Source organism: Dasypus novemcinctus, chromosome 26, assembly GCF_030445035.2.
Source record: "Dasypus novemcinctus isolate mDasNov1 chromosome 26, mDasNov1.1.hap2, whole genome shotgun sequence".
NCBI classification, from domain to species: domain Eukaryota; kingdom Metazoa; phylum Chordata; class Mammalia; order Cingulata; family Dasypodidae; genus Dasypus; species Dasypus novemcinctus.
In genome coordinates this window covers 60517742-60589830 of record NC_080698.1, presented here as the reverse complement: position 1 = coordinate 60589830, position 72089 = coordinate 60517742, and the positions used below count along the sequence as shown (strand labels likewise).

The window sequence follows — 72089 nt, the reverse complement described above, 5'->3', positions numbered from 1 at the left end:
CAAAAATAAAACAGCAAGGAATCCAATTTAAAAATGGACAAAAGACTTAAATGGCCATTACTTGAAAGAGGAAATACAAATGCAAAAAAGCACATGAAAAAAATGTTCCATATCACTAGCTATTAGGGAAATGCAAATCAAAACTACAATGAGATACAATCTCACACCTCATTGAATGGCCATTACTAAAAGAGAGAGAAAACAATAAGCACTGGAGAGGATGTGGAGAAATAGGAACACGCCTTCACTGTTGGTAGGATTGTAAAATGGTGCAGACTCTGTGAAAGACAGTTTGGCAGTTCCTCAGGAAGCTAAATATGCAACTGCCATATGATCCAGCAATTCCTCTGCTAAGAATATACCCAGAAGAACTGAAAACTGTGATCAAACAGACAATTGCCCACTGATGTTCATAGCATGATTCGCAATTACCAAAAGATGAAAACAACCCAAGTGTCCATCAACCAAAGAATGGATAAATGAAATGCCATATATTCATATGATGGAATACTAAGAAGAAACGAGCTTGGGAGACATGAAAATATGGATGAAACTTGAGGACATTATACTGAGTGAAATCAGCCAGACACAGAAGGATACATATTGTATGGTATTACTAATATGAACTAAATATGAAAAATAAACACAGGGAGTTAAAAACTAGAGTATACATTAATAGGAGATAGGATGGGGGATAACCAAGGGTACAGATGCTTAATGGATGTAGACTTTTAATTAGCTTGCCTGTAAAAGTGTGGAAATTGATAGAGTGGATGGTAACACATTATAGAGAGTATAACTCACACAGCCAGTTTATAAATGGGATTGTGGTTAAAAGGGGGTAGTCTAGGTATGTAAATGTCAACTGAAAGATGTGCAGAGAATAATCTAGGGTCTGAAATCATAGTGAACCCAGAGGTAGATGAGGATTGTGGTTAATTGTACAAATACAAGAATGTTCTCCTATTAACTAAAACAAAGGTACATCACAATTATAAAGTGGTAAGAATATGGTGATACACGGAAAATACAATTAATGTAAATTATGGACTATAGTTAGCAGCAATATTATAATATTCTTGTATCATTGTGAAAGCAGATATTATATCTGGTTCAATAACAGGGGTGGTATGGGAATTTTCTTTTGAACTAGGGAAAATGCTCAAAAATTTACTGAGGTAGTGAATGCACAACTATGTGATGACAATAAGAGCCACTGAATGTACATTTTGGATATATTGTTCAAGACATGGGACTGTATTACACAGTGAACCATGTAGTGGAAGGTGGACTGTTAGCACTACAAATATGTGAGGGTTGTCTCATGAACTATAATAAATGTACAATACTAATAGCCTGTGCTAATGTGATATATAGAAAAAATATACCAAATGTACACTATGGACCATAGTAGTAAAAATCTGATGATGTTCCTTTATAATCTGTAACAAATACTCCATAACAATATAAGTTGTTGATCGAGATGTGATGTATAGGAATTCTGCACATTCATGCATGATTGTTTTGCAAACTCACAACTTCTCTAATAAAAAATATATATATATGTCAATAAATAAAATTAAAAGAGTTGAGGGAGGCAGATGTGACTCAAGCAACTGAGTTCTCACCTACACATGGGAGGTCCTGGGATCAGTTCCTAAAGAAGGCAACCAAGATAGTGAGCTGATGTGATGGACTGGCTTGGTGAGCTGATGCAACAAGATGATGCAACAAGAGACATAATGAGGGTAAACATAATGAGAGACACAACAAAGGTGGGAATAGAGGTGACTCAAGTGATGAAGCACACCCCTTCCATATGGGAGGTTCTGGGTTCAGTTCTCATGACTCCTGAAAGGAAGATGAGAACAGAATAAACAGACACAGCAAGTACAAACAAATAAAAATAAATCTTTAAAAATAAACAGTTGAGGTAGTTTTGTTTAGGTTTCCACTATTCTGGTAAGAACTAAATATATGCACAGTGAAATAGATCTTTGAACCAAGAATTGTGTAATTTTTGTGATTCCACATACAAGATAAATGCTCTTGTATTTGTATTTATAAGTGACACTGCCCAATATAAAGAGCAACAGTACAACTCATGGTAATTAAATTTTAAACTTTTCTTTAGTTAGAATGGTATTAGGTAGTAAGTAAAACATACCATGAAAAGTAGAGATACTGTGGGAGAAAGAAATAAGCCTTATATTTTAAAATCTTTAATGTCAATTTTTCCTCCTTTTACAACAAGGGTCCTGTATCACTTTTTTATTGGGACCTGCTAATTAAGTAGGTGGTCTTTGGGTGAATTTGTGGTTTTCAACATGTATATATATAGAAATAAATATAGATATAAACTTACCCACTTACATATATACATACAGACATATGCATACACAGTATAAATATTCATATATTCCTTAGCTCTGCCTACTGAGAACTGTAAACAGTGACAACTCAATAGCACTGAGCTCCCTATCACCTAGATCTTGGTATCTCAATACCAATCTCCACTAAAAGCACACATCCCTTTTAGAAAAATAGCTGGTGCTAGGCTGGGGCAGGGAAAGTACTTCTTGAGCCTTGAAGACTTGGTTTTGTCATAATTAATGAAGGAATTCTGTCAAAAGGACATAGAAGGCAGTTTGAAGTGGATTCCACTGATCAAATCTGAAACATTTTGAGAATCAAAATATACAATGATAACCCCTTGCATATAATAGGAATTCATGAATCCATACCAAAAGAAATAAATGAATGGGCAATTTGAAAGTTTGATGAAGAAGAGGATATTTGCATGGTTTCTGTATTAGTCAGTCAAAGGGGTTCGGATGCAAAATACCAGAAATTGGTTCATTTTTATAACAGGTATTTATCTGGGGTAGGAGCTTACAGTTACCAGGCCATTGGGCATAAATCACTTCCCTCACCAAAGTCTATTTTCACATGTTGGAGCAAGATGGCTGCCGAACTCTGTGAGGGTTCAGGCTTCCTGGGTTCCTCTGGGCTCAGCTCTCTGTTTCTTCACAAGGTCAGCTGTAGACAATGAGGCTCTCTAGGTTTTGCCTCTCTCCCTGGGGCTCCAGCTTCAGTATCATACTCCAACATCAAAACTCCAACATTAAAAGTCCTCAACTCCGTCCTTTGCCATGCCTTTTATCTGCCATGCCACCACCCTTTGGTGGGTGGGCACTCAACACCCTACTGACACAAGAGGTTTACATGATTATGTAATCAAGGAAACCTATGAATCCAATCTAATTTAATATGCCCAGAGGAAAAGATCAGTTTACAAACATAATCCAATATTTCTTTTTGGAATTCATCAATAATATCAAACTGCTACAGTCTCAAAGTAACTCCCACAAAATTCTTGTTAATTACAAAAAGGAAAGGATGCCTCCCATTCTTTCTTGTAATTCTTCCACCTCTAAGCTCATGTATTAGGTATCTGTGACACCATTCCATAAATTTTAGAGACACTTGCATACACCTCTGCCAAACCCCCTAGGCAGTACATGCTAGAAGATTTTCAAGGTGCAGATAGGAAGGTGGTGGCAGTTTGATATTATTTATGAATTCCAAAAAGAAATATAGAGTGTGTTTGTAAACTGGCCTTTTTCCACTGGGTGTATAACCCTTTGATTATAGATTAGATTCAGCTGAGACGTCTGATTGAATTACATTAAGATTAGGGTTCTGATCGAACCACATCATTAGAGTGGGACTCAGCATCCAGTCCCAGTCCCCTTGGGCTGATAAGATAGACTGTCACAAGGTAGAGGACACACAGGAGAAGATACACAGAGGATCCTGCAGCCCCGGAAGAGAGATGAGCCTGAGAGTTAGCAGCTGAAGAGAGCAGAGCAGCTAAGCCCATATAGAAATGAGTCGAGGAAGAGAGGCGAGCCCTATGCCAGCCTCCAGCTGAGATCAGAAGCAGCTGGGACCACGAGCCTGAAGAGGAAGAGGGAAGCTGAGCCCTCAGACACCGGCAGCCACCCTGCTCCAAAACGGAACAGCAGGCTTTGGTGAGAGAAGTAACATACTCTTTATGGCCTTGTGACTGTAAGCCTCTACCCCAAATAAATACCCCATAGAAAACCCAGCAGAGTTCTGGGACTTGGCATCAGCACCCCTTTGGCTGACTTATAAAGATGAGGAGACTGGGAAGACCCAAGGCCCAGTCACTTTCCAGGGCCACACAACTGGGAGGAGGAGGAGTGAGGCCTGATGGAGCTCCACGCCCTCAATACTGGTGTCTTGAATTTCCCAGGCCTTCCATTGCCCATAGGGATGACTGAGTTGGTATAAGTGCAGGTCTTTCTGGCCATTTAGCAGGAGACACCCCAAGATAACACAAGGTGATGCAGGGCACTGGAGACCAGGTGGCAGTTATGATCACCTGGGCACTCTCCCAGTTCTCCATCCCAGCATGTGTGTGGCCTGGAGGATATTCAGTGGTCATGCTCTGGCAGGAGCAGGTTCTTGGTGGGATGGGGTCCTGGTGGGCCTCTATGTCCACACCCAGGGCATGGCTGGCAAAGTGGGAAGTGAGTACTGGGATGGCTTCATCAAAAGCTGTCAACTCCTTACCTCAAGGGCTGCAGATCTGTGAAGACGGTTCTGTTTCTAATCTGGGGAGATGAACATCATGTGATGGGTAGGCAGGGACCAGATGCCTCCAGGCCTGACTGCTGGGCACTGTCTTAGCAGAGCTCCCCCAGGAAATGGGTGAGAGGCTGGACAAGACAGTCATCTACACTGGGTCATCATGCAGGGAGCAGGCACAGCACACTGTCCAAAGGGCCAGTGCAGGCAGAGGTGAGAGTGGCTGCACAGCAGTCTCCACACTCTGGGTCAAAGCCAGTAAAGGCTTTAAATCTTTTTTTAAAAAAGAAAGAATAGGTGATTCAGAAGGCAGAAGAGCTGAAATTGGAGAGACAAAAGAACACAGAGAGAAAAGAATAGAAGAACTGGAGCAAGAGCTCAAAAAATTGAATAACATGAAATGCAACAACATACATGTCATGGCTGTTCCAGAAGGAGAATATAAGGGAAAGGGAGCAGAAAGAGTATTTGAGGGAATAAGACCTGAAAATTTCCCAACTCTCATGAAAGAAATGAACTTACATGTCCAAAAAGCAGTGTACCCCCATAAGAATAGATGTGAATAGACTTACTCGAAGACACATACTACTCAGCATGTTGAATGTCAAAGATGAAGAGAAATTTCTGAGGGCAGCAATGGAGAAGTAAACCATCACATACAAGGTATGCCCAGTAAGTAATATATGCAGAAAACTACATGGCAGTGCTAAAAGAAATAATGAAGAACTAAACAAATGAAAAGACATTTCATGTTCCTGGGTTGGAAGTCTAAATATCATGATGATGTCAATCCTACCCAACCTGATCTATAGATTCAATGCAATACCAATTAAAATTCCAACAACCTACTTTTACAGAAATAGAAAAGGCAAATACCAAATTCTTTTGGAAGGGAATAGCCAAAAGCATTCTAAAAAAGAAAAGCGACATGGGAGAAATTTCACTGCTTGACACTGAAACTTTTTAAAAAAGATTTATTTATTATTTCTCTCCCCCTCCCCCATCCCCACCCCAGTTGTCTGTTCTCTGTGTCTATTCGCTGCTTGTTCTTCTTTGTCCACTTCTGTTGTTGTCAGCAACATGGGAATCTGTTTCTTTTTGTTGCATCATCTTGTTGTGTCAGCTGTCCATGTGGGTGGCACCATTCTTAGGCAGGCTGCACTTTCTTTCATGCTGGGCAGCTCTCCTTATGGGGTGCAGTCCTTGAGCATTGGGCTCCCCTATGCAGGGACATCCCTGCGTGGCAGGGTACTCCTTGTGTGCATCAGCACTGCACATGGGCCAGCTCCACGGGTCAAGGAGGCCCAGGGTTTGAACGGCAGACCTCCCATGTGGCAGACTGATGCCCTAACACTGTGCCAAGTCTGCTTCCTGACACTGAAACTTATTACAAGGCTACAGTCTTCAAAACAGCATGGTATTGTCATCAATCAGTGGAATAGATTGAGAGTTCAGGAATAAACCCTCACCTCTACAGCCAACTGGTTTTTGACAAACCTACCAAAGCCATGCTAATGGGACAAAACAGTCTTTTCAACAAATGGTGCTGGGAAAACTTGGATATCCATAACCTGAAGAATGAAAGAGGACTCCTATCTCACTCCCTGTACAAGAATCAACTCAAAATGGATCAAAGGCCTAAATATAAAAGCCAGCACCATAAAACTACTAGAAGAAAATGTAGGGCAGCATATTTGAGAACCTGAGATAGGTGCTTTTTCTTGGACCTTGCACCTGAGGCACACACAACAAAACAAAAAATAGATAAATGGGACCTCCTCAAAATTAAATACTTTTAAACCTCACAGGACTTTGTAGAGAGGGTGAAAGGCAACTATCTCAGTGGAAGAAAATATTTGGCTATCATGTATCTGATAAGGGTTTAATATCCATGATATAACAACAATAAAAAGACAAACAGTGCCATTAACAAGTGGGAAAAAGCTTGAATAAATATTTGTCCAAAAAGGAAATATAAATGGAAAAAAACAACACATGAAAAAATAGTCAACAACACCAGCTATTAGGGAAATGAAAATCAAAACTACAATGAGATATCATTTCACATCTATTAGAATGGCCACTATTAAAAAGACAGGAAAACAAGTGGAGAATATGTGGAGAGATTGGGACACTGATTTACTCTTGGTGGGAATGTAGAATGGTACAGGCCACTGTGGAGGACTGTTTGGCAGTTCCTAAAGAAGCTGAATTTGCCATGTATCCCAGCAATACCACTACTGGGTATGTAGCCAGAACAACTGAAAGCAGATATTTGCACACCAATGTTCACAGCAGCATTACTCACAATTGCCAAAAGTTGGAAACAACCCAGATGTCATCAACTGATGAATGGATAAACAAACTGGTGCATTCACATAATGGAATATTATGCAGCTGTAAGAAGAAATAAATTGGGAGGAATTGTGGGAACAGCCATTGGATTAGGGAGGTAAGACAGAGCTCTCACTAAAACAGTGGGGAAAGAGCCAAAAGCTACCTTGAAGGCAGCTTTGGGGTATGGCAGACCAGGACACTGCTTCACAACTCCCAGGAAAGTGGGCAACAGAAAGACAAGCTCGAACAACACACTGTGCATTATTAAACCTCCCAGCAGATGGGAAGGGCTCCCTCCCCCACCCCTGAAATATTAAGCAAGGATAAAACTCCCGGTGAATTGCATCTAACTGAGAGGAGAGCAGACATCTTCCTCCCTGCCAGCTGCTTTGGATATATAGAGAATGGGAAGGCACTCTGAGTCCTCTAGGAGGGTACTGAAGAGACAAAGAAGCCAAAGAAAAACTGTGAGATGCTCACCCCTGTGGCTGGGCAAACAGCGAGGTGGAGCCAAGCTTCCTGGGAGGAAGAGGGGACTGGAGTGTGGGGAGTGGTTTCTTGGTGGTGATTTTGGCCAGCTGAGCCCCCTTTGAATATTGGAAGGGATGCCAAATTGACAGGCAGAAGGGAGGGGGATCTCCTCAGGCAGGTTGTCATGCCCAGCCACCCAGGTAAAGAGAGGAATTAGAGAGGAGGCAGGGACAGACAGATGCCTCATCAGCAGGACTCTGGGAAACTGCAAGGAATCAACCCTGCCCAAGGGAAAGGGAACAGACAGCCTTGTGAAAGGCTAACTACCCAAAGGAGACAGGTTAGCTCACTGGAAGCATTCCTGCCTTAAATATATGAGGTCCCTGGTTTGAAACCCCACTGGGTTACCAGGCATCCAACTGAAACTTCATGACAGGGATCCTACAGACATTCCTTTAATATGAGCTTTTCTTGGATCTCTCTTTTTTAGTTCCTTTTAAATTTTTATTTTATTCACTAAAACCTGGTTTAAAACTTGCAGAGGGCAGATGGCAGGCTGATTAAATGATGAACAGCAGCAGCCTGAAAAGATCCTTAGAGGTTTAAGAGGGAAGGCTGTTTTTCTCTGTTACTTATTTTATTTTATTTTTTTTATTGACTTTGTAATAATATTACATTTAAAAATATATATGTGAGGTCCCATTCAACCCCACCCCCCCACCCCCCCTCTCCCCCCCCCCCCAACAACACTCGTTCCCATCATCATGACACATCCATTGAATTTGGTAAGTACATCTTTGGGCACCTCTGCACCTCATAGACAATGGTCCACATCATGGCCCATTTTTGTTCTTTTACTTTCTTTCTCCCTTTTTGAAATGTGTTGCTGCTGTGTTGTTTCTTATTTGTTGTGTTTCTCCTTCATTTCCCTGTTTCTTTTTCATTTAATGAATTTTTTAACCTACACTATTGCTTTTCTCTCCTGCATCTTGCTGTCTTCTGTTTTCTGTTGTTCTTTCATTCCAATTCTTTTTGTTTGGTCTTCAATTTTTCCTGTTTTTATTTCTCCTTTCTGTGTTCTTTCTTTTTCACTTTTTCTAAAAATAGATTTATTTATTTATTTATTCATTCATTCATTCATTCATTCATTCATTTATTTATTTCTCTTCCCTCCCCCCCTGACCCCCTGGTTGTCTGTTCTCTGTGTCTATTTGCTGCATCATCTTCTTTGTCTGCTTCTGTTGTCAGTGACATGGGAATCTTATTTTCTTTTTGTGCATCATCTTGTTGTGTCAGCTCTGTGTGTGTGTGGCCATTCTCTGTGTGCCTGACCATTCCTGGTCAGGCTGCACTTTCTTTCATGCTGGGCGGCTCTCCTTACAGGGCACACTCCTTGTGCATGGGGCTCCCCTACTCAGGGGCACCTCTGCATGGCACGGCACTCCTTGTGTGCATCAGCACTGTGCATGGGCCAGCTCCACACAGGTCAAGGAGGCCTGGGGTTTGAACTGCAGACCTCCCATGTGGTAGACAGATGCCCTAACCACTGGGTCAAGTCTGCTTCCCATCTTGTTTAGTTTTTTATTTGTCTCTTTTCCTTATTCTTTTCCTCTCTCTCATCCCAGCCTTTGACTTCATCCTACATATTTTTCTCTATTCTGTTACTCATTTCATTGTTCCTATTCTACTTTTTTATTCTTTTTCCTCTGTACTTCTTACTGATGTTAATTACTCATTTTCCTAGGTCTTGTATGGTTCCTCTCTTACCTTTTACTATTATTATTGCTATTATTCTTTTTCTCTTCCTATCTCTTTCCTTTTCACTGGTCCTATTTTTTTTTTCCCAAGGGAACATAGACAGCAGCAAAGAAAGAGAATAAGAATGAAATGTCAAAGTGAAACCTTACAACACACACACAAACAACAAAATAAAACCCCAGAGAGAGAACCTAATCAACTGAATAAACCCATCAAAATAAACAGATGCCTAGATGACAACAAAAAATTACAAGCCATCATAAGAAACAGGAAGACATGACCCAGTGAAATGAACAAACTAAAATGCAGGAGGAGATGCAGAACATGGAACAACAATCAGACATGTCCAAATAAGTATCATGAGCTGCTTAATGAAGGGAAGGAAGAGATTAAGGATATTAAGAAGACACTGGGAAAACATACCGAAGAAATTATAAATACACATTAAATAGATAACAGATATGATAGTGATGAATGACACAACCCAAGCAATCAAAAACACACTGGAAGCACATCAGATTTGAACAAGCAGAGGAAATGATCAATGATGTGGAACACAGTACATCTGAAATGAAGCAGATAGTAGAACAGATAAAAAGATAGAAAAAATCCAGCAGGGGTGTAGGAATTTGAATGACAATATGAAATGCTCAAACATATGCATTTTAGGCATTGCAGAGAGAGAAGAGGAGGGAAAGGGGACACAAGGAGTATTGGAGGAAATGATGGCTGAAAACTTCCCAAACCTATTGAGGGAAATGGATGTACATGTCCAGGAAGTGCAGCACACCCCAATTAGTATAAATCATAACAGTCCTACTCTAAGACATACACTTGTCAAATTGTTAAAAGAGATCCATCACATACAAGGGAAGCTTGATAAGATGAAGTGCAAATTCTCATCTGAAACCATGGAGGCAAGAAGCCAGTAGTATGGCATAGTTAACATGCTAAAAGAGAAAAGCTGTCAGCCAAGAATACTTTAAACAGCAAAGCTGGCATTCAAAAATGAGGGAGAGTTCAAAATATTCACAGATAAACAGAAACTAAGACAATATACCAATAAGAAACCTGCCTTTCAAGAAATACTAAAGGGAGTTCTGCAGGTTGAAAGGAAAAAAGAGGATAGAGAGAGTTGGAGGAGACTATAAGAGCAATAATTTCTCATTTTAAAGAGAAATAAAAACAATATGTAGCATATATATATACCTAAAGAAAATATGGATAATTCAAGTAATTGCTTGACAGTAATAAAATTGAACATGAATAGATTAAACTCACCTGTCAAGAGACACAGATTGGTAGAATGGATAAGGAAATATGACCTCTCAATATGCTGTCTACAAGAAACGCACCTTTGACCCAGGGATGAAAGGAGACTGAAAGTGAATGGTTGCAAAACAATTTTACAAGCAAATAATAACCAAAAAACAGCGGGAGGAGCTATACTAATATCCAACAATTAGACTTTAAATACAAACTATTATAAGAGACAAAGGAGGACACTATATATTAATAAAAGGGACACTCTATCAAGAACACAAGAACAAGCATAAACATTTAGGCACCTAACCAGGGTGCATCCATGAGGCAAACACTGGAAAAACTAAATGGAGAAATAGATACCTCTACAATTATAGTGGGGGATTTTAATACACCACTATCACCATTAGACAGAACATCTTGAAAGAGAATCAATAAGGAAACAAAGACTCTGAATTATACATAAGTGGATCTGGACCCAATACACAATTACAGAACATTATACCCAAATACTGCAGGATATGCATTCTTCTCGAGCACACAAGGATCATTCTCCAGGATAGACCACATGCTAGGTCACATAACAACTATCAATGAATTCAGAAAGACTGAAGTTATACAAAAGCATTTCCCTGACCACAATGGAATGAAGGTGGAAATCAGTTAAGGACAGAGAACCAGATCAGGCACAAAGATACACATTTTAAATGACACATTCTTAGACAAGCAGTGGGTCAAGGAGGAAATCACAAAAGAAATTAATAACGACCTTGAAAGAATGAAAATGACAACACAATGTATCAAAACCTATGGTTTTGCAGCAAAAGGTGTACCAAGAGGGAAATTCATAGCCATAAATACCTATATTAAAAAAGAAGAAACTGTAAGTTTCAAAACAATAGGAAAAAGCCCGAGGAGGTCTGAAAACCAGAGAATGGAGTTTGGACTTGATCCAATAAGCATAGATCAAGTTACTAATTAAAGATTTTCAGCTACAAGGAAAGTAATAAGGAGTAAATGGTCCACACTGAATAGAACTCTTACATACTGGAAGGAAGAAACTGGAAAGTGAAAAGATCACTTACTTTTGTTAATGTACAGTGGTGATGGTAACACGACATTGTGAATATAATTAATGCCACTGTATTATATATCTAAATGTGGATAGAGGGGGAAATTTGGGGTGGTATATATGTTGACAGAATAAAAATTAAAAGTAAACAACAATAGGACTACACAATACAGAGAACCCTAAAGGAAACAGGGCTATAATTAAAAGGACAATTATATTATTCTCAATTGCTGAAGGATGGAAAAACCTAAGTATTCATCAACCAATGAATTGATAAGCAAAATCTGTTATTTTCATACAGCGGAATATTATTCAGAAGTAAGAAAAAATCAATTGCAGAGGCAAAGACAATGTGGAGGAACACTGAGGATATTAGGTTGAGTAAAGGAACCAGACACAAGAGGGCAAACACTTTATAGCCTCACTAATATGATCTAAATACAATGAATAAACTTATGGAGTTGGGACTATGAAATGAAGTTTGGTGGGAAATGGAATGTGGATGAAAAGGGGAAGATGATGCTGGGTATATACAGAATGCTTAATCAGGTAAAATGCATATATGGTAATGCTTGAACTTGATGGCAACACATTATAATTAAGGTAACAAACACTGATGATTTATGAACGAGAATGTGGCCAAAAACAGTGTCTAGGAAAGTTAAGGTTAGTTAGAGGACAGCTGAAGAATAATATTGGGAATGTAGAACAATGATTTTGACAGGAGATTGTGATTAATAAGATAGAGGAATGGACTTCTACTAAATGTTAAGAATGTGCTGATACAATGGAAAAATATAAATTATTTGGAACTATAATTAACACCATTGCGATAATTTTCTAGCAAAAGCAAGGTTGATACTACATTAATGCTCAGGCTTAAAAAAAGACAGGAGTTTGGTTTTGTGAAATCTGAATAGGATTAAGCAGTTTTTCTTTTATTTTTTCATTAATGCTGCATAATTATGACATTTAACTAATCTCTGTATCTTTATGAACACTACAGGAACAACTGAGTTAGAATTTGCAGTTAGACCAGATAAAGATGAGAAAGAACTTTTTAGGAGGAATGTATCCATAACTTGTTGAGCTGCATTTTTGTTATATTTTTCTGAATTTGAAATAAGGTTATAAAAAATACAATGATAATAATATTTACTCATTGATTGTAACAAAGGTACCACACTAATGTAAAATGTTTAAAATGGGGGCAGGAAATGGGAACACTTTATGCATCTTTCTGGAAATCTACAACCTCTCTAATAAAAAACCTTGAAGGCAAAGATAAATACCTCTTAATACATGAGGCAATGAAGTGGTACTAAGAATTTTAAAAAGGACAGAATTTGCAGAACTCAAGCAAATGCTGCATTTTTTTAAGGCGGGGGATAAGGTGAAGGATGACATGAGTTTCCAATCCCAGGTGAGATTCAAGATCAGTTCCAAAAGGGCAGTTGGTTTCACAGAAAGATAAAAAATTACATTTTAGACACATTACATCACACCCAAAGAGGGGACATTCATGTAAAAGCTACCAAAGAAAAAAGGTGGATGCTGGATTCAAACAAATTGATGAAAAACCAATGCTTAAGTGACAGATTTGTAATTGTATAAAAAGCACAAGTAAATGTGGGTAAATAAGAGATCCGCAAAGGAAAAAGACTGGAGGGGGTAAAAAGCAAAAGTAAAAAGCCTTAACCACTAATATTAAACTGAGAATATGGAAGAACTGTAAAGGAGGGAGAAATAAGGGCCCAAGAGGATCTGAACAATGGGGCTGCAGAAGTCAAGAAAAAGCAATGATTCAGGAAGAATCTATGTCATAGCAATGGAAGGGGCTTTTTATGACTTTGAAAGTCTGTGACTTTCTAATCACTTTGAGAAACAATGTGATAGAGTAAGAAGAAACACTGGATTTTGAATCACTGTTTTGACTTTTCTTAGTTCATTAGAACTACAGAATATTTTCACCAAAAAAATTATGTACTATAGATAGATAAATGGATGACCAAAACTTACAACTGCATGTAGAAAGATTTACTGGATCATATCAAGGCTCAATGTTGTAGACAAGGGATACTTATTTCTTCTACCACAATTTTTCCAATAGAAAAATTCCAAGTCCTCTAAACTCATTCTGAGCATCCAAAACAAAAACAAAAACAAAACAAAACACCATCCACAAAAATCAATTACATAGAATAAGAGAAGTGTGTTCTTCAACTATACCAAAAGAAGGGTGTCATAATAAAATATATCACTGATTCAGAATTAAAAGGATTTCTTTGAAAGTATAAAACTAAAATTAGCACTATACTTTTATATACATGTCCCAGAGACTTAAAATCTTTGGTCTGTTCATGTGCTGGCTGAGCCCTGAATCTCAGCAGAGTTGCAACACCTACTCACCAGTTCACTGGACTCACCCAGGACAACTAACGAGGAGATGATGATGGACAACACCCATGCCAAGGAACAGAGAGTGTGTGCAGCTGCAAGCAAGATGGTTCCATCCATCTGCCCCATGGGATCTAAGCCCCTCTCAATTAGAAACAAGAGTGGGCATCACCATCCCCAAATCCTCAAGATTGGGGAGTGAACAACGGACTAAAGTAGGCTTAGTAGTATACAATTAAAGACTTATTGCTATTTTATTCTAGTCATAGAATTACTTTGATCATTGTAAAGGCAGGGCCACCAGAGGTCCTGAGGGGGAGGGAAAGAGAAGAATAGGTTCAACATGGGTGCATTTTCAGGCCACTGGAATTGTCCTGCATATCACTGCAATGACAGATACAGCCCTCGACACATTTTGTCATAACCTATAAAGTTGTGTCGAGCAGAATGTAAACTATAGTCCATGCTCAGTAGCAATGCTTCAATATGTGTTCAACAATTGGAACCGATGTACCACACTAATCAAAGATTTTCTCAATGGAGAAAAGTGGGGGAGAGTTTCAGACTCTTGCTGCAGCCAACGATGGCTCAAAATGGTGATATGTACAATGATATCACCTCCAGAATGGCATGGTTTCATGGTGCTGAAGGGCACTATGCACCAGGCTGGTGGAATACTGGAGTCTACCTTCCTAGCTCTTCTCTAGGGTCAATGGTGCTGCAACCTGCTGGCTGTATGAAGGGGATACCAAGTGGAGCAATGATTACCAGAGACATGTAAGTAGAACTTAAACACAATTGGCACTATGGCTTCCTCCCATGGAGAGAGAACATGTATAGCATTGCAAACCTGGAGCTTAGATCTATTAATTGCCATTCAAAAAGAAACTTATGCATTAGTTGGTGCATTAATTAGTAATAAGCACAGTACCTATATGCCTAACAATTATAATGAGATATTTCTGTTCTAGATCATATGCAGAGTGATACTGAACATGTTAAAAGGTCCTGGTAAACTTCATTTTCTAAGTAGTTAATGAAAGGCATGCTTAACCCAGGTCTCTTCCTAGCCCTTATTCCAAAACCTGTCCCACTCATATCCTGGGGCTGACTGGCAAACCCACATGCGATCTTACCAGGGTTAAGCATTTTCCCACCAGGAAGGAAATGGCAAACAGGTGGCTGCCATGGCGAGAGCTCCATGGGGTGCAGGTCAAAAGGCTATCTGGGAGCTCCTTTAGAGACACTGCACCCACACTAACAAAACTGTGTCAGCTTTAAAGCAATTCCATGTTCCATCTATTCTTCCCTTTTCCTCCTCTTATGACCTTTGGTAACCACTATTTTATATCAATTTTACAAGTTCTTCAGTTACACATGCTAATAACTACAATAGCAATACATATACAGTGGTCCATGATTGTACTCCCTACTTTGTTTATCCCTCAGTCTTGAGGTATTGGGGATGACATCCACTCTGCTTAAGAATGAGAGGGGGTTTAGATCTTAATTGGCAGATAGAAGGAATTGTCTTGCTTGAAGTTATATACACTCTCTTTGTTTTTTTTTTGGATGGGGGTTGTTCATCCAAAATTTGGATACCAAATTTGATAACTGTCATCTATGCAGAAGTTCCACCACCCAAGTTAAAAATTTTTAAAGTATTTTAGTGACAGGACAAAACAACACCTATATCTGTTTTTTTCCATTTCTAATCCTGGAAAGAATTCCTGAACTCTCAGCAGCCCATCCCTACTGAGAAGGCTGCACACTGACAGGTGCTCACTCTTCTCTCCAGCCCTAGCTGCACACTCTGCTACCTGTTCTGTGGCAGACTGCCTGGTGACACTTGCCTCAGGGGTTCACACAGAAGTCAGAGAAGGAGGAAAGCTCCCCATCCTGTCTGCCTTTATAATCCAATTTCTCCTATTAGAACTGGAGGTGTCTTCATGGATACTGCAAGAGATGGACTATAGATTCCATGTGACATCACTACATCCCACACCATTTAAGAGCTAACCTGATTCCTAATTTCTCAATATCCTTTCAATGTATGGAGAGAAACCACTAGAGCTTTAACTTTCTATCTCCTATTGCCTCACTCAGCTCTAGTTACATTTCACCCATATAATTATATATAATATTTTACAAGCAAAAGTGAAATGTCTGGCTCTCCTACAGGTTGAGAGTTGGTCACAGTCATGCAATAAATTTAGGACCAGGCCCTAAATACTATCCCAGCATTCCAAACTTACAATCATGTCTTCCTTTTCATTCAAGTTTCTCTCCAGTGCTTCTCAGGACATGTGAGAGGCTTGCTTTTGAATGAGGTAAGTGCTTACAGAGCTCAGATGAAAATATACCAAAATGAATGCTCTTGAACAATCAGAAATGGAAAGAATCACAAATAGAAACTGAAGTATTTAACCCATATTGTATGAAGAGTTACAAATAAACATAAACAACTGATGTGTATATCATTCACTGGAAGGAATTTATATATTTTTAAATATTTTATGACCTATGTATGTGGATTTGGGTACCTTGACACTACATGTCTAACATGAGTAAAAATTAAAATATAAAAAAGTGCACATCACTCCTCTAATGATACCAAGTGAATCAGGCACATGTGAGACATACACATAAACAATTACATAGAAAAATCCAATATTAATGGGGTAAAAATAAAAAGATATATGCAGACCTTTAAGAGACTCATATCTAGCCATTTTTCCCAATTATTTAAAATATTTACTAGGAAATAAGTTATTCTTAGTAAATTGTTGTGTTAGTGTGATATAAAAATAGGTATTTATAGTAGCAGTGAGTATTATATACTAAAAGGTACTTGGTGTCCAAGGAAATTTCCTTATTAAAACTTACTAAAGGCAAAGGATTTATCCCTTTTGTTCCTATGAAACTCTGGTCCATGTTCCAGGACTACAGGCTAGATTTGTACAAAGTCACTTCAAAACGACACCAAGCAGTGGTTTAAATTGCTTGAGGCATTTTCTTTGGTCCCACTCCTGACTCACACCTTCCTCCAAAGCCAGAGATATATTTATATATGAATAAAAGCTTATACCATGGAAAACCATCATACAAATAGCTTATAGATACTTGTTAAGTGCCAACTGTGACCAAAAATAATTGGACCATTTGTAGTATGCAAAATGAATTCAGTAAAAGATAAATCCACTTAAAACTATTCACAATTTTTAAAAGTTTAGAAGTCAGATCACGTGTTACTAGATCTACCATTCTATTTTATCTTTGTAAAAATAGTTATGGTAGGACCATGAAGACTTAAATCTAAGAAGAGTCACAGAAGTATGAACTCAAGTCATTGTGGCAGATAAGATCAAAGAACATTTCAAAAGTTTCATCCTTAGATATGAAAACTAAACACAGACATGACAAAAATAACTCTTTAAGAAATAAAATTTAACATAAATTAGTATATTACAGCTTTAAAATATTTTGCTTAAATAAAAAATATTAACTGGGATAGCTTTGAATAGAATATTTCTTGACTATTGTCTTCTCTACAGAGTTTTCATGGGAAAAATTGATGTAGGGAACTTGTCTCAATTTCAACATTTTATGAGATTAATGCATTACATAATAAAAATGTGGGGAAAATGGCTCTGGGAGTTTTGGGACATGTATTTTCTCTTAAAATGTTTCTGTTTCTGAAAATAGTGGAATAAAATGTATTCCTTCAACATAATTCTGACCAGTTTCTAGAAATAATCCTTCACTTAACATCGAATTATCTGAGAGTACACATACCATATTTTAGATTGAAAATACCTGTGAGTCTATGTAACAATTCAATATTCTGACACCTTTTTGATAAAGTCATAGTTACTCTATTAGTCAGGGTTCTCTAGGGAAACAGAATCAATAGGAGATATCTGTCAATAGTAAGAGATTTTATAAGAGTCTCTCACATGACCGTGGGGATGCACAAGTCCAGGTTCCACAGGCAGGCTGCAAACCAAGGGCTCTGATGCAAGTCCAATGAAGGTTCTTGATGAGTTTCTGGGATACAGTGGTTGTCCAAACATGAGCTAGGAAATTGTCCCAGAATGCTGGAATCACTTCCCCTTTTAAGGCATACAGCTGACTGGATAAAGCATTACTCATTGCTGATGACAATCTCCTCGACTGTCAGAGATGCAATCAGCCATCTATGCAGTAAAGTCACTGGTGACTAAAGTCCATAAATGTCCTTGTATTACAATTAGCTCGGTGCTTGCTTGGCCAAACAACTGGGCACAATTACCTGGCCGAGTTGACACATTAGCCTAACCTTCACAGTTACTCCACACATTTTGAATTGTGCACCTTTACAACCAGAAGTTTCTTTCTAATGATTCTCACCATATCTATGGTCCCTCAGACATGGGAGCCACTTAATATATTTTAATGTAACATTTATTGTGATTTATGTATCCTAAAAAAACTCAAATAAAAATTTAAAAATTAAAAAAGAGGTTCTGATTATGCCACACCCCATCCTACCCCACTCCTCCCACATGAACCTCTTTCATCAGGGACACATTCACTGCATTTGGTGAATACATCTTGGAGCACTGCTATACTGCCTGGATTATAGTTTACATTGAAGATTACACTCTCCCCCAGTCCATTCAATGGGATATGGCAGGATATATAATGTCTTGCATCTGTCCCTGCAATATCATTCAGGACAACTCCAAGTCCTGAAAATGCCCCCATATCACACTGCTTCCTCCCTCTCCCTGTACTCAGCAACTCCCCTGTACACTGTCTCCACATCAATGATAACATTTCTTCCATTGCTAGAGTCACAATAGTTCTATAGTAGAATACCAGTAAGTCCACTCTAATCCATATTTTATTCCACCATCCTGTGGACCCTGGGATAGTGATGTACACTCCATCTCTAAATCGAGAGGGGGCTTAGATCCCCTTAGATGGATGCAATTCTCCTGCTTGCAGTTGTAGACTCTCTTGGTTCCCTGGTGTGGTGGTTCACCATCCTCACCTCCCTGTTAGCTGACTTAGGTAAGTCCAATGAACCGGAGAGTAAGGTGCCACAACTCTGCTGAGACTCAGGGCCCAGCTGGCACATGGACAGCCCAGAGATTCAAGCCTACTGAGTATACACCAATGCCACGTTCAGCAAAAGTGAAAGATGAGGCATGTGTAGAGAGGTCACATGTGAGCCCAACTCCATCATACTCGGGGGCTCAAATTCCAAAGTAGGGCCCACTGGCAAGGCATTGAACATGAGAGCCATCTGCCATGACTGTAGAACATGTGTGCCTCTGTATCCCTCAGGAGCACCACTACCTGGGGTTGTTATCTACTTTAGCTGTCTCTGGGATCCTGCTGGTGTGCATAAGCATGACCCCTCTGATGACCTCCCGACTCATTTTGAAGTCTCTTAGTCATATAAACTCATTTGTCTTTACCATTTCCCCCTTTTACTCAAGGCCTTTTTCTAGCTGCATCACCAGCTGCTGCTTGGGAGTAATTCCTCAGTGCAAGGAAGGTTCATCTCTGGGAGTCATGTCCCACACTGGGGGCAAGGTAACACATTTACATGCTGAGTTTGGCTTAGAAAGAGGCCACATTTAAGCAACATGGAGGCTCTCAGGAGTAACTCTTATGCACCCTGCAGCTCTAGACCTAGCTGGAATTTCAAGCGCAGAGGCTCATAAACATAGTCATCAGTACCAAGAGCCCATCATTGGACCATCCTTCTTCACTATTTTTTGCCTGTGCACTAGGGGGACTGTTGCTGTTCTGCTGGGGAATGTGACAGAGCTCCCCTAGCTGGGAACTCAGCACTCCCTCAGTTGTTTGAAACTCTACCTACTATGGCAATACACAATGGATATCCAAACATTTTTATATACCCTATATACATGCCCAGGAGAACTCCCTCCCAACCATGTGCCCCCATCAATGACACCCCACACCAGTGTTCCTCCCCTGCCATAGTTGAACACCCTGTGATTAAAAACTTCTTCAAAAATGAAGCATAATATATTGCCGAATTTGATCACTACAAAAATGAAATAGTAATAGGTTTCAAGATTAGAAACAAAATTCATATTAATTTAGAAAAACTGAAATAAAGTAAAAAACAGGGGTACTAAAAAATGAAAAATATCATAAAACTTTGGTTTTGATGTTTTGCCTTTCATCACTGTAATAGCTGTTGCCCTGTATGTAGAGTGGCAAGGCAATCTCTTCCATTCCTTCCTCAGTGTCTACACCCTTTTTTTTAAAATTTTGTCTTCAAAAAAATTTAGATCACAGTAAAGTCACATATACAATATAGGGGACTCCCATATGGTCAACATCAAACCCTATTCACCCCTTCCCCAACAAGATATTTTCATATTCTCTTAAGTATGGGTCTTCATACTCCTTTTCTCCACTGCACCTGTCCTTCTCTAGTTTCTTTCTCCATCTGATTATTATTGCCCCTTATTTAAACTCTTATTTTGGAAGGGAACAACTGCCATCTTGTCTAGGTACTACCTTTAAATGTGTATATATTTTCAGAATCAATTATCTTTAAAGGTGTTTTCAATTACATGTCTTCAAATACATTTTTTTTCTGAACTTAAGCTTATATTTGAGTATTTTACTCTTACAATTAAATTTTAATTTCTCATTGTATTTTAGTGCTGCCTTTCCAATGACTCTTATCATTCATATGAGGCATTTGAATTTCAGTTTTTTTATTTAGTCTTTTAATTTGGTTTTAGTGGTGGCAGTTATTTTTAGATTTTTTAAAAAACTTTATTTCTAGTGCTATAGATTCCCAATCATATAGGTTCAGAGTCATTTTAATAGGACCTACAATTTTTCCAACAATTGGTTTTCCTATTATCAGGCATATAAAAGATCTGCCAAAATAACTTATGTATATCATATGGTCCAAAAACTCATCAGTAACTTTTGCGCATACTGTATTTAAACACTTTATTTTAGAAATAACCTCTAGCAAGAAAGAACAGATGTAATTTTGTTTACTGATATTTTAGTAAAATATCAGTAAAACATAAAAATCCTGCCAGCCACAAGACACCTTGATTCTCTTACTGAGCATCTTGAAAACATGTACATTACTAGGAATTGTGTGGATTCAAACCATGAAAATGTTGGTCTCCTACTAATGGGATAACATTCCGGGATTTCAGAATTGCACATCCAGGCTTCCTGTGCCCTGGGGACATTCTGCTGCTACGTGGACTGTCATTTGTGGAAGTCACTAAACCCTATTCAGAGCTGTAACATCTACTGTGGAATCTCTCTTTTTTCTTTCTTTCTTTCTTTTTTAGTTAGGCCAGGAAAAAGATTTTATTTAGAAATGGGAAAAAAAAGAGAACTTGCTGAGAACTGGAGAGGATGGAAATAAGCACCAATACTGGTGTCAGCTCCTCTAGGCAGAGAAAATGAGTTCTGGCTTGTGGGTCACCTTCAAAGCTATTAATTTTTCCTCCCCTTACTAATGCTAGTGGGAGGGGCCCAAGCTGCTATTGGTTATCCCACCAATAATGGGGGCCAAAGCTGAGTACTCTTTGGAATATGCAGTGCCTCCCCTTAGCCCAGGGAAGAGTCCCAACTGGAACCTGAAAGTCAAGGTCAAGGACTCAGTAGGGTCTCATGGCCACATAGTCTGTTGGCCATGTTGTGGCTCATCTCTTCACTTCCCTGTACTCAACTGTCTCAACTCCCCCTCAGAGAGTTCATGCCATTATTCTTAATGGGGTGCTGAAGGGCCAAGGTCATTCTTCTGTAGTTGCTTCCTGCTGGTTAGGGCAGTAGTCCCTGCCTGACAGGGCATGAACCTCTCTCGCTATTCTATTGTGTTTGAGGAAAAACGGGTCCACATCCTAGTTGGAACTGGATGAAATCCCCACATGATTAATAAGGCATTGATTCATAAGAAATAAACTTAATCGAATTTTGAAAATCATGGTCCCAAAAAAGAGATAAAGAAGATGGTGGCAAAAAGACCCAAAAAAGGGTGCAGTCATGACATACTAGACCACAAGAGTGAGAAAGGACAGGTACCTTCAGAGGCTGCTTCCTCCCAAAGTTGATGGAAACAGCATTCTTCCTTGAATTCTTTTATGCTGAGAGAGACTGTAGTAGACCTGCTAGGTTTTGGTATGAACTTCAATCCCAATTCCTACAGCAGTGGTTATGCTTAGGACAGCTAGAAGAGGTGTGAAGAAGGACTGCCCTAGACAGAAACTCACAGAGACAGTATAGGCAGCAAGACAAGCACATGGCAAAGAAAATAAAGATGGTACTTAAGAGAGCCATTCCTTTATCTTACAGCTACATTCCTTACCTACTTATAAAATGAATTAAGTTTAAGATTTTTAACATGCTCAAAAGCCTTCTGCATATGATCTAGAATTGAAGAGATATCATATTCATCAGTATGTAGGTAAGTACTTAATACTTATCAATGCATGAATCAATGCACAGATTCCTCTTTGAGCTGTAGTTGATATATCTAAGCTCCAGGTTTGCAATACCATACATGTTATCTCCCCATGGGAGCAGGCCATAATGCCAATTGTGTTTAAGTTCTACTCACAGTACTCTGATCATTGTTGCTCCACATGGTAAGTCCTTCACACAGCCAGCATGCTGCAGTACAGTTGATCCTAGAGAGAGACTAGGAAGGGAAGGCTCCAATGTTTCACATGCCTGGTGCACAGTGCCCTTTGACACTATGAAACAGAGCCACTATGGAGGCAATGTCCATTGTCCATCTGGCCATTATCAATCCATTGCTGACTGCTGCAGGAGCCTGAAGCTGCAATGTACTCTTCATCCACTTCAGGAGCATAACCAGAGATCTGACAGATACCTTTATTTTGTAGAGGTCCGTGGTCAACTTGGCCAACAACTCAAATGGACAGGCAACATGCAGGGTATTTCAGCCAGATCTGGATGCACAATAGAGGTTAAAAGAGATAGACTTCTATATTGTTAATCTTTATATACTTTCTAAATACTTCCAATGTAATATGTAACATATTAAATGATATTACTTTTGCCATTTTGTAAATGAACAGGTATTTTACTTTAGCAGTATAGGAGAAACTACTTTCTCCAGTATTTTATGAAAACTAAGGGTTCCCAAAGCAATCAAGATTATCTTTCCATACCACCACTTTAACATGCAGATTGAGGTGGCCTCTGATAGGTTTCCCTGCTATGAAGTTACCCTTCATTACTACTATCAATGTACATTTTCTAATTAATAATGATTTCCTGGAATTAGTCACTTAAATACTTCAGTTTAGAAGATGCTTTTCCAAACTCCATAAATTTACCATAACCACATGGACTGGATACTTCACATTAAAATAAGCTTATTAAATTACAATTAGGGAGGCATATGTAGCTCAAGTGACCAGGCTCCCATCTACCATATAGGAGGCCCCAGCTTCAATTCCCAGGGCCTCCTGGTAAAGACAAACTGGCCTGAGCACTGTAGAGCTGAAAGTCCATTGACATGGAGAGCTGACAGCCCATGCTGCACACAGCTGGTGCAGCAAGGTGACACAACAAAGTGAGACACAGAGGAGAGACACTGAGAGATGCAGCAGACTGGAGAGATGAGGCGGCTTGTGAAAGTGAATGCCTCTCTCCCACATCAGAGGTTCTGGGATCAGTTCCTGGAGCCTCTTAATGAAAAGACACAGGAAGCACATGTGAGAGCAAAAACAAAAAGGTGGGGGAATAAATAAATCTTTTTTTAAAAATTACAATTAGCAGCCAATGAAGCTTGCTTTATTCATTGAAAAGAGGGCAGATCTACATTTCCTCTGTTTAACTTAATTCCATTAAACATGAATTTAGAATTTCATTGTCTTAAAGACCTAATAAATATAATATTTATTTAACTGGCATTCTATAAATGTAGGGAGATTACATCTAAGTTAAATAAAATTGAAATCATTATAGTTTGTTCCAGGACTGTTCTTTTCCCTTCTTTTACAAAAGTTTTAAAAACTTCTCTTGTTTAATAAAATTCTAAAACTGAATAATCTTAAAAGCATACTGAATGCTAGGTTCTGGAATATATTACAATTGTTTAATTTGTTTCAATCATAATTTAGAAAAGATCTTCCATAGCTTTCAAGGACTTTTCATTTGCTTCCTGAAATTCATTAATAGGATTATTAACCACCCTTATTTTAAGGCTATCAAAAGGTTTAAATTGGGGAACCACAGGACAAACTGATTTTTAATTCCACAGCCTAGATGACTATTTTAATCTGCCACACCTAGCCCCTCACTCAGAGCTCTGGCAAAGAGAAGGCCCAAGGCACTGGGAAGGTTAAAGGGCTCAGGAAAACCTTTCTCTTTCCCAATTCCCAAATGCCCCACTCCCTTCCCTTCCCACACTTGCCCACATTAACAACATCTCTCATTAGTGTGGTACATTTGTTACAATTGATGACCACATATTGGAGCTCTGCCACTAAGTGGGGATTATAGTTTACATTATAGTTTAAATTCTCTCCCATACAATTTTATAAATTATGACAAGACATATAAAGGCCTGTACCTGACACTGCAACATCACTGAGCACAATTCCAGTGTCCTGAAAAGGCCCTTTATTACACCCATTTTTCCCTCTCCCTCCCCTCAGAACCTCTGGTGGCCACTGCTTCCTCATCAATGATAAAAGTTCTCCCATTACTAGAATCACAATAAGTCTGTAACAGAATTACAGTAAGCCTACTGTAGTCCATCATTCATTCCCCAATTGCAAGGATTCTGGAATGGTGATGCCCAGTCTGTCTCTAACTGAGAGGAGGCTTAGATCCCAAGGGGCAGGCGGATGGGACTATCTTCTTGTAGTTGCAGACTTTGCCTGTTCTTTGGAATGGTTGTTCATTCTCATCTCCTTGTCAGATGTCCTTGGTGAGTCCAATGAACAGGAGAGTAGGTGTTGCAAATCTCTTTGAGTTTCAGAGCCCAACTGGCACATAGAAAGCCCAAAACTATAAGTCTCTTGAACATAAACCTATCAATTCTATTACTAACTATAGGTTCAAATACAATTGGCAGAAGAGCCATGTGTTTGGAAAGCACAACTGAGTCCAACTCTGTCACACTGGGGAGCATAAATTCCAAAGTAGGACCCAATGGTGGGGTGCCAAACTCCTCAGATGTCAACCCAGCCTATAGTGTCTGGATGTCTCCAGAGCTCTCAGGAACCCAGCTATTTGAGGCAAATATTTACTGTGGCAGTCAATCAGATCCCTAGAACATAAATGTAACCTCTAGAATGATCTCCCCACTCACTTTGAAGTCTCTTAACCATATAAACTCATTTTCTTTACTCTTTCCCCCTTTTGGTCAATGTCTTTTTCCAGGTGCACTGCTACTTGGTGCTTGGTAGTAATCCCTTGGTGTAAAAGAGCCTCATCCCTGGGCATTATGTCCCATGCCAGGGGGAAGATAGTGCATTTATATATTGAGTTTGGCTTAGAGAGATGCCACACTTGAGCAATGAGGAGGCTCTCAGGAGATAACTTTTAGGCAGCCTATAACACTAAGCTCGGTTTCAATTTCAAAAGTAAAGGTTCATAAGTACAGTCATCAATATCAAGGGTCCATCAATGGCCCATCCTCTTTTACTAGTCACTGCCCCTATACTCAGGGGATTCTTGCTGTCACATTAGGGAATGTGGCAGAACTGGACATTTAATGTTCTCTTGGTTATTGTGTGATTCTTCACCCACTGCGACAATGCCCCATGAACATCTGACCTCATGCCTCACATACATGCCCCAGGTGAACCTCTTCCCATGAATCCCCCATCATCGACACCCCACACCAATGATCCTCCCCTGCCACAGTTGGAACCTTTCTTAGATCCAACATTTCTTCAAAAAATGAAGCCAATGAAATAACCAAACACAATTAATAAGAAAATGAAATGATAGTTTAAAAAATAACAAAAATAAAAAATTTTTAAAAATCGAAAAAAAATTTAAAAACCTTTTCATTATGCCTTCCATCACTATAAGATCTGTTGTCTTGTATGTACTGTGTTATTCCCTAGTGTCTTATTTTCTTCATTGTATCTTCAGAGAATCTTTAGGTTCTAGAAAAGCCATGTGGAGAATATAGGGTATTCCCATATACCCAATATCCTCCCCCTTTACCTGTTTCCCCTATCAATAACATTTTACATGTGGATGGTACATTTGTTACAACTGAGGTACAAATATTGAAGCATTGCTGCTAACCATGGTCAAAGATTTACATTATGGCTTATAATTTGGACCCTACAGTTTTATAAATTTTGATGACATTTAACAAGGCCTGTATCCATCACTGTAAGACCATGTGGAACAATTCCATCACCCCAAAAATGCCCTATGTTCTACCTATATTATTTCTCTCTCACCTCCCCTTGGGACCTGGGCAAGCATCATGCTTCACTCCTTAAAGAATGAGATTCATAGTTACTTAAAACAACACTGAGGGCTCCATACACTGGCCTGTCCTCCCATTTAAGGCACTGCCTATGATCTCAAGAGACTCCTGCCACTCTGAGAACACAGCAGGACTGACTCCCCAGGAGACCACAACTTCCCTCTCATTATGTGGGTCTCCACCCTCTGATAACACATACTATGATGGGATGAACACTCACACACGCCCTAGAAGCCTGCCTCAGGTGGGCCCTGACCTGCATGCTCCCTACATCCAACAACCTAAACCAATAACTCTCCCTTCCATATTTGCCAAAATAATATTCTCAATGTTGTCATTTCAACCTCATACCCACAAATCCCATGTTCACCTGCTCCCTCCCCCAACCCTCCCCCCAGTTCCATGTACAGTCCAACCCACCCTCTCCTCTCCAACCCCTCACAAACCAGCACCACCCAACCCAACAGCATCACTGCACCACTGTCACACCCATTCACTACACAACTAATCCCCAGAGCTCATCTGTTCCCTCCCCCAACCCTCACCCCAGTTCCATGCACTGTGAAACCCACCTCCACCCTACCCCCTCACAGGCCAGCACCACCCATCCCAATAGCCTCACTGCACCACCATCATGCCCATCCATTGCACAGCTACACCCTTCCACCTTATCATCAGTTTTGCCCATAAGGGCACCGGCTCACAACCCTCTATACCATTTCTGACAAACACTTAAATTTAAGCAAGGATTAAAATTAAGTGGTCATTTATTGGCAAAGCAGCTGCATTTCATGGATAGGGCACTGACCTTGGAGTTTCCACTCCCAGATGTGAATCCAGCTCTGAGTCATATTAAGTTGTGAGATCTCGGGCAAGACATTGGACCTTTAAACTTCCTGAGCATCTAAACTACACACTTTACATACATTAAGTCATTCATAGACAAATGTCATGATTGATTTACTATCCTCCTCAGGTGGGAAAACTGAGGTACAGAATTCTATGTGCAAGAATGACAAAAAACAGAAGTGAACTTCATCAGAAGTCAAAAGTTTTGTCAGTCAAAGGATGTTATCAAGAAAGTGAAAAGAACCTACAGAAATAGATGCAAATCTTATTTCCAGTATGGGTTTAAATAGCCAGTATGTATAAAAGAAAACCTACAACTCAACAACAAAAAGAAAAACAACCCAATTAAAAATGTGCAAAGGACTTGAACAGATAATTCTCCAGAGGATATATCAAATACCAATAAGTACATGAAAAGATATTCAAAGTCATTATTCATTAGGGAAATTCCTATAGAACATATGGTATTGGCAGGGTCAGCATTTGTGACTCCATGGAGGTTGAAATTATCTGGAAGATGTCAAGAAGACACTGCCAATTTTGGAAATTTTGGTGAGATACAGAACAAATGGGAGGCACCATGGGAATCTATCATTGAATTTTAGAACTATTTGTAGGCTGATTATTACAAGTTACTTTAGGTTGCCATTAACTACAATTCTTTTCTTCTATTGTCTTTGCTATTCTTCTTACAGTAAGAAGGATGGCCCAGCAGCAGCTCATACTGTACTTGTTAATCCACAAACTCCACTCTACCCTCCTGCCTAAGGCCAGAATACTCCTTGAGTAATTCATGTTAAACACCAATGTGCTCACAGATACTCTGTGACCTCTGACCTCCCCAAGGAATAAATGATAGTGGAGCTTCCCAAAGACCAAGAAGATGAGGTGGCCCATCTAATGCTGAGGTGAAGTCACTATTCTTTGTCTAAGATATAAATATTACCTTTTTTGTTTCTTTTTCTTTCCACTGACTTCAGATAAGGAAATCTAATTATGTATAATATATTTGATATACACAATTTCCAAGTAGAGAAAAGTGTCAAGTGGGGTCCTCTTCAAACTGACCCCTTCTTTAAAAGGGCATCCACCAAAGGCAGCAGATTATAAACTCCATGGTAGGCATCTTTACCTCAGCAACTTTTTTCCTCCACTGATTAAGAATTTTGTAATCACAAAGCAAAATGGGCTTGAGAGATTTATGTTCAAGCAAAGCTTGTGCTCTGCCACAGATGTCCCTCCACTTGCTTATGGGGCCTTTGACTTGACCACCATTTCCCATCTGCTCTTCTAAAGCACCAAGGGAACAAAGTACCTGAGCAAACACTACACAGCATGATCCAATATGGAGTTTTCATTTCTGTAATTGGGAATGATGCTGAGCGGAAGCAAAAACAGCACATATTCTGGAAGCATTCACTCTTGAGGAAATATCTGCATAAGAAAATCAGAGCATTCTTCCTGGCTTTGTCCAAAGAGTCATTCTGTTTCCATATCCTGGAAGAAATGAGGATTGGGGTATGGTTAAAGAGAGTTTCCAGGTAAAGAACTAGTTCTTATAAGCATCAGTGTTCCCATCAGGTGGCATGGACTCTGTGTGCAGGGACTGGGGACTGTCTATGTGCAAGTCTCAGTGGTATGCTTATGAATGTGGGGGCAGGGTAGGTAGGGGGTGTGAGTGTGGGTCCTGGAGAGGGGCAGTGGGATGCACATCCTTGAACACACTTCTAGCCTCCACTCTGCCCCCAGAACCCAAATCCAAGGATTAGGAATAAAACCTGAACTTGCTCTCATTTGAGAGGGATTGCTGTCCAGCTGCCCCTCAATACTTCCCAAGGCCTGGCAGGCTTTCTGGAGGACTTGTGTGAAGGGGCTACTGCCTGGCTTGTTCCACACACTGGCTCTCACACTCCTGCTGACCTGGTCTTCTGGAATGAACAAGTTCCACCACAGAGTCTCTGGACCACAAGGCCCAGAGCTCCCTGCTCCTCTCAGAACACACAGCTCCAGTGAGATGGGCCAGCCCTGTCCCCCAAACTCTACCACCCCCCTCCCTGTGAACTTTCCTCAGGCCATACAGTTTTCCTGCACTGGGTCACTCAGACATGCATAAATGTTTTCTTCCCTCCCTCCCCCAGCTGTCAACACTGTTCCAGAACAAGTCTGGTTCCAGAAATTATTCTGTACTGGTTCAAGAAAAGAGACTTGGGAAGAAAAAAGAGATAAAGAGAAAGAAGAGGAAATGTGGAGTGGGTTAGAAGAAGGGGAAGGGAAACAAGTGCATATGGAATCCACTGCTTTTCTAGCTTTCTTTTTGGCATTTCAGGAAATTCAGCAAAATGGAGGGGAACACTATGTAACTGCAATTAACATTTTATATGAACATACAAGTGGAGCTACGAACTAGCTGGTAAAAATAGGCACAGGAGGTAAAGGATGTCCTAACAACTTCTACCCAGGAGACAGACATACTTTCCATAAAAGTGCCCAAGTTGTTTAGCCATCCATCCAATGGCTCCTTAATTTGGGTAAGAAGGCAAGTAGGGTCACTGTGTACAACTTCCTCTTCCATTAATCTCTGTGCCTTTCCAGATTCTGGAACTTTTGTTTGTGTTCCAGATCCTAGTATCAACAGCTACGAAGACCACGCATGAACTGAAGGTCTTTGTCAGACCCTCTGAGGAGATGGTGTTTGCAGACTGAAAGAAGGCATAATTCCCTGAAATGGAGACACCTCAGTACTCAACCCCTTATACCCATTCTTTAATCAGCTGATTTAGTGAAAGTCTGGTTTTTAGTTTGACAGATATAAAGTGAGATTTAGAAAGAGACTTTACTTTTAATGTTAGGTATTATTATATTAAACAATATTTATCTCCTACAAGTTTGCTTAATATTTATCAAGCACCCTAAAGAGCGTTAGAACTTCCTGAATTATCCTATGTCTGTCTCCCTAGTAGCTTTCACCAAAGACACTCCCTCTCTCTTACAACCCTATTTAGTCATAGTGGAACAAGTGTAAATGTAATACTTAGCATCTGTCCTCAGGCCAATGTCTGTCTTAACACTACCTTTACTGAACTCTGTACACTCAGCTGGAAGGGAATGTGGGAACAATATCAGCCAGGGTCTAATTGTATAACATGGACTTCTTGTCTTTTATACTTGCAAATCAATTTTATTGGGTATAAAATTAATGGCTCCATTTTCTTCTGACAATGTATTGTCTTCAAAAACCTTGATGAGTATCTAATTTTCTATCTATTGTGCTAAATGCACAAATGATTTTTTCTTTTTCTGTAAAGCCCATCAATTCTATTAGACTATATATTGTCAAACTCATTCTCATGCAGCGCTCAAAGCATTCCTTCTATTTATAGACAAAAATGATACCTTTAAATTTATTTCAGGTCTCTGCTTTGGTTTTGTCTTTTCATGCACTCCAGTTATTCACGTATTGGCTCTTCCGTACCTATCATTAACTTTTGACACTTTTTCTCAAATCTTTAAAAAAATTTTTATTTTCTCTTGAATAATTTTTTCTCTCATCAACTTCTATTTCTTATAAGGCATTATCATTCATTGTATTTCTTCTAGCTTGCATTACATTTTGAAGTGATTTTTTCCTTTTTTTCTCCATATTCTTTTCACATTTGTCCCTTCATTTTTTATTATCTGATGTCTTTTCATATCTTGCTTCATTTTCTTAATGCCTAACACCTTGTTTTTTGAAAAACTACACCATAAAGGGCACCGAAATGAAGATTTTTCATTTCACTGTATGCTGTTACTCTGCATTTATTCTTTTTTTGCCCTTTATTACCTTTGTATGTCAATTGACATATTTTTTCTATTGGTCATTTTATATGATTTTTTCCCTTGAATTTGTAGGCAGTATTATGATTCTGAACAGTTTTCCAAACCTCACAGAGCTGTCTCTCCTGTAGTTTCTGTGAAATGCTCAAAGACATGGCAGCTTAATTCTGGGTATTTCCTGGTTCCATATTTCTCTCACTCTTAAATATAGGCTTTTGTTCTCACTGTCTCTATTGTACCAGTCCTTTTCATTCTGCATCTGATTATTGTCTTTTAACCCAATATTAAGTTCTTTTTCTAAAATGGAACAACTGCCATCATCTTGCCAAAATCTAGTCATAACCCTTAAATGTGCATATATTTTCAGGATCATTTAGTTTTAAAGGTGTTTTCAGTTATATGTCTTAAAATGTAATTCATTTCTGAATTAATTTTGTTTAAAAGTATTATATCTAATAATTAACTTTTAGTTTCTCTTCTTTTATTTTTTTTTAAATTTATTTCTCTCCCCTTCACTGTCTCCCCCAGTTGTCTTTTTGTGTCCACTCACTGTGTGTTCTGTGTTTGCTTGTATTCTTGTCAGTGGCACCTGGAATCTGTGTCTCTTTTTGTTGTATCATCTTGCTATGTCAGCTCTCCGTGTGTGTGTCAACATTCCTGGGCAGGATGCACTTTTTTCATGCTGGGCAGCTCTCCTTTCAGGATGTGCTCCTTGCCCATGGGGCTCCCCTATGCAGCAGACACCCCTGCATGGCACAGCACTCCTTGTGTGCATCAGCACTGTGTGCAGGCCAGCTCATCACACAGGTCAGGAGGCCCTGGATTTGAACGTTGGACCTCCCATATGGTAGGCAGATGCCCTAACCATTGGGCCAAATCTGCTTCCCTTTAGTTTATTACTCTTGAAACTGAAAGTAAGTTCAAATCAATTCAAAGAGGATTATTATCAATTTGTGACATTAAATATAAACTCCAACATAACTCTACAAATAAAACATCTAAAAAATATACAGAAAAAGAAATAAGAATGGGAAAAAAACTGTTTCACTACAAAAGATCAATTATATACAAAAGAAGGCAGGAATGGCAGAAATAAGGGGGAAAAAGTACAAGATGTATAAGAAATGACTTTAAAATGCCTAAATAAATCCTGCTTTTCAAAGTACTTGCTTCAAAATAAATAGATTTTAAGGTGTACATTAGAGACTTAAATCTTTGGACTGTCCATGTCCCAGCTGGGCTTTGAATCTCAACAGTTCATTGGACTCACCCAGTACACCTAACTAGGAAATGATGGCAAAATAATGATGGGTTGATGGCACAACAACCATCCCAAGAAACATAAAGAGTCTACAACTGTAAGCAAGATATTCTCATGCTTCTTGCTCTATGGGAGCAAAGCCCCTCTCAATTAGATGTGGAATGGGCATCACCATCCCAGAATCCTCAGCACTGGGTGAATGAACTATAGACTAAAGTAGACTTACTGGTATCTACTATAGACTTATTGTGATTCTAGCAATGGAAGATTTATATCATTGATGTGAAGGCAGTTGCCATTAGAGGTTCTGAGGGAAAGGAGAGGGAAAAACAGATGTAATTTGGGGGCATTCTTGGGACTTGGGAATTGCCCTGAATGACATTACAATGACAGATACAGGCCATTATGTATCTTCCCATAACTATAAAATTGTGTGGGAGAGAATATAAATTACAATGTAAACTATAATCCATGATTAGAGGCAATGGTCCAAAATGTGTTCATCAATTGTAACAAATGGACCACACTGATGAAGGATGTTAATGTTGGAAAATTTAGGAGGTATAGGGAATGGGGCATACACAAATCCCCTATGTTTTTTATACGTCATTTATGTAATCTAAGTATCTTTTTAAAAATAAAAAATAAAGAAATAGATTAAATTCACCAATCAAAATACACATATTGGCAGAATGTATTTTAAAAATACTTCAGAGAAGTGGACTTGGCTCAATGGATAGAGAATCTGCCTGCCACATGGGAGGTCCATGGTTCAAACCCAGGACCTCCTTGACCCATGTGGAACTGGCCCACGTGCAGTGCTGATGCACACAAGGAGTGCCGTGCTACATGGGGGTGTCCCCTGTGTAGGGGAGCCCCATGTGCAAGAAGTGCACCCTGTAAGGAGAGCCACCCAGCACGAAAGAAAGTCCAGCCTGCCCAGGAGTGGCACTGCACACACCAAGAGCTGATGCAGCAAGATGATGCAGCAACAACAAAAGAGACACAGATTCCCAGTATCACTGACAAGAATAGAAGCAGACACAGGAGAACACACAGTGAATGAACATAGAGAGTAGACAACTAGGGGGTGGGGGGAGAGAAATAAGTAAAAATATATATTAAAAAAAATACTTCAAACACCTATGTTATTTTAAAGACACTCATTTTAGATCCAAAGAAACAAATAGTTTGAAAGTTTTGAGAAGAAAAAAATATTACATATTAAGAGTAACTAGAAGAGAGCAGGGGTGGCTAAACTACTATTGAATAAAATAGTCTTGTAGTCCAAAATTACAACAAAAGAAAATGGAGGATACTATATATTAAGAAAACGGTCAATCCACCAGAAGGTATAGCAACAAGCAACATATATGCAGAGAGCCACAAAATACATGAAACTACATTGGCAAAACTAAAAGAAGAAATAGTTATACAATAATAGTTGGAGACTTCAAAACACCAGTTTCAAGAATCAATCAGGGAAGCGGATGTGCCTTAACTGATAGAGCATCTGCCTACCATATAGGAGTTCCAGGGTTCCATAACCAGGGCCTCCAGGCCCATGTTGTGAGCTGGCCCATGCACAGTGCTGCCATGGGCAAGGAGTGACATGCCACACAGGGGTGTCCCTCGTGTAGCAGTGCCCCATGCACAAGGAGTGCACCCCTCAAGGAGAGCCACCCCACATGTAAAACACAGCCCACCCAGGAGTGCTACTACACACAAGGGAGACCTGATGCAGCAAGATGATGCAACCAAAAGAGACATGGATTCCTGGTGCCACCTTAGAAGAATACAAGTAGACACAAAAAGAACACATAACTAATGGACACAGAGAACAGACAATGGAGGGGAATGGGAGAGAAATAAAATAAATCTTTAAAAAAAAAGAATGAGTCAATCATCAGGACAGTTTCAGAATGGAAACTGAGGATGTGAACAATACTATAAACAAACTGCACCTAACATATACAGATTACACATTCTTCTAAAGTGTCCATGGATCATTTTCCAGGCTAGACCATCTATCTGTTAGGGCACAAGACAATAAAAATTAAAAGATAGAAATCACACAAAATCCTTTCCTACCCCAATGGATTTATATAAAAATAACAGAAACTGGAATCGTACAATTAAGTCAAAACTATATGACCCATTTTAAAATAGCCAATGGGATAATTTTCTGAAATCCACCTACAAAGAAAACCAGAAAATTCAGAGAAAAAATTTTTTTAAAATGTCCAAAAAACTATGGGCAGGAGCAAGGCACTACTCATTGTGAAACTTATAACTATAAATTCTTACATTAAGGAAGAATGATATTTAATCAATTACCAAACTTCATATCTTGAGGAAAGAAGAGAAAACTAAACCTAACATTAGTAGGAAGAAGGAAATAACAAAGATTAGAAAGGAGACAAGGGAGATAAAGCACAGAAAAACAACTGAGATCAATGAAACCAAAATTTTGTTCTTTAAAAAGATTAATAAAATTGACAAGCCTTTATCCAGACAAACAAAGAGAAATGAGAAAAGATGCAAATAACTATTTAAGGAATGAAAGTGGGAACATTAACACTCATCTGGCAGAAATAAAAGGGTTATAAGAGAATACTATGAACATGCATATGTCAATAAACTAGATAATTGAGAAGACATGAACAAATTCCTAAAACATAAAAATAACCTGCTCTGACTCAAGAAGATATAAAAGATCTTAACAGGCCTATAAAAGCAAAGAGATTGAATAAATAATCAAAAACCTCCCATCGAGGAAAGGTCAAAGTCCAGATGGCTTCAGGGAGAATTGTACCAAACGTTCAAACAAGAATTAACACCAATCCTTCCCAAACTCTTCCAAAAAACTGAAGAGGTAGGAATTCTTCCCAACTCATTCCATAAGGCTACTATTTTCTGATACCCAAACCAGATAGACACATCAAAAGAAAACAAAGAACAACTTCCATATGAATGTAGAAGCAAAAACTCCCAACAAAACACTGGCAAATCAAATCAAACTACATATATTATAAGGATTATACTCCATGGCCAAGGGTGACTTATCCCCAGAATGCAGTAGTGGGCCAACCTAAGAAAATCACTCACTATAGTAACACCACATTAAAACAATGGAGGGAACAATCTATGATCACTTCAATAGCACAGAGAAGTCTTCTGATGAAATCTACCATGAGTTCATAATAAAATTGCTCAGAAAAATAGGAATGGAAGGTAAACAACCACAACAAGTAAATACAAAAAACTCACAGCTAACATCATAGTCAGTGTGAGAAACAATGAAAGCTTGCAATGAAAGAATGAAGCCTGAGGTCAGGAACAAGACAAGGATGTCCACAGTTACCACTTCTATTCAAAATTAAACTGGAAGTTCTAGCGAGGGTTATTAGGCAAAAAAAGAGAAAGGCATTCAAATCAGAAATCAAAAACTACCACTATTCTCAGATGATACGATCGTTCATATTGAAAATCCCAAAAAATCCACAAGAAATCTACTAGAGGAAATAAATTCAGAAAAGTTGCAGGGTATAAGATAAACACTAAAAAAATCAGTTTTCTATACCAGGAAAGAACACTCTGAAATGGGCATTAAACATCAATTCCAGTAGCTGCAACACCTACTCTGCAGTTCACTGGTGTGACCCAGGATAACTAACAAGGAGGTGGGGATGGGCAACCACCATACCAAGGAACTGAGTCTACAATGGCAAGCAAGAGAGTCCCATCCATCAGCCATATGGGATTGAATCCTCCTCTCAATTAGAGGTGGAGTAGGTATCCCCATCCCAGAATCCTCAGGATTGGGGAATAAAATATGGATGAGAGTGGACTTACTAATATTCTACTATAGACTTACTGGTATTCCAGTAATGGAAGAAATTATATCATTGATGTGGAGACAGTGGCTGCTGGAAGTGCTGAAGGCAGAGAAAGGGTAAAAGAGGTATAATATGGGGGCATTTTTGGAACATGGAATTGTCTCTACTGACACTGCAAAAACAGATACAGGCCACTATATATCCTAACGAATTGAATGAGAGCGAGTAGAAAGAATGTAAACTATAATCCATGCTTCATGGCAATGCTCCAAATATGTTCATCAATTGCAATGAATGTACCATATTAATGAAAGAAGTTGTTAATGTGGGGAAGGGTGGGAGTTGTGTGGAATGGAGCATTTGGAAATCCCTTATATTTTTGTGTAACATTTTCTGTAACCTAAGTACATTTGAAAAAATAAAAAATATCTTTTAAAACATTCTATTCACTATAGCCTCTAAAAGAATAAAATACCTGATAATGAATTTAAATAGACGAATGATCTATACACTGAAAAATACATAGCACTTAATTAAATGTGACCTAAATTATGACCTAATTAATTTTAATTAATTAATTAAAGATGATCTAAATAAATGGCAAGATACTGTGTCCTTGTTTCTGCTTTAATATTGTTACAATATCGGTACTATCTGAAGTGATCTACAAATTAAATGCAATACCCAAAATGGGGGGAAGGCAGTACATTTACATGCTGAGTTTGGCTTTGAGACTGGCCACATTTGAGCAACATGGAGGCTCTCAGGAAGTAACTCTTAGGCACCCTGCAGCTCGAGGCCTTGTTCTTATTTCAGGTGCACAGGCCCACAAGCATAGTCATTTGTATCAAGGGCTCATCGTTGGACCTTCCTTCTTTTTTGGTCTTTGCTGTTGCACTTGGGGGATTGTTGCTGTTCCTTTAGGGACTGTGATAGAGCTCCCCTGACTAGGAACTCAGTATTCCCTCAGTTGTTGTTTTTAATTGTAACCACTATGAAAATATCCAAACATTCTTATGTACCCTGGATAAATGCCCTGGAGAACTCCCTGCCAACCATGTGTCCCTGGTCAATACCATCCCACCCCAGTATTCATCCCCTGCCATTGTTAACCTCTCTGTGATCCAAAGCTTCTTCAAAAATGAAGCCCAATATATTGTCAGGTTCCATTAATAGTAAAATGGAATATAGCAATGAGTTTAAAGGTTAGATATAGAATACATATTAATTTAGAAAAATTAAGGTAAAAATAAATTGGGGTATCTAAAATTTAAAAATGCAAAAGCTTTATTTTTGATGTTTTGCCTTCCATCATTGCAGTAAGTGTTGCCCTGTATGCAAACTGGCAAGATAACTTCTTCCACCAAGGGATTACTACCAAGGACCAGCTGATGAGGTAACTAGAAAATGACCTTAAATAAAAGGGTCAACTCGGACCAGCAGAATATCTCAGTCTACATATAATATCAGGGGTTAAAAATGCTTTTTGACCTGAATAAAAGGGGGAAATGGAAAGGACACATAAGTTTATATGGCTATGAGTCTCCAAAAAGAGCCGGGAGGTCATCAGAGGGGTAGCCCTTATGCACACCTCAGCAGAGTCCCAGAGACAGATAAAGTAGATGCGACCCCAGGTATTGGTTCTTCTGAGGGCTACAGGGACCAACACGTTCTATGGTCACAGCAGATGGAGTTCAGTGCCATGTCAGTTGGCCCTACTTTGGAGTTTGTGTTTCTGTGTGATGGAGCTGGACTCAGATCTGATCTTTGTCCACAAGCCTCTCCTGTTACTTTTACCAGAACTGTAGTTGGTGCTGGGGTTTAGTGTATACCCAGGGGACCTGAATCTCTGGACTGTCCATGGGATAGCCAGGCCCTGAGCCTCAACAGACTTGCAACTCCTACACTATGATTTATTGGACTTACCCCACTCAGCTAACATGGAGGTGAAGAAGGTCAACCACCACACAAGGGAGCCAAGAGTGCCTACAACTGAAAGCAGAATTGCATCCAGCATCCATGTGGAATCTAAGCCCCCTCTTCGTATAGATGTGGAGTGGACACAACCATTCCAAGGTAAACAGGATGGAGGAATAGAGTATGGATTAGAGTGGACTTATTGATATTCTATTCATGAACTATTGTGATTAGTAATTGAAAAAAATGTGGCATTGGTGTGGAGAAAGTGGCCATGGTGGCTGCTGGGGGTAGGGAGTGGGAGGAAGAGATGTGATGTGGGGGCATTTTCAGGGGTTGGAGTTGTCCTGGGTGGTGCTGCAGGGACAGTTACCAGACAATGTATGTCCTCCCATGGCCCACTGGGTGGATTGTGGGGGCATGTGGGCTATGATGTGGACCACTGACCATGAGGTGCAGCGGTGTTCAGAGATGTATTCACCAAGTGCAATGAATGTCTCATGATGATGGAGGAGGTTGTTGTTATGGGGGGAGAAGTGGGGTAAGGGGGTTGGAGGGTATATGAGGACCTCATATTTTTTTATGTAACATTAAAAATAAAGACAAAAAAATGAAGAAAATATAAATAAATGCAATACCTAACAAAATCTCCACAATCTTTTTTTAGGAATGGAAAAAGTTGATCCTCAAATTCATATGGAATAGCAAGGCACCAACTCGCCAAAACAATCTTTCAGAAGTATCTAACTATATAATAAGCATATGCAACCAAGATATCATCCCAAACTATACAACATAACATCAAAAGAACTAGAAAAATCTCATCTATTCTCCAGGGGAAAAAACAATCAGCCAATAGACTCCCAAATGAACCACAGAAGGAATTATGTGACAAAGCACTCTGCTCAATGAGAAAGGTAAATCCTCTTGAAATGAAAGAAAAGATAGTTCTCAACAAAGAAACATAAACAACAACAAAAATGTAAAAGGAAACTTTAGACCTATACTAAAAATATCCAAAATTCAAGGACAACTGGCAAGATGGTGGCAGAGTAAGGAGCTCCTAGAGGCAGCTCCTGCTACAGGGCAGTTAGTAATCACAGTGCTATCTAAAGTACCTGTTTGGGTGTGCCAGAAAGCCAGAAGAGCATCCTGCAATATCCTTAAAAGAATGGAAGGAAGGAGACTGTCCATCTGCAGAGAAGATTCAGAATTGGAGCACCCCATGTCCTGGAGACTGGTGCCCATCCTCCACTGGAGGCACAAGCCACCTGAAGAGCTATTCTGCAGCTGGAATAGGAAGCTCCACTTCCCAAAATTGGGGAAGGAAAAGGTAGTTGGGCTCCAACTTCAGCTACTGATGAGTAAATTCAGAGGGCTACAGTATATAATCCTAAGAACAGCTAAAGTTTGAACCTGACCAAGTCAGAAAGAGGCTGGGAGCTGCCATCTGAACTCCATGCCAGGCACAAGAGGAAGCAGGACAGAATAAAAACCCTAGTGCTGGAAGGGACCAGCACCTTTCCATCCAGATCAGACTGCAGCTCTAGCATAGAACCCAGCCTCACCTCCAGCAGGGAGGAAGGTGGGGGAGGAAATTACCAGCCAAGCTGAGATGCCAGTGAATATCCTAATATGGCAGCAAAAGCTGCCCCAATAGCTATCCTCTGGATAGAAATGGAAGCTCCATTTTCCCAAAAACAGGGGAGGAAGACAGTTGGCCACTGATCTCAGCTACTGATTAGTAAATACAGCTTGCTAGAGTCTAACCCTAAGAACAGCTAAAGTAGGAACCTGTCCAAGTTGGAAAGAGGCTGGTGGCCACCATTTTAACTCCACCCCCAGCATGAGGGGAAGCCAGGCTGACAGAAAATTGTGGTGAACATAGGGACCAGTTTCTTGCACCCAGATCAGCCTGCAGTCCTATCCTAGGCTTCAGCACCACCTCTGCATGGAGGAACCTGGTGGGCCCTGCATCAGCCTATCCAGGTAACTGCAGGAACCTTTAGCTGACATGGACTGGATAACTGGAAGTATACCAGGACAACTGTGGTCATCTTGGACCTGCAATGCATAGATTGCTGCCCACGCCTGCAGCTACATCCCTGCCCAGGCAGGGGTGAAAGAGGCATGAAGCTTCATCAGTCTCTCTGGGCAGCTACAGTCTAGGCCTGCATGACTTGAAATACTCCACACAGTTGTGATTCTGTCCCTACCCCTGCCAAAGGAGAAAGTTGAGAGAAGCTTCATAGGTCCCTGGGTAATGAGGGCAGCTTAAGCATCCACAGCTTAGAGCACCAACTGCATCCTTGACTCCTACTGCACAACCAGCAAAGGAGATAGGGCAGGAAGCCATAACCTAAAGAGAAAAACTACACCCAGAATAAATACTCTACTACTCCAGATGCCAAGACAACAACAAAAAATTATAATCCACACCATGGAACAGGAAGATATGGTCCAGTTAAAGGAACAAGATAATGTTCCAAATAGCAAAAAGAGTTGAGACAACTAATCATAGAAGTTCAAACAAATCTCCTTAATAAATTCAATGAGATGGTTAAAGAGATTAAGGATATTAAGAAGACATTGGAGGAGCACAAAGAAGAATTTGAAAGCATACATAGCAAATTAGATCTCAGAGTGAAAGGTGCAATAAATGAAATTCAAAAACACTGGAATCATAAAAAGCAGATTTGAGGAGGCAGAAGAAAGGATTGGTAAGCTGGAAGAAATGGCCTCTGAAAGTGAACATACAAAAGAACAGATGAGGAATGGAAAAAATTGAACAAGGAATCAGGGAACTAAATGACAGCAAAAGATGTGCAAACATACATGTCATGGGTAACCCAAAGGAGAAAAGAAGGGAAAAGGGGCAGAAGGAATATTTGAAGAAATAATGGTAGAAAATTTCCCAACCCTATTGAAGGACATATATATCCATGTCCAAGAAGCACAATGTACTCCCATCCAAAAAAACTGAATCAACCAACTCTGAGACACATACTAACCAGAATATCTGATGCCAAAGACAAAGAGAATTCTGGGACCAACAAGAGAAAAGCAATACAGAACATAAAGGATACCCAATAAGATTAAGTGCTGATTTCTCTTCAGAAACCAGGGAGGCAATAAAACAGTGGCCTGATATATTTAAGATACAACAGAAAAACTTCCAGCCAAGGATCTTATATCCAGCAAGACTGTCTTTCAAAACTGAGGGTGAGATTAGAATATTCACAGATAAACAGAAACTGAGAGAATTTCTAAAAAGGAGACAAGATTTTCAAGAAATACTAAAGGATATGCTAGACCCTGACAAGAAAAGACAGGAGAGAGAGGCCTGGAAGGGAGTCTAGAAATGAAGATTATATCAATAAAAGTAACTAAAAGAGGAAAAGAATGGTGAAAATAAAATATGACAAATAAAACTCAAAAAGTCAAGAAAAATCTTAACCAATGATATAAGACACTTGTATTCATAAAACTGCAACTCAATGTTAAAAAAATTTTTAAGTTGTAAATAACTGGAAGAATATTCCGTGGTCATGCATTGGAAGGCTAAATATCATTAAGAAGTCAATTCTACTCAAACTGATACACAGATTCAATGTAAGCCTGATGAAAATTCTACCAGAATTTTTTAAATTGAAAACACAATTATCAAATTTATTTGGAAGGGTAAGGAATCCTGAATAGCCAGAAACATCTTAAAAAGGAAAAGCAAACTCTCACCTCCAGACTTTAAATCATACTTCCTTGTTATAGTGGTTTAAAAAAAGCATGGTACTGCCATAAAGACAGACACATAGACCAATGGAATCAATTTGATGGTTCAGAAACAGACCCTCACATGTATGGTCAAGCCATTTTTTACTAGCCCGTCAACCCCACACAGCTTGGGTAAAAAAAATAGTCCATTCAACAAAAGGTGCTGAAAGAACTCAATATCCATAGCCAAAAGAAGGAAAGAGGACCCCTATCTCACACCTTATCCCAAAATTAACTCAAAATGTACCAAAAACCTAAAAATAAAAGCAAGAATCATAAAACTTCTAGAAGAAATTGTAGGAAAGTATCTTCAAGACTTGGTGGTACATGGTGGATTCTTAAAGGAGATAAGAGGAGGACTGAGATGGACTACTGATGGTTAATGTACATGGAAATTTTAATTAGCTTTGCCAGGAAAGTGTGGAAATGTATAGAGTGGATGGTAACACATAGTGAGTAAAAGCTAGTTTATAAATGGGGATGTGGCTGAAAATGGTAGTCTAGATATGAAATGCCAATTGACAGAATGCTAAAGAATAATCTAGGAACTGAATAGTATGGTAAACCAAGAAGTAGATGAGAACTGTGTTTGATGGTACAGATGCAAGATGGTACAGGTACAAACTGTGTTAGCTAAAGCAAATGTACATCACTACTGCAAGGTGGTGGGAATGTGGAGAAGCATGGGGAAAATACAACTGGAGTGACCTATGGACTCTGGTTAGCAGTAATAATATATTACTGCATCTATGCCAAAGATGTACTGTGTTGATAATGGGGCAGTATGGAAAATGTGTACCAAATGTACACTATGGTCATGGTAACAATCAGATGATATTATCTTGTCTGTAACAAATGTTCAGATAGAGGGGTGTTGTTTGGAAATTCTGTACATGTGCAAGATTGTGTTATAAGTTTACAACTTCTGCCATAAAAATATACTTCAAAAATAATAATAGGGTGGGTTGAGGGAAAAATACACAAAATGTAAGATAAGGACAATAAGATTTTGACAATAATCTTTCATAATTTGTAAGAAACATCTCATGAAAATGCAAGGTGTTGGTGGAGGGGTGATGTATGGGACCCCTAAATGCTGTTACATATGTTTGCTTTCTAACTTCACAATTGTTACCATACTTATTATTTATGAATGATCATTTATAAATGATATAAAGATAATAGGGTGGGTTGGGGGAAAATACTTTGGTTAGTAGTAATATTGTGACAATGCTCTTTAATCATTAGTTAAAAATGTTTAACAATTCAAGGCATTGGTGATAGGGTGAGGTATGAGAGTCCTGTATGATGTTATATATATTTGTTTTGTAAATTCACAACTATTATTATACACTTAATGTCTATGTATGCTTATGTATGAGTGGTATACTTTAATAAATTTTTTTTTTTTTAATTTTAAAGCATGGGACACAGAGCCCATCACTCTCCTTTCTGGGGAACAGGGCTGGAAGGAGACTATTTGGGGAGTCAGGCAAGCTAAAATTAGATTTCAATTATAAAACAATGTCTAAAAATTAGGTATGTTTTTTTAATCACCATTTTACAGATGAGGGATAGGTACAAAGATCTCAAAGTACTTTCCCTGAAGTGACCCACCAAGTACATGTCAGGATCTAAGTACAGGGAAGTCTGACTTAAGGTAAACCATGTGGAAATGACTTCACAAGAGTCACAATTCCATCCAAGTTGGGCCACCCTCAAAGCCCATGGTGAGCCTCAACTACATCCAAGGGCTGCAAATATGATGGTCTGAAACCACCTCCCGAGCCAGAAGAGTCATCATAGAGATGGTGGAAAGGGCCATCGCCTCCACTCTTTACACTCTATTAAATAAAGTGAGTGCATGGTGACTGTTTATGTGACTCTGTGCTAGGCACAGGGCAGGGAGAGATGAACATAAACCTTAAGGGAGTGATTTACAATCCAGTGAGCAAGAGATGAATCAGCAAATACAAGCTGAACAAGAGGGGTCAGTGGTAGGATAACAGAGCAGGTAAGAAAGATGCTGCGAGTGGATGAAGTTCAACCTGCTGTCCACATAGGATGTCCCAGGTTTGGTTCCTGGTGCCTCCTAAAAACAAAAAAAAACAAATGAATAAGCCTACTCAAGGGAGCCTATGTGGCTCAGTGGTTCAGTGCCAGCTTCCCACATACAAGGTCCCAGGTTCAATGCCCAGTCCTGGTATCTCAAAAAAAAAGTTACCTAAGTCAGAGAAGACAAGACTGGAGCTGCAGATCAAAGGAGGAGGAGGAAGCAGCCAAGTGGCGAGGGGCTATTTCCACATCAAGGAAATAGCCAGTGACAAGTGGAGAAGGAAGACAGAGCTTGATCACTGCATTACCTCCAAAGGAGGGGGGCATGGCAATAAACCCATTAAAAATGTGCAAAGTATTTAAATAGACATTTCCACAAAGAAGATATACCAATGGTAAATAAGCATATGAAAAGATGTTCAAGTCCATTAGCCATTAGGGAAAGGCACATCAAAGTATGATGAGCTATCCTTCACACCCATTCAAAAGGCTATTATTTTTAAAATTGGAAAATAGCAAAGTGCTGGTAAGGATGCATAGAAATAGGAAACCTTGTACACCATTGGTAGGAATATAAATTAATGCATTGGCTGTGGAAAACAGCTTGGCAGTGACTCAAAAAGTTAAACTAAAATTACCATATGAACTGGCAATCCCACTTCTGGATGTATATCCAAAAGAACTGAAAGCAAGGATTCAGACAGGTATTTGTATGCCAATGTTCAGAGCACAATAAAGAAAAGGTAGGGAAACAGACTTGGCCCAGTGGTTAGGGCATCCCTCTACCACATAGGAGGTCCACGGTTCAAACCCCAGGCCTCCTTGACCCGTGTGGAGCTGGCTCATGCGCAGTGCTGATGTGTGCAAGGAATCCTGTGCCACACAGGGGTGTCCCCCACATAGGGGAGCCCCACAAGCAAGGAGTGCACCCCATAAGAAGAGCTGCCCAGCGTGAAAGTGCAGCCTGCCCAGGAATGGTGCCACACACAGGGAGAGCTGACACAAGATGATGCAGCAAAAAGAGACACAGATTCCCATGCCGCTGACAACAGAAGTGGACAAAGAAACAAGATGCAGCAAATAGACACAGAACAGACAACTGGGGTGGGGGTGGGGGAATAAATAAATAAGTCTTAAAAAAAAAAAAAGGTAGAAGCCAAATAACTACCAGGAGATGAATGGATAAACAAAATGTGGTGAATACATATGATTGAACATTATTCAGCTCTAAGAAAGAATGAAGTCCTGATGCATGCGTCAACATGGATGAACCATCAGGAAATTACATTTGGTAAAATAAGCCAGACACAAAAGGACAAATATTGTATGATCTCACTGATATGAAATAAGTATAAGGAGCAAACTCACAGATTTAGAATCTAGAATGTAAGTTACCAAGGGATAGAATAGGGTAGAGAATGGAAAGCTGATATTTAAATTGTACAGAATTTCTATTTAGGTTGATTGTAAATGTTTGAGAAGGATAGTGGTGATGGTAGGACCTTACTGTGAATTATATGTTTGTGACTGTGGTTAAGAGACTTTGTTTAAGGTCATGTACGTTATTAGAAGGAAAGCTAGAAGTCTAAAGATGGGATTGTTTAACTAAGTGAACCTGTTATGGATGATGGACTGAGGTTAACAAATATAAGATTGCTCTTTCATGAATTATAACAAATGGATGACACTATTACACATTGTTAATGATAGGAAGGTAGATGGAAAAAATACACCTAATGTAAACTAAGGATTATAGTTATCAGTAATATCTTATATTCTTTCATCAATCCTCACAAAGCTGACACACTAATGCAAAGAGTAAACAGTAGAAGGATACATAGGAACATTGTATTTTTTACATGAATTTTCTGTAAACATACAACTTCCATCATTTAAAAAAATTGTAATTTAAGAAAGCATTATGCTAAGTGAAAGAAACTAGATGCAAAGTACCACATATTCCATGATTTTCATTAATATAAAATGTAAATTTATAAATAAATTTATATGTAGGGCTGGGGAATGATAGAGGGATTGAGAGGTGCCTTCTAAGGAGTATAGGGCTTTCCCTCTAGGAGAGATGAAAATGTCCTAAACTTGATTGCAGTGAGGAATGCACAAATCTGTAATTTTACTAAAGTACACTTAGGATAGATTATATGGTATGTAACTATATCTCAATAAAACTGCTTTTAAAACTTGGGGCACACATTGTGGAGGTTCTTTTAGTCCACTATAATACCCTTGCATTTTACTGTAAGCTGGGAAGGCGTGGGGGTTTCAGTAAAGAAAAACAAGGACCAAGGCTTGCCTTAGATTTTAACAGGATCACTCTGGCTGCTAGGTAAGAATGGACCACAGTGGCAAGTAGGTCAAAAGGCAGACCAGTTAGGGAGCTATCACAGTAGTCCAGGCAAGTGATATGGTGGATTAGACAGAGCAGTAGCAGTTAGGGAAACCAGGTGGTTGGGTTCTACATGTATTTGAAGTAGCTGTTGCTGGATTACTGTGGGGTAAGAAAGTGACACAGTCCCAACTCTAAAAGACAGAAGAATGAACAAATAGGAGGAATGCAACTATGGATTAAGTAGACTATTATTATTCTCATAATGGAAGAACTTGTAACATTGATATAAAGACAGTGGACACAAGAAGTTCTGAGGGAAGGGAGAGGGAAGAATAGGTGTAACATGGGGCATTTTTCAAACACTGGAATAATTTTGCATGATACTGCAATAACAGATACAAGTCATTACATATTTTCTCAAAACTTATAAAAATGTGCTGTGCAAAGTGTGAAACATAATGCAAACTACAGACCATGCTTAACAGCAATGCTTCAATATGTGTTCATCCCTGAAACAAATGGACCACATTAATGAAGGATAATGTTCATGGGGAAAAGGGTGTTAGGGGGAAAGAGTAGGGTATATGGGAACCCCCTATATTTTTTAAGGACCATCTATGGCAACTAAAGCTCCTTTAAAAATAATGAAAACAAAATGTTTTTTTAAATTGTGACATTGAAACAGAAGTATCAATGGAGTTGTGATGTTAGGCAAGGGAAAGACTGGGGTGTCATCGAAACTAGTTGATATTTGAAAATATGGAAACAGATTCTGAAGAGAGAGTGCATTGAATGAGATCCATAAAAAATAAAAATGATACATGGCTCTTCACCTAATTTTAAAACTACAGATCTGAAAAAAAGAAACTATAAAGGCAAACTACAGACAGGGAATAATATTTGCAAACTTAACTATGACAAAGAAAGAACACATACCTAGACTATCTGAAACTGATATCTACAATATTGGGAGTGGATGTGGCTCAAGCACTTAAATGCCTGCTTCCCACAAAAGGTTGTGGGTTCAGATCCAAGTACTTCTAAAATAAACTAAAACAAAAAAGCAAACAAAAAAATTTCAGGAGAGTCCATGTGGCTTGGTGGTAGAGGACTGGCTTCCCACTAATGAGGTCCTGGGTTCAACCCCTGGGCCTAATACCAAAAAAACCCACAAAAAAACATACAAGATATCTAGAATAAATCAAAAGAATTTCCAAAATTCTCAAATTCAACCATGAAAAAATCCTGGGAAGCAGCTGTGGCTCAATCACTTGGGCTCCCGTCTACCATATGGGAGGCCCTGGATTCACATCCCAGGGCCTCCTTGTGAAGGCAGGCTTGCCCACAGGCTGCAGATCACTGCCTGGCCCACAGGCACTGCAGAGAGCCAACTCAGCCAGGTCACCCAATAAAGGAGGGAGACAAGCAAAAAAAAAAAAACAAAGAAGAATGTGCAGAGAATGGACACAGCAAGCAAGCCACAAGGGGGGAGGGGAAATTATTTTTTAAAAAATCTGATTAGAAAATGGGCACTATGTATGTGCAAACATTTCACTGTAGTAGATGAATGGATGGGGAATAAGTACAGAAAGAGATGCTGGATATAATTAGCCATTAGGGAAATGCAAACTATACCATCATTATTTGTAACTACACACTATTAAAACAACTAAAACATAAGGTGACAATACCAAATGCTGGTGAGGATGCAGAAAAACTGAATCACTCATACATTGCATAAGGGAACGTAAAATGGTACAGTCATTCTGAAAACTAGTTAGCAATTTCTTATAAAACTAAACACAAACTTATCATATGGCCCAACAAGTGCACTCCTGCACATTAATCACATAGAAATGAAAACATATGCCCAAACTAAAGCCTTAGTTTGTTGTTTGAAATGATCTAATCAAACTGATAAATCTCTAGCGAGGCTAACGAAACATAAAATAGAGAAGATAAAAATTACCAATACCAGGAATGGAAGAGGGGTCATCACTACTGCTTCCACAGACATTAAAAGGATAATCAAACAAGACTATGAACATCCTTATGTCCAATAATTTGATAACTTAGATGTAATGACTAAAAAGTTCTTGAGAGATGCAAATTATCAAAACACACAAGAATAGATCATCAGACTAGCCCTATAGGCATTAAAATTTGAATCAATAATTAATAACATTCCAAAAAACAAAGGACCTGGTTCAGAGAGTTCAATAGCAAATTGTACCAAACGTTTAAGGAAAAATGAAACCAATTCCCCACAATCTCTTTCAGAAACAATGCAAAGGGAACATTTCCTAACTCATGAGGTGAGACCAACATTACCCCAATGGCAAAACCAGAAAAAGATATTAAAAGAATGGAAAACCACATACCAATATTTCTCATGAACATAAAAAAAAATTTTGTCCCATTGCCTGGGATTGTCCAGCTGACTAGGGGTCTCCTAGAAGGAAAATTCACATAACAGGACATATTTCAAATGCCTATAATGATCCCTTCCCAGAATCTTATTATTGTGTATTTTGTAGGAAAAACACTTTAATAAAAATCAAATGTTGAAAAAAGCTACACAATGGAAGGTAAGCCTCCCTCTCATCCAGCCCCTGTTCCCTCAGTCCTACCTCCACCTAGACACCCACTTACCAATTTCACACACCTCCTTGCTGGATAGACCATCTGGACACAAGTATATATATGCCTGTGTCTCATTGTACACCCTATGTCTTACAAGTTTTTTAACTTAAGTTATTCAGTTGTTAAGTCAACTTTCTTAAAGAAATGTCCACAATAGACCTAATAGCCTGACCATGTAACATAAAGTCATATCAGGATACTCTTAGTGAGAGGGGGTAACATGAAAAGGCAGGACAATGGATATAAACCAGGACTGCCCTCAACAAGGGGGAGCACACAGTCATCCTGGAGCTCATCCATCTGTTTAACAGCTTTGTGGAAATCCAGTTCATGGACTTACTTTAATTGACAAATCAGTGATCTGGAGTCCCCCAGGTCCACCCAGACCATTGCACCACCTCCTGCTTCAGCAGCAGGAGGTCCAGTATTAAAGGATGAGACTCAGCACAGGTCTGCACCCTCCCCAGTGCACAGGAGTAATACCTCCCACAAATGCCCCAGGGTACAGAGCTCAAGGCAACATAGCACCTGAGGAGCCACAGCGATCACCAAAAGCCAGGCTGAAGGAGACTGGACACCACCTGCCAACGCCTGCAGCCTGGAGCTGAGCATCATGGGAGGGAGGGATGGGGCAGCTTCCAGCACTGCCCATGTGCAGGCCCCACCCAGACCACAGGGCACCCCCCCAAGGCCTCCAGACAGGGGATAGCCCCACCCACTTCCTGCTTCAGGCACCCAGGGTTCAGCTAGTGGATCATCTGAACCATTTCTCAACTTTTGACTCTTTTTCTTTACTCTTTAACATTCTCCATTTAATTTTTCAGCCCTTTCAGCTTTTCACTTTTTCTATCTACTTAAGCATTATTATGTCACCCTATTTCTTAGAGATTATACTTCAATTTTGAGTTGTATTTCCAATTTTCTTATTTCTTCTCATTCACTTTTTGAGTTTTTTAATTTATGATATCTTATCATGTATTATTTCATTTTCTTAATGCCTGTTCTCTACTTTTCAGAAAGTATATTTCAGTAGATAATATAGATCACAAGGGGCTTTCATTCATTCATTGTGGATTACTCTGCACCTACTCCTTTTCTCCCTATATTACTTTGATACTTGAAAATAATGTTTTTTCTCTTGGTTTTCATAAGATTAAAAAAATTTTATAGACAGAAGTGAGACTGAAAAGAGCTTTCTAACAAGACAGCTCTGTTTCTCTTTCTACTTGCTTTATGAAATATTTTAAAGTATGGAAGCTTTCTTCCTGATATTTTCAGACTTTATACTTCCACCACTCTTCCAAGAAGGGTCTTCACTCAGTTCATTACCTCTACCGCACCTTTTCTTGTCTATTTTCTTTCTCCATCTGACTACTGAATGTTCCTTTTACATCTACTCCTCTCTTGAGAAACATTACCACATTGCCAAAATCTAGACATTCTCTATATGTCTGTAGATTTTCAAAATCAATGATCTATAAAAGTCTACATATATTCAAAAGCAATATGTATGTTATTTCAATAAGTTATACTATATTTCATTTCTGAATTATCTTGTTTTTGTATATTTAATGTATTGTATTCCTACAATCATTAGATTTTAGTTTCTTATACTTTATGACTACAGTTATTTCCTATTTAGTTTTAAATCAATCTATTTTCATATACATTTGGTGTTAGCAATCATGGTTCATATTCAGCAAATTTTGAAAATTTTTTATTGCTTTAGATTCATAATCAAATAGGTTCAGCATCATTTATATCTGGACTACAATATTACCACCATATGGCTTGATACCTATCATCAGACACACACATGGTTCTCAAGGATTCTCACTAACACTTGTTCTTACTCCAGTTAAAATACTATTTTATAAATAACCTGTAGAAAGAAAAAATCATTTAATAGGGTTTATTGAATTTTTAAAGTTTAAGAACACATCAAAATATTTCAGGCATAGTCTATCATGATCTTATTATTAAACCTTGAACATATGGACATTACCAAGAATTAAGTTCTTCAAAACCACAAAAATATAGGTATCCTACAAATAACTCACATTCCAGGATTTCAGAAATGCACTCACAGGATGCCTATAATCTGGGGGCTTTCTGCTGCTCACTGTGTGGATGGTCATTTGTGGAAGTCATTCTATCTTGCATTTAAAAAACCCACAGCTAACATTACACTCAATAGTGAAATACTGAAGATCTTTCCCAAGAGTTCATGAACAAGATAAGTTAACACACTTTCATCACTGCTTTTCAACATTGTACTAGAAGTTCTAGCCAGAACAATTGGGTAAGAAAAAGAAATAAAATCATTCATATTGGAATGGAAGAAGGAAAGCTATCCCTATAGATGACATACTCCTTTAAATACATAATTCTAAAGAAGCCACAACAATACTAATGCAACAATAAAGGCATTAAGCAAACTTGAACAGTAGGAGATAAATGCACAAAAGTCAGTTTCATTTATACAGCACAGCAAAAAAAAAAAAAGTCCAATTAGCTGCTAACAAATAAAATAGCTAAAATGAATTTAATGAAAGGATAAAACACATGAACACTAAACTGAATGAAACTAAAGAAGACCTAAACATATGGCAACACATCCATTGTTGAACGATGATAAGACTGTATTGTTCTAATATCAATACTACCCACAGGGAACTACAGATTCAATATAATAGTTATAAAAATCCCAGCAGCCATTTTTGTTTGCAAAAAATGGAAAAACCAATTCTCCGATTTAAATGGCTTCAATAAGTGTCTTTAATAGAGAAAACAATCACCTTTCTCCCTTGTGAGACTGGGACAGACTAATTTATATAACATGAGGAGGGCTTTCATTGAGATCTGGTTGACTTGGGTAGGAATATGTGGGATTCTCTGAGGGATATTGGGGTTCGCAGAAATTTGAGTTGTAATTCTCCCTGTTAATGGAGGGCAATATTTTCCTGTAAATCTCATGGGGACTCAGAGGCCAGGATGCAGAATATCTCTGAGCACAGAGCTGTTTCTCCATTGATGGATTTTCATTCAGGCTGGGTGCAGTTTTTGGTTCTCAGAAGGAAGCAGAGGTCTCTGAAAACACAATAATTGACCAAGTCCCCTCCTCTTTATACCCTAAATCACAAGATCTGCAGTGAGTTAAGCATGAGCAAGGGTATGAAAATTCATTCAACATCACTAGTGACCAGTAAAATTAATAAGAAAACTAGGTCTCACTGCTACATCTTTTGGAGTGCACATGATCTGGGAGAGGAAGGACTGAAATAGGAAGGTGCACACTCCAGGCTGCTGAGGGAGTTGTTTAGATCTTTAGTCAGGGAAACACCTGTTGTTGACCACCTCTAGAGAAGTTCTCATATCATTCTACTTTTCAACTCTCGAATTTCTATTTCCACTAAATTTATACTTTCTAGCCCTTTATTAATATTCTCTACTTGGGAGACATCATTCTCATGTTTTCCTTTCACTCATTGAGCACATTAAAAATTTGTAGATACACTAATCTGGAAAATGGTGTCGATGGAAGTGGGCACTGCTCAGCTCTTTTGAAAAAAAATGGCAGAGAGGGGGCAGGGGCCTAATTTGAGTGAGCTGTTTTGGGAATCCAAGGAGCAGGAGGCTGCAGGCATCATTCAGGAGGGAGCTGGACAAAGAAATAAAGAGCCCAAGGGAAAACCGTGAGGCAAGCCCTGCCATCAAGGCAAACAGCCTCCATGGATCCCCTGGCTTTCAAAAGGCCAGCTGAGGGGGAGGGAACATTCCCTGGAGGAAGGGGGTCTGGTGCAGGGTGGGGAATGGTTTCCCTTCTGTGGATTTGGAAACCTCAGCCCCCTTTGAATCTCAGGGAGGACACCAGACAGTGCTGGGGTGGCCCTGGGGAGAGCAGAGAGGGAATCTGCTCAGGCAGGCTGTCACACCCAGCCACCCTGGGAGACAGGAACTTGATCAAGGAGGGGCAGGGACAGGTACCCAACAAGCCCAGCCCCTGAAAACTGTTAGAAAGTCCAACTCTTAAAGGAAACAGAGCCAGGAAGAGCCAAACAAGCTTTCAAAAGCCTGTTTAGCTCACAGAGCTGCTGCAGCACAAGAGGGAAGCCCCTGCCTTGCATGTAGGTGCCTGGTTGGAGACCTGGTACCTCCTGAGTGAAGGGATCCAGAGAGAGCAGGCACACCATGAGCACCTCATGATAGGGACATAGGCTGAGATTCTATTGTTTTTTTAAGGGTTTCTTGGATTTTTCTTTTTCCTTTATTTTACTTGGTAAAACTGGATGCATCACGTGTGGAAGGCAGGCTGTAGGTGACTGACTGATGAACACCAGCAGCCTATGAGGTCTCTGGGGGCCTAAAAGGGGAGGCTGCTCTTCCAGAGTGGCTTCTTTGTTACTCTTTTGTTTTATTTGTTCTTTTCCCTTTCTTTGTTCCTTTTTTTTTTAACTTATTTTTCCAATCTATTTTATTTCTCTTCCTTTTGTTTTTCTGCCTTCTGACTTCTGTTGCTTTTCATTCATTCTACCAGTTCTTCTTTGTTCTTCATTTTTTCATTTTCTCTTTTTCCTTTTTCTTTCCTTCTACGTTCTTCTGATGTGCTTGGCATTTTAATTCATTCTATTTTTTTTCTATTTTCATTCTTGTATAATTTTTTCTATTCCAACACTTTTTATTCTTATTCCTTTGTATTCTTTTATGGTTTTTTACTTATATTCATTAGTTTCCTAGCTCTTATGCAGTTCCTCTTTACCTTTTTTGCATTATTATTACTATTATTCTTCTTCTCTCTTTCCTTTCCTATGGGTCTAGCATTTTTTTTAAGGGAACAGAGACAACTGGGAGGATATTCTAGAGGACCAAACATCAAAAAACAACTTTTTTAAATTTAAAGATTTATTTTTATTTCTCTCCTCTTCCTTCCCCCCCCCCCCCCATTGTCTGCTCTGTGTCCATTCTCTGTGTGTTCTTCTGTGTCCGCTTCTATCCTTATCAGCAGCATTGGGAATCTGTGTTTCTTTTTTGTTGCATCATCTTGTTATGTCAGCTCTCCATGTGTGTGGTGCCATTCTTGGGCAGATTGTGCTTTCCTTCAAGCTGGGCAATTCTACCTACAGGGCACACTCCCTGCACATGGGGCTCCCCTACTTGGGAGACACCCCTGCATGACACAACACTCCCTGCATGCATCAGCACTGTGCATGGGCCAGATGCACATGGGGCAAGGAGGCCCAGGGTTTGAACCACCGACCTCCCATGTGATAGGAGGATGCTCTATTCATTGGACCAAGCCTGCTTCCACCAAAAAAACAAACTTGAGGACTGCCAGGAAAAGTGATGAAGAAGGTAGGTAGAGACTGACATGCCTACAAAAAAAAGCACCCAGAAGGCAGGTACCTATCTAAAGTAGGGGCCCTGGATAAAATAATAGGAAGGTGCTCTGAGTCATCTGGAAGGTACAAGAAAGATAAAGAAGAAAACCAGGAGTTGCTCACCCCTGTGGCTGGAAATCACACATGTACCCCACAATCCCTGCAAGGAGCCACATGGCCCCTGGCTTGCTACTGCCAAGGGACTGGGACGGGGTGTTCCCTGGGAGGAAGAGGGGTCTGGCAGATACTGGACAGTGGTTTCTTTGTGGTTAGTTTGGCCAGCTCAGGCCCCTTTGAATCTTGGAAGAGACCCAGACCTGCCTGGGAGAGGGGAGGTGGGATCCCCTCAAGCAGGCTGTCACACTCAGATGCCCTCCTGAGGAGAAAAAGCCATTAGACTAGAGAGGGGCTGGGCACAACCACCTAATCAGCAGAACTCTAGCAGGTACAGAAGTCTACAAACACCTGGAGAAGGTGGCACCTAGCTCTCTAAAGACCCATTAATCTAAGGAGACAATTTAGCTCAGTGGAAGGAGTCCTGTCTTGCATATATGAGGCCCCTGGTCTAAGGTGACCCAACTGGTTATCAGGCATCAGCTTGTAGTTTATGACAAGGAACGTACAGGCACTCTTTTTGATTTAGGTGCTCTTGGACCTGTTATTTCTTGCTTTAAAAAAAGGCCCCCTTTTTTATTTTAACTTTTTAAATTTTAATCACTAAGCCTGGGTACATCACCTGCCTGCAGAAGATAGGCTGCAGGGTGAATGATGGACACCAGCAGCCTGAGAAGCTCCTTAGGGGCCTAAAGAGAAGGCTTGTTGCTGTTGCTGCTGCTGTTTCATTTCTTCTGCGGAGTTTCCCCTCTATTTGTCCCCCCAATTTTATACTTTTAATGATTTTTTTCTACCTACATAATTTTCTTTCCTTCATTTATCTATCTTCTGTTTTCTGTTCTTTTTCATGCACCTTGCTTATTTTGCTTGGTCTTCAGTTTTTTAAAAATTTTTATTTCTTTTTCTCACTCTGTTTTTCTGTTTTCTTTCCTTATTTTTTTTACATTTTTCTTTTCTTTTCACCTCTCTACTCATCATTCCAGGTTTTTAATTCATTATTTTTCTCTATTTTTCTCACTTCATTTTTTTGATTCCACTTTTTAAAACTTATTCCATTGTCCTTCTTAAGATTTTTTACTCATGTGGAGTATTTATTTTCCTAGGTCTTGTATAACTCTTATAAAGTCTACCTTTTATTATTATTATTGTTATTATTATTCTTTTCCTCTTCTTATCTCTTTCCTTTCCTCTGGTCATATTTTTTTCAAGACAACACGGACAAGGAAATACAATAAGAGAAAGGAAGAGTCAAAGTTAAAAACTACAACACAGAAAAATAAAATAAAACACTAGAGCAGAAAGAGAAGCTAACCAACTGAATAAACCCATCAAGATAAACAGATGCTTAGACACCAACAAAAAATTATGACCCATACTAAGAAACAGGAAGACATGGCCCAGTCTAATGAACAAATTGAAAATAAAGGAGGAAATACAGAACATGGAACTAATCGAAGATGTCCAAATATCATGAGTCAACTTAATGAAGTGAAGGAAGAGATTGAGGATATTAAAAAGACACAGGGGGAAGTGGATTTGGCTTAATGGATAGAGTGTCTGCCTACCACATGGGAGGTCCAAATTTCAAACCCAGGGCCTCCTGACCCATGGGATGAGCTGGCCCACGTGCAGTGCTGATGTGCACAATGAGTGCTATGCCATGCAGGGATGTCCCCTGTGTAGAGGAGCCCCATGTGCAAGGAGTGTGCCCGTTAAGGAGAATTGTCCAGCATGAAAAAGTATAGCATGCCCAGGGCATCGCCACACACACAGAGAGGTGATGTGGCAAGATGATGCAACAAAAAGACACAGATTGCCCATGCCACTGACAAGAATACAAGCAGACACAGGAAAACACACAGCAAATGGACACAGAGAAGAGACAACTGGGGGGAGGGGAGGAAGGGGAGAAAAATAAATCTTAAAAAAAGACACTGGGAGAACATACTGAAGAAACTGAAAATATACATACATAAAAGGATAATGGATATGATGGTGATTAATGGCACAGTGCAGGAAATCAAAAATACACTGAAAGCACAAAACATATGAACAGACAGAGGAAAGAAGCAGTGATGAGGAAGGCAGTACATCTGAAATCAGATAGCAAAACAGAGGGATAAAAAGATAGAAAAAATCCAGCAGGGACTTAAGGATTTGAATCGCAGAAACATATGCACTATAGGCATGCCAGAGGGAAAAGAGAAGGAAAAAAGAGGACAGAAGCAGTGCTGGAGGAAATGATGGCTGAAAACTTCCCAACCCTACTGAGGGAGAGGGATGTACATGTCCAAGAAGTACAAAACAACCCAAAAAGTATAAATCCGAACAGCTCTACCCTAGACATATACTTGTCAAATTGTCCAATGCTCATGACAAAGAGAGAATACTGAAAGTAGCAAAAGAGATCCATCACATACAAGGGAAGTGCAAAAAGACTAAGTGCTGATTTCCCATCTGAAACCATACAGACAAGAAGGCAGTGGTATGACAGAATTAAGGTGCTAAAAGAAAAAACTTCCTGCCAAAAAATCTCTATCCAGCAAATATGGCATTCAAAAAATGAAGGAAACTGAAATGTATTAACAGATGAAGAGAAATTAACAGCATTGTCAATAAGAAACCTGCCATTCAAGAAATACTAAAGGGAGGGAAGTGGACTTGGCCCAGTGGATAGGGAGTTCATCTACCACATGGGAGGTCTGCGATTCAAACCCCAGGCCTCCTTGACCCATGTGGAGCTGGCCCACATGCAGTGCTGATGTGCACAAGGAGTGCTGTGCCACACTGGAGTGCCCCCCACGTAGGGGAGCCCGAGGTGCAAGTAGTGTGCCCCGTAAGGAGAGCCACCCAGTGCAAAAGAGTGTGCAGCCTGCCCAGGAATGGCACCACACACACGGAGAGCTGACACAACAAGATGACGCAGCAAAAAGAAACACAGATTCCCATGCTGTTGACAACAGCAGAAGTGGACAAAGAAGAACACGCAGCAAATGGACACAGAGAGCAGACAACGGGGTGGTTGGGGGGAAAGGGTAGAGAAATAAAATAAAAAATAAATCTTTGAAAAAAAACTAAAGGGAGTTCTTTAGGATAAAATGGAAAAAAGAAGAGAGGTGGAGGAGGGTGTAAGAATAAAAAGATAAGAAGAGAAATAAAAACTTATGGCATATATAAGTCTAAAAAATATGGCTAATATAAGTAACTCCCTGACAGTAATAACATTGAATGTTAAAGGTTTAAAGTCTTCAGTCAAGACACATAGATTGGTGGAATGGATAAGTAAATATGAACCATCCATATGCTGCCTACAATAAACTCATCAAGGACCCAGGGATGCAAGGAGATAGTAAGTAAATGGATGGAAAACAATTTTACATGCAAACAATAATCAGAAGAGGGTGACAGTAGCTATACAAAAACCATACAAAATACACTTTGCATGCAAAACTGTTATAAGAGACAAAAAAAATGACACTATATATTAAAAAAGAAATCTATCAAGAAGAAAGAACAATCATAAACATTTATGCACTGAACCAGGGAACCTCAAAATACATGAGACAAACAAGGGAAATAAGTAAGTGGGGAAATATATGCCTCTACAATTACTCTGGGGAACTTTAATACGCCATTATCACCATTAGGCAGAACATCTCAATGAGAATCAATAAAGAAGCAAAGACCCTAAATAATACATTAGAGGATCTAGACCTAATTGACATACACATAACATTATACTCAAATAATGTGCGATATACAATCTTTCTAAGAGCACATGGATCATTCTCCAGGATAGACCACATGCTAGGCCACAGAAGCTCTCAATGAATTCAGAAAGATTTAAATTATACAAAGTAACTTATCTGACCACAATGACACTTGAAGCTGGAAATCAGCAAGGGGCACAGAAGCAGATTAGGCACAAAGACATGGAAGTTAAACAATACACTCTTAGACAATCAGTGGATCGAAGAGAAAATTGTAAAGAAATCAGTAGCTACCTTGAAATGAATGAAATAACACAACATAGCATAATCTATGGGATGCAGCAAAAATTGTACTGAGGGGAAAGCTCATACCCATAAATGCTGATATTAAAAAGAAGTGCTAAAATCAAACACCTAACTGCACACCTGGAGGAACTAGAAAAAGAACAAGCTAACCCCAAAGGAATTACAATGGAGAACATAACAAAGATTAATGCAGAACTAAATGAAATTGAAAATAAGAAAGGACTACAAAAAATAAAACCAAAACCTGGTTCTTAGAGATCAATAAAATTGACAAACCCTTAGCTACACTAACAAAGAAAACAAAAGAAGATGCAAATACATAAAATAAGAAATGAGGAAAGGGAAATCACCACTGACCCCACAGAAACAAAGTGTATCATAAGAGGATACTTTGAAAAATTATATGCAAAAAGAATAATTTAGAGGAAATGAGCAAATTCCTAGAAACACACAAGTAGCCTACACTGGTGAAAGAAGAAAAATGAACTCAACAGACCAATCACAGGTAAAGGATACAATCAGTCATCAAAAACCTCCAAACTAAGAAGAGCCCAGGACCTGACAGTTTCACATGTGAATTCTACCAAACATTCCAGAAAGAACTAACACCAATCCTGCTTAAACTCTGTGAAAAAATAGAAGGAACATCACCTACCTCAGTCTAGGATGCCAACATTACCCTAATACCAAACCCAAACAAAGATGCTACAAGAAAGGAAAATTACACACCAATCTCTCTAATGAACCTGGATGCTAAAATCTTCAACAAAGTACTTGCTAATCATATTCAACAGCACATCAAGCAAATTACATACCAAGACTAAATGGCTTTCATCCTGGGTATACAAGGAGCATTAAACATAAGAAAATCAATCAATAAAATACACCACATAAAGATATCAAAGAAAAAAAAACACATGATCATCTCTACAGATGTAGGAAAAGCATTGGACAAAACACACCCTTTCCTGATTAAAACACTCCAAAAGATAGGAATAGAAGGAAACTTCCTCAACATAATATAAGCTATACAGGAAAAACCCACAGCTAAATCATAGATAATGGTGAAATCCTAAAAGCTTTCCATCTAAGATTGGACACAAGAGAAGGATGCCCACTGTCACTGCTCTTATTTAACATTGTGTTACAAGTACTTGCATGAGCACTGAGGCCAGAAAAAGATGTAAAAGGCATCAAAATTGGAAAGGAAGAAGTAAAAGTTTTTAACTATTTACAGACGACATGATCCTATACATAGAAAGCCCTCAGAAGCAAAGCTTCTAGAAATTATGAGTTCAGTAAAGTCAAAGGTTATAAGAGCAATAGGAAAAAATCAGTTGCATTCCTCTACACCAATAACAAGCAATCTGATGAGGAAATCAAGAAAAAAATACCACTTACAATAGAAACTAAAAAATCAAATACCCAGGAATAATTTAACTAAAGAAGTAAATGACATATGCAGACAACTACAAAGAACTGACTAAAGGAAATCAAAGAAGACTTAAATAAATGGAAGAATATTCCCTGCTCATGGATAAGAAGACTAAATATCATTGAGATGTCTATCCTACCCAAACTAATCTACAGATTTATATGCAATCCCAATAAAAACCAACACAGCATTTTTTAATGAATCAGAAATACTTACTATGTAATTTATTTGGAAGGGCAACAGTCCCTGCATATTCAAAGACATATTGTCAAAGTACAATGAAATTCGAGGAATCACACTACTTGACTTTAAAGCATACTACAAAGCTACAGTGGTCAAAACTGCATGGTACTGGCAAAAGAACAGACTTAATAACTAATGGAACTGAACTGAGAGTTCTGATATAGATCATGGCATATACAGTCATTTGATCCTCAGTAAAGCCACCAAGCCCACTCAACTGGGAGCGAATGGCCTCTTCAACAAATGGTGCTTCAATCTAGATATGAATATCCAAAAGAATATCTATCTCACACCTTATACAAAAACTAAAGATGGATCAAAGATCTAATTATAAGAGCCAAGACCATAAAGACCTTGGAAGGTAAGTAGGGAAGCTTCTATAAGACCTTGTAATAGGAAATGTCTTCATGAACTTCAAACCCAAAGCATGAGAAGCAAAAGAAAAAAATAGATAAATGGGGCCTCCTCAAAATTAAAACCATTTGCACCTGAAAGGAGTTTGTGATAAAAGTGAAAAGACAGCCTCAACAACGGTAGAAAGTATTTGGTAACCAAATATCTGATAGGAGCCTAATATCCAGCATATGTAAAGAAATCCTGTACCTAAAAATAAAAGGACAAACAACCAATTTAAAAAATGGACAAGTGATTTGAACAGACATTTCTCCAAAGAAGAAATACAAAAGGCTAAAAAGCATATGAAAAGATGCTCAACATTGCTAGCTATTAGGGAAATGCAAATCAAAACTACAATGAGATACTATCTTATTTCCATTAGACTGGTGCACATTAAAAAAATCAGAGGACTAAGGTGTTGGAGAGGATGTGGAGTAATGGACACCCTCATCTACTGCTGGTGGGAATGTAGAATGGCCCAGCCATTGTGGGTGACAGTTTGGGATTTCCTCAAAAAACTAACTGTAGTTCTGCCATATGACCCATCAATTCCACTGCTGGGTATATACTCAGAAGAACTGAAAACGAGGACAAGAACCGATTATGCACAACAGTGTTCACAGCAGCATTATTCACTATTGCCAAAACTGGAATCAACATAAATGCCCATTAAGAGATGAATGGATAATCAAAATATAGTCTATACATACAATGGAATATTATTCAACTGTAAGAAGGAATACAGTACAACACATGGGATAACATGAATGAATCTGAAGGGCCTTATGTTGAGTGAAGCAAGCCAGGCATTGAAAGACAAATATTACGTGACCTCTTTGACAAGAATTAAGCTAAGTGAGCCAACTCAGGGAGCTAGAGTCTAGAAGATAGGTTTACAGGAAATAGAAAGGGAGAAGAAGGTTGTGACCCAATGCCCATAGGGGTGAAATCTATAAGGTGTGAGTAGTTGTGCAGTGAAGGGATATGACAGGGGTGTAGGTATACTATTGGGTTGGGTGGTGCAAGCTTAACAGGGAGTTAAGGCATGGAGGATGGTTTGGTTGGTCCATGGAAATGGAGGAAGGGTTGCGGAAGGTAATAGGTGAACACTGGGGATTGGCAGGTATGTGGTTGAAACTACGATGCTGAGAAAATTGTTTTGGCAATATGACAAGGAAGGGCTACTGGTTTAGGGTGTTGGATGGGGGTACATTTGGGACAGGGCATACCTGGGGCAGTCTTCTAGAGAAGGTGCAAGTGATGATGTTGGCATAATGTGTTGGATCAGTGGAGGTAGACCTACATAATGAGTGAAAAGGAGTTGAACTCCCATACAGGGGAGTCTTGATATGTTCTCAAACACAGGGGAGGGAGTCTCTGGAGAGTATGGGTGGTTCCTAATAAGGGACGACAGATTACTATGTCAAGCCATCAGCATTGTTGCAAGAATAATGAATGTTGTCCTTCAAGGAGTGAAGCCTGGTGGTCACAGTGGGTTCTGAGGGGAGGGTGAGGGAGGAAAGGGATCAATGGAAGAGTAGGTATTTAGGGGGCAAAGGAAGTGTTAAATTTCATCAGAAATGTATAAAAGTATCTGGTCTAAAATGTAAACCATAATAGAAACCACTGACCATAGTTTGCAGCTATGTTTTAATATTTGTACATCAGTTCTAACAAATGTACCATCCATGTGTAAAAAAGGTTCTTAACAAGGAAAGGGGAAAAAGGGGAGGATGTTGGGTATATATGGGAGTCCCGTATATTCTATATGTGACTTTACTGTGACCTAAGACTTCTTTGAAGACAAAATGAAAAAGGTAAAATACTGGGGAAGTAATGGAAGACATATTACATAGAGGAAAACATATTACAGTGATGAAAGGCAAAACTTAAACAATTTTTTAAGTATTTTTCATTTTTTAAATACCCTTTTTAACCTTATTTTAGTATTAGTTTTCTTAAATTATGTATTTTATTTATGTTTAAACCTTTTTTTATGACTTCATTTCCCTATTAAGTGAATTTGAAAATATTCTTGGCTTAATTTTTGAAGAAGTTTTAGATCACAGAAGGGTTACAATTATGGTAGGGGAGGATCATTGGTGTGGGGTGTCTGTGATGGGGGATATATGGGAGAAAGTTCACCTGGGGATATATACAAGGTATATAAATATGTTCAAATGTTCATGGGGCATTGCCACAGTGGGTAGAGATTCACACAATAACTGAAAGAATACTGAAGTCCTATCCTTGGGAGCTCTGCCCCATTCTCTAATGCTACAGCAACAATCCCCCAAGGAACAATGACTAGTGAAAAAGGATGATCCATTGATAAACCCTTGAGATTGATGACTATGCTTATGTGCTTTTTGCTCTTAAATTTGCAACTTAGCCTAGTGATGTAGATTACCTAAGAGTTACTTCCTGAGAGCCTTCATGTTACTCAAATGTGGCCTCTCCCTAAGCCAAACTCAGCATATAAATGCATTACCTTCTCCCCCAATGTGGGACATGACTCCCAGGAATGAGACTCCCTGACACTGAGGGATTACTATCAAGCACCAGCTGATGATGCAACTGGAAAAGGACATTGAACTAAATGGGGAAAATGTAAAGATACATGAGTCGATATGGCTAAGAGACTTCAAAGTAAGCCAAGAGGCCATCAGAGAGTTACACTGATAAAAATATCCACAGGATCTCATAGACTGCCAAAGCAGATGCTACCATGAATAGTGGGACACCTGAGAGATCCAGAGACACCCAGCTCATAAGGTCAGGGCAGATAGCTCCAGAGATTGAGGCCTGGCCATTGGATTCTCCTTTGGAGTTTGTGCTCCTGAGTGTGACAGAGTTGGACTCAAATGTGACTTCTCTACACATGTCTCTTCTATCTCTTTTATTTGAACCTATAGTTGATGCTGGAATTGGTAGGTGTACATCCATAAGACTTGAATCTCTGGACAGTTTGTGTGTCAACTGGGCCCTGAGCCTCAGTGGAGGTGTAATGGGTAATAAACACATGAGCCATCCATATGCTGCTTACAAGAGACCCACCTTTGACTCATGGATACAAACCAGCTATAAGTAAAAGGTTGGAAAAAGATACTCCATGCAAATAGTAACCAAAAAAGAGCAGGGACAGCTATACTCTTATTGGACAAAACAGACTTGAAGTGAAAAAAAGTTACAAGTCAGAGAAGGCTATTATATATTAATAAAAAGGACAACCCACCAGGAAGATATATTTATGCACCTAACAAGGGTGCCCCAAAATACATAAGACAAACGCTGTCAAAACTGAAGGGAGAAACAGGCATCTCAACAATAATCACTGGAGGCTGTAATACACCACTCACATTGTGAGACAGAACAACTGGACAGAAGATCAACAAGGAAACAGAGAACTTAAAGAATAATAAATGAGTTAGACCTAACAGACACAAAGAATGCTGTATCCAAACGCAGCAGGTTATACATTCTTCTCACATGCCCATGGATCCTTCACCAGGATACACCACATGTAGGGCACACTGCAGGTCTCAATACATATGAAAAGACTGAAGTTATACAAAGCACCTTCTTAGATCATAATGGAATGAAATTGGAAATCAAGAATAGACAGAAAAGGGAAACGGACTTTGGCCCAGTGGTTAGGGTGTCTGTCTACCACATGGGAGGTCCGCGGTTCAAACCCCGGGCCTCCTTGACCCGTGTGGAGCTGGCCATGCGCAGTGCTGATGTGCGCAAGGAGTGCCATGCCACAGAAGGGTGTCCCCCGCGTGGGGGAGCCCCACGCGCAAGGAGTTCGCCCGTGAGGAAAAGCCGCCCAGCATGAAAAGAAAGAGCAGCCTGCCCAGGAATGGCACCGCCCACACTTCCCGTGCCGCTGACGACAACAGAAGCAGACAAAGAAACAAGATGCAGCAAATAGACACCAAGAACAGACAACCAGGGGAGGGGGGGGAATTAAATAAATAAATAAATCTTTAAAAAAAAAATAGACAGGAAAAAGGTAACTTTGCAACTGTGTGGAGTCTAAACAACACACTCTTAAATGATCAGTGGATCAAAGAAGAAATTGCAAGTGAAATCAGTAAATGTATTGAGACAAATGAAAATGAGAACACAAATTACCAAAACTTAAGGGGTACAGCAAAGCCAGTCTTGAGAGGGAAATTTATAACCCTAAAAGCCTATATTTAAAAAGTAGAAAGAGCTAAACTCAAAGACTTAACTGAACACCTAGACAAATTGGAAAAAGAACAGCAAACCAATCCTCAAAGCAAGCAGAAGGAAAGAAATAATAAAGATTAGAGCAGAAATAAATGAAATTGAGAACAACAAAAAGAAAATTGAGAAAATCAAAACCAAAAGCTGGTTCTTTGAGAAGATCTGTAAAACTGACAAATCGCTAGCAAGATTAGCAAAGGAGAAAAACAGGCAAATAAATACAATCAGAAATGAAAGGAGGGAAGTAATGACTGACCCCACAGAAATAAAAAGAATCAAAAGACGATATTATGAGAAACTGTATGCCAACAATGACAACCTAGAAATGGGTAAATTCCTAGAAAGGCACAACCAACCTACACTGACACTACAAGAAATACAAGAATTAACAAACCAACCACAATTAAAGAGACTGGATCCATCATCAAACACCTCCCAACAAGGAAAATCTCAGGACCAGATGACTTCAGAGATGAATTCTACGAAGCATTTCAAAAAGAATTAACAACAATCCTGTTTAAACTCTTCCAACATGATGAAGAGGAGGGAAAATTACCCCACTCTTTTTATGAAGCCAACATCACCGTAACACCAAAGCCAGATAAAGACACTACAAGGAAAGAAAAGTACAGACGCATCTCTTCGATGAACATAGAGATGCAAAAATTCTCAACAAAATATTGACAAATTGAATCCAGCAGCATTATCGAAGACTTAACACATCACGACCAAGGGGGATTTGTTCCTGGTATGCAACACTAGCTCAACATAAAAAAAACTATCAACATAATACACCACATTAAAAAAATTGAAGGGAAAAAACACATGATGATCACAATACACACAGAAAAGGTATTTGACAGAATCCAGCATTCTTTCTTAGTAAAAAACACTTCAAAAGGTATGAATAAAAGGAAAATGCCACAATACGATAAAAGGCATATGTGAAAAACCCACAGCCAACATGGTACTCAGTGGGGAAATGTTGAAAGCTTTCCATCTAAGATCAGGAACAAGACAAGGATGCCCACTATCACCATTGCTATTCAACATGGTACTACAAGTTCTAGCTAGAGTAATTAGAGAAGAAAAATAAATAAATAAAGGCATCCAAATAGGAAGAGGGGACATAAAACTTGCACTATTTGCAGATGACATGATCCTATATTTAGAAAATTCTGAAATGTCTATAACAAAGCTACATGAGCTAATAAATGAGTTCAGCAAAGTGGCAGAATACAAGATCCACATGCAGAAATCAGTGTTCTTGTACAGTAGTACTGCACAATCTGAGGAGAAATCGGGGGAAGATTCCATTTATAATAGCAACAAAAAGACTCAATATGTAGGGATCAACTTAGTCAAAGAAGTACAGGACCTATACGCAGAAAACTACAAAACAGTGGTAAAAGAAATGTAAAATGACCTAAACAAATGGAATGACACTCCGTGTTCACATACTCGAAGACTAAATACCGTGAAGATGTCAATCCAACCTAAACTGATTTATAGACTCACATGTAATACCAATCAAAATTCCAACGGCCTACTTGACAGAAATAGAAAAGGCAATTACCACATTCATTTGGAAGGGAAAATGCACCCAAGTAACCAAAAGCATTCTAAAAAAGAGCAACATGGGAGGAATTTCACTGCCAGACCCTGAAACATATTACAAAGCTACAGTGGTCAAAACAGCATGGCACTGGCATAAAGAGAGACTCTTCGATCAGTATAATAGAATTGAGAGTCCAGAAATAAACCCTTACCTCCATGGTCAACTAGTGTTTCAGACACCTACCAAGTCCATGTTAATGGGGAAAAAGTCCCTTCAATAAATGATGCTGGGAGACCTGGATATCTATAACCAAAAGAATGGAATGGAACCCCTATCTTACATCCTATACAAGAATCAACTCAAAATGAATCAGAGACCTAAATATAAAAGTGAGGACCATAAAACTGCTTGAAGAAAATGTAGGGAAACATCTTAAAGACCTTGTGCTACATGGTGATTTTTTGGACCTTACACCCAAAGCACATGAAAAAAAAGAAAAAATAGATAAATGGGACCTCCTCAGAATTAAACATGTGTGCACCTCACAGGACTTTGTCAAATGGGTGAAAAAGCAGCTGCCTCAGTGGGAGGAAATGCTTGGAAATCACATGGCCAATAAGGGTTTAATATCCATGATATGTAAAAAGATGTTACAACTCAATAATAATAATAAAAAAAAGACTGAATTTAAAAATGGGCAAAAGACATGAATAGACATTTGTCCAAAGAAGAAATACAAATGGCAAGAAAACACACGAAAAAATGTTCAATATGAGTAATGATTAGGGAAATATAAATCATAACTAAGAGATATCATTTCACACCTATCAGAATGGCCACTATTAAAAAGTCAGAGAACTACAAATGTTGGAGAGGATGTGGAGAGATAGGAACTCTTACTCACAATTGGTGGGAGTGCAAATGGTACAGCCACTGTGGAGGACTGTTGGGCAGTTCCTAAAGAAGTTGAATATAGATTTGCCAGTGACCCAGCACTATCACTATTGGGTCTACACCTAGAAATGAAAGCAGTGAAACAAATACACATCTGCACACCTATGTTCATAGCAGTGCTAGTCATGATGTCAAAAGCTGGAAACAACCCAGATGTCCATCAACTAACAAATGGATAAACAAACAGTGCTTTATTCCCACGATGGAATATTATGTAGCTCTTAAGAAGAAATGGTCAAATGGATTTGGCCCAACAGATAGGGTGTCCGCCTACTTCATGGGAGGTCCAAGGTTCAAACCCAGGGCCTCCTGATGCATGTGATGAGCTGGCCCACGCACAGTGCTGATTTTTGCAAGAAGTGCCATGCCATGCAGGGGTGACCCCCGCATAGGGGAACCCCATGCGCAAGGAGTGCACCCCATAAGGAGAGCCACCCAGTGTGAAAAAAGCACAGCCTGCCCAGGAATGGCACCACACACACGGAGAGCCCACACAGCAAGATGACGCAACAAAACAAGACACAGATTCCGGGTGTCGCTGACAAAAATATAAGCACACACAAGAAGAACATACAGTGAATGGACACAGAGAGCAGACAACTGGTGTTGGGGTGGGGAAGGGGGAAGAAATAAATAAAAAATAAATCTTTAAAAAAGAAGAAGAAATGAAGTAAAAAAACACTTGACAATGTCAATGAACCTGGAGAACAATTATATTGAGTGAAGCAAGCCAAACACAAAAGAACAATACCATAAATACAGCATTACTGTGAACTAAATATATTGTATAACATATTGTATGATTCCATTTATATAAAATGTAAATATAAGTCAATTTATAAGGGGAAAAAAAGTATTTCTGGAAGAATAGCCAAAAATGGGAGCTGTGAACCGTAGGGGAAGCACAGATGGAGAAGTGACGGATTTACTTCTTTTATTATTGAAATTTAAAAATGCTCTAATAAGACTGAGGTGATGAATGCACAACTATGTGATGGTGCCAAACACCACTGATTGTGCCGTGAACTGTATGCTTTGTTTGTTGATATGTATCAATAAAAATGATTTGTTTAAAAAAATGACAAACAGCACTTAAAAATGGGAAACTATGTAAATAACACTTTCACCAGAGAAGAAACATTCTTTTCATCACTAGGGAAACACAAATTAAAATCTGCTATGACTTATATAGACATAGTAAAATGGCTAAAATCAAGAAAGATAACACCAACTGTTAAAAAAGATGTGGAAAACCTGGAGCCCTTATTATATTTCCAGTGAGAATGCCAAACGGTGCTGCCACTTTGGGAAACATTTTCTCAGTTTCTTAAAAATATAAACTTACATCAGTGTTCCTAGTTCCACTCTGAGATATCTATCCAAGACAACTTGCTGTACCATGATTCCCACAGCAAGTTCATGGACACCAAAACTGGAAAAAAATACAAATATCTATCAACCAGAGCTTGGATAAGAGAAGGTGGTACACTAGGTAATTTCATTCAACTAATTCTCACAGAATAAACAAGTTGTCCGCGTCTGGAAAAATGCTAAGACTGAAGCAGGCCCCGAGGCCCTCGCCCACGCAGCCCCCCACCCCCCTGGGCCCCAAACCGCAGAGAGAGCGCAGGACCGGCGGGGGCGCCGCGCACAACCGTCCAGCGAGCAGGAGCTTCGGCGGCCGCGCGGGCCAGGCGCTCCCGCAGCGCAGGGCGGGGACGCCGCTCGCCCGCTTTTCCGCGCTGCCGGCGGCCCCCGCAGCCCCGCGCCCGCCCCGCCACAGGCCCGCGGGCGCTCCCCGCCGCCCGCCCCGCGCCGTCAGGTGAGGCCCGCACACGTACCCGCCTAGAGCCGCGCGCAGGCGGCGGTTGAGGAGGGGCCGCGCGCCCCGCCTGAGGGTTCCGCGCCCGGCGCTCGCTGCCCGCCCGCCCGCGGGCCAGACACGCCCCTCCCCGCACACGGGGTCCCCCGCATATGGGGAAGGCCCACACACGGGGACCGCCGTTCGGCGGCTCAGCCTGGCCCTCAGCACCAGGTCAGGCCAGAAACGAACACCTGAGACTCCGAAAGGTGCCGCCGCCGCGCCGCGTGCTGGGCGGGGCTTCAGGGGGCGGGGCCTCAGGGGCGGGGCTGAGCAGCCAGGGGCGGGGCTGAGCGGTGGGGAAAGCGGCTGCGCGGCCGGCAGCGGGGCTGAGCGCCCGGCCACGCCCTTGCCAGGAGCCCCGCCCCCGCCACGGCCCGAGGCGGACCCGCGCGTACTTGGGGCGCCTGCGCGCTCCCGTCCCATGCGGCTTCGGGGACCCCTACCTGCGTCCTCCGGGCGGAGCGTCTCCCCACCTCCGAGACCCCACCTGCGCCTGGCGACCACGCGGCGCCCCCCTGGCCAGGAGTGGGGACGCCTCCCGGGAAGAGCTGCCGGCGCCCCCTGTTGAGTTAAACGTTCTTCTAGGTCATAGAAGACTGAAGCTTAGGGTGCAGCGCAATAAAGGGCAGCAGGAGGTGTGCTCGTGGTGAGCCGGGAGTTTCATTGTAAGCAGATGGTTACCGACTCCTTTACAACAGGTCATGATTCCAGGACCCAAGATAATAAAAATAGCTAAATGGGCAGAATTGTTGTAGTTTCTCAAGATACACAGGAATTTTAAAGCAGAAAATCTTAAAGGGAAATTAAAATCTATGAAATGCTATGGTTATAAGTGAATCAACACTTGGAATATTTTAGAGCAATACTTGGGACAAACTGTCAATAATTCATCTTTTAGGACTTGTGTAATCACCCCAAACACGTTATTCCTGTAATGTCAAAAAACTATCATATAAATGGAAACTTTTTAAAAAAGTTTTATATAATTGCCTTTTTTAAAGCTACCTTGATGACAAAAAATGTTACATTAAAAAATATGAGGTTCCTGCACCCCCCACCCCCACCATACTATGCAAATAAAGAGAGACAGAACGATGATTAATGGTTGGCAGGATTTGAGGGGCGTGGGGAAGGTGGAGTAACTCTTTTTCGGTCCATTCCTTCGGAGTGGATAAAAATGTTCTGAAATTAGATAAATTTGATGCACAGCATAATGAATTACTAAATGCCACAGAATGTACTGTTAAAATTGTTAATTTTATGTCACTTACACCTAACAAAAAAATATATAGCTAATGTGAAGTGGAGGAAAAAGAAACTCTCATAATCATAATGCTCTTTGGTGCTTGAAAGGAACACTTTCTACTGTATATCTCACTTGCATAGTTCTGTGTTGTCACCTGCTGAAGGTAGGGTTCCATGCCATCCAAAAGACAAGGTGTGCCTACATTGGAAAGGAGTCACAAAAATCCCGACTGGTTCCTGTTCAAGGAATAGGTTTCTCTAGTTCTAAAAATGGCTAAAAGCTAGGGTGTTAAGTTAAACCAGTATTATCAACACAGACATACTCAAGAGTGAATTAGGAGGAAAATGGATTTTTGCAATTGAGCAAGTCTCTTGCTCATCTTCATTACTAGAACAAATTAAATCTTTTTTTTTCCCTGCTCTAGTACAGAACCTGGTCAGAGGGTTTTTCTCCTAGCTCCCTTAAGCTTCCCCTCTTCTATTAGTGCCTTTGCAGGGTCCTCCCTGACCACATGAACCTCCCCTGCCATTCTTTATGTCCCATTTCTCCCCTCCTCCCTCCAGTTCCTCCTCCCCCTCCTCCTCTTCCTCCTCCTTCTCTCTCTTAGGCTTTTCTAAACCACAAGAGGCAGTGGCCTCATTTCCTTTGTCATAGAACCCTCTAATCCCAAAGAACTGCAGAATCATTCATCAAAATGTGCAAGTTTTTTCTTTTACTTGTGTAGAGGACATGATCTTTTTCGGTTAGTGTTTGCATAGAGTATCTTTTTCAAAGATTTCACTTTCAGGCAGTTTTTAATCCCTGGATCTAAGGTGAGTCTCTTGTAGGCAGCACATGGATGGCTCATGTTTTTCCATCCATTGTGTCAGCCAATATCTTTTTTTTTAGGATTTTATTTCTATCCCCTTCCCCCTCCATTGTCTGCTCTCTGCGTCCATTTCCTGTGCATTCTTCTGCATCTGCTTGCATTATCTGGTGGCACTGGGAAACTGTCTCTTTTTTTGTTGCGTCCTCTTGCTGAGTCAGCTCTCTGTGTGCGGCACCACTCCTGGGCAAGCTGCAATTTTTTCACATGGGGCGGCTCTCCTTGTGGGGTGCACTCCTTGCACGTGGGGCACCCCTATGTGGGGGCATCACTGCATGGCAGGGCACTCCTTGAGTACGGCAGCACTGCGCATGAGCCAGCTTACCACACAGGCCAGGAGGCCCTTGGGATTGAACCCTGGACCCTCCCTGTGGTAGACAGATGCTCTACAGTTGAGCCATGTCTGTTTCCCAGCCTATATCTTTTGATTGGGGAGTTTAATCCATTCACATTCAATGATATTACAGTAAATGCATTATTTACTTCTATCACTTTATTCTTTGGTTTTCATATGTCCTATCTTATTTCTGTCTGTATTTTTGCTCTTTTGATTATCCTTTCTGCTATTCTTTATTCTATAATCTCCTCCAAGCCTCTGTCTCCTGTCTTTTTCTGTCAGGTTGTAAGGCTTCCTTTAATATTTCCTGCAAAATGGAATCATTTTTATGAATTCTCTTAATTTCTGTTTTCTTTGCATTTTAAACCACCTTGATATTTGAAGGCCAATTTTGCTGGCTAAAGAATTCTCAGCTGGCAGTTTTTCTCTTTAGTATCCTATTTATATCATGCCACTGTCTTCTCTTCTCCAAGTTCTGATGGTGAGAAATCCACAATAAATCTTTCTGGGCATCTATTGTATGTGATAGTTTGCTTCTCCCTTGCTGCTG

General features: G+C 39.6%; 1 long non-coding RNA gene across 1 annotated transcript; it reads right to left on the bottom strand.

Moving 5' to 3' along the window:
• Window positions 1-22716: 22716 nt before the first annotated feature.
• Window positions 22717-68645, bottom strand: LOC139437628 (uncharacterized). Its single transcript, XR_011647499.1, has 3 exons — window positions 68573-68645; window positions 28567-28748; window positions 22717-22887 (listed from the first exon to the last, which is right to left on the bottom strand). It is a non-coding gene; the product is annotated as an uncharacterized lncRNA (long non-coding RNA).
• Window positions 68646-72089: the final 3444 nt, after the last annotated feature.